Genomic DNA, 56,174 nt, shown 5'->3' on the forward strand with positions numbered 1-56,174 from the left:
GAATTGGACCAGGGCACTTTGACCCTGTTAATACTTGTTACACAATTTTTTAGGCTCCTTTTTGTAAATTGCTGACTCCCACCGGTGTAGGAGTGTCATTGCCTCATTTGTTGCTACTGTATTTGATTGTTTTAAGTAAGCTTCACTTAAAAACAATCGGCAAATGAATTTGTTTGCCCTGAAATTACCTCCTAATTGTTGATAGCTGTTGTTAACTAATTTATGTTAATTAGAACAGTTATTAGATATAATTTATTAATTCACTTCCTTTTTGATGTTCAATCTCAAAATGTGTGAGGCTTTTGGAAAATGCTGTTCATTAACATTTTTAACAAACATTGACATTAGACACTTTAAAAAGTACCAACTTGCTCTAAATATTGAGCAAGTCACATGACCCACTCTTGAGAAAGACTCAGTTTTCGGGCTGCTGGTTGGAATAAGATTTCATTTATTCCTCCAAAACTTCCCTGAACAATGGCTCTGGATAAAATAAAAGGTAATAAAAAAAGAAGAGAAATGTTGTGCTTTTGCTGCCTCAGTTTGATCCCTTTAACAAGCTGCTCATCCCAAGTCTGACCATGGTACTGGAGTGCAGTGATAAATAGGTTGTCTTTGAATGCTCACTGAAAGTGTTTTTTGTTGTTTTTTTCCTACAACCTTTTTAATTAAGCATGTGGTAAGTAAAGGGACTTAAAACATTTTAGACTTTAGTTTTGTTTATATGTAACTAAGACTACAGTCTTGCTTACACTTTACCACACATGTGAAACAAACTGTATAACAGTATCACAAGCACTTTTCCATGCTGAGATAAATTATACAGTTAACACCCCTGTTCCTTAACCCAGTATAAATGCTACATGTGTTTATTACATGTAGCATTTGATCGATGTGGATTTCTGTCTTCTGCTTCCTGTGTGATGTGAGATCTTTTTTCTAGCACCCATTTGATTTACATTTTATGCAAAAAGACAGCTCATCCTGTTTTCTTTCTCAGCTTTTGCTGCTTGTTAAGCTTCTTTGTTTTCATGTATTGTACTATATATGCACACACACACACACACACACAAACACGTACCATTATGTGTGAAATAGTAAACACACACTAAAAGAACACACATCTACAGCAGATTTGCTTTCACCATGTTCTGCAGGCAGCTGGGAGAGGGTGAATACCTAATCAAAGTGTTTGTCTGTTCTTGCTACAACACCCAGCAAACAATACGCCCTTCCTTTCCAAGCCACCAGTGTGAAAGTCATGTTCTGCTACCAGTGATTTTAATTTAGGCACTGTACATGTGCACGTGGGCAAACCATGCAGTATTCAGCACAGAGAACAGAGGTATTACCACTCTGATGTCTCGCTGTGTCTTCCAGGGGCTTTCTGAGAGGCATCTCAAACATTCACAAACATCCATCAATGCCTTAAAGGGTCAGAGACTGGCCACAGTCATGAAGAATCACTCTCTCTCTGCCTCACACACACACAGACAGAGAGAGAGAGAGAGAGAGAGAGCATAAAAACACATAGAGTAATTGCTCATTTGGTTCCTTTTTTTAATTCTGATTTTTCTTTCATCTCATCTCATTCTTGTGATTAAAAGGCAACCTCTGTATGTGTGCACATGCATAAATGTGTGTGTCTGTGTGTGTACACCTCAAGGTCTGTTAGTGTCCTGATAAGAAATATATTCTTCATTCTGTAAAATGGCGTAAATAGAATATATTATATGTGTAAAGGTGTTGTTAAGGGTTGAGGCTTCCTGTAGTAGATGTAATTGGCATTTGTGAGGGGGAGGACCCTGAAGAATCAGATAATTCGATCATGCTTAAGGGCTCGTGTTTTACAGTTGTGCACAATATTGCTTTTTGATCATAATTTAACAGTTGTACATGCTGAAAAGATAGAAGGAGAGGTAATTATCATAATCAAAAACAGAGACAGGATGTGGAAAGATTTTTGTTGTTTCCTTAATGTAAACAAATGATGCTGCTAATGACTCACACGATGTTGATGGAAAGCAATGTCTTCCTTGCTTCCTTGTAAGATCAATCTCCCTTCACTTAGTCTCTAGTGCATATGGCCAGAGGCATGTTCTGACTGCCATCACCTTTAGCCACATACACGCATGTGTAAAAGGTTGGTTTAGAGGCTGGACCCAATAGCTGCTAAACACAGCAACTCAGTTTAAGACGTTTTATAAAACCCAAAAGGATAGTTGGCAGAAAGGATGGAGAGTAGTAAGCACTGCAACTGGCTAGGTAGAGTTGTACTCCAGTTAGTATGAGTGGGGAGACAAGCAGTGTCTGGAGAAGAGGCGGGGGCCTTATGCGGAAGAGTGGAGTGTTGTCCAGGCAGTGGTGGTAGATCCTTAGATGCAGCAAGGATGAGTGATTTGAAGAGCGGGTAGGAAACAGTGGAAGGGGGGTCTGCTGGGGAAGATGCTGATGATACTCACAGTATCTCACAGTAGGAACCTCTGAGTGATGTTTGACCAGGATTTATCCTTTACATCACATATAATAAATCTCTAGAACAGCCTTCTTCCACCTACAGAACATTGCCAAAATTAGAAGGATCCTGTCTCAAAGTGATGCTAAAAAACTAGTCTATGCATTTGTTACTTCTAGGATGGACTACTGTAATTCCCTACTTTCAGGATGCCCCAGTAACTTCCTAAAGAGCCTGCAATTAATCCAAAATGCTACAACAAGAGTGCTGACTGGATCTAGCAAGAGAGTTCATATTTCATCTTAACTAGCTTCTCTCTATTGGCTTCCCATAAAATCTAGAATAGAATTTAAAACCCTGCTTCCTTACATATAAAGCTCTAAACGGTCAAGCTCCACCATATATTAAGTAAGGGACAGGCAGGAGAGCGTCGCTAATTAGCCCACATCTTGTAGCTTGACACTGATCTCAGGAGGGATTGGAATGTTCTACGCTAAGCAAGGTGACAGCAACGTAGCAGCCGACGAACCATGGCATCAGTATCCTGGTTGGAGAACAATGGAGGTTGATAACCATAGGCGACTTGGAAAGTAATGAGATCAGTGGCTGCAGATGGAAGGGAGTTGTGTGCATATTCCACCCAGACCACACTTCTTGACCACGTGATGGGGTCTCAGGCACACGGTAGATGCAGACTTGTCTCTACTTCAGTCTCTCAGATTGGCCATTCAATTGTGGATGAAAATCGGAGGATAAGCTGACTAATATCCCTAACAAATGAGAGAACTCCACCCAGAACTTGGCTGTGAATTGGAATCCTCAGTCTGGGACAATGTGAGGAGAATGTCAGCAGTTTCCTTGTAGGGGGGAAACTTGGGAAGGGGTTTAAAATGAGCCATTTTGGAATAGCGGTCAACTATTGTCAGGATTGTGGTCATGCCATTTGAAGGGGAAAGTCCAGTCACAAAGTTCATCGTGAAGTGGTACCAGGGTCTCCTAGGGATAAGTAAGGGGTGGAGTCGGCCTCTGGGGGAATGTCTGGGGGTTTGGCCTGTTTTTGCTTCGGACATGGATGACCACCAAAAGCGTTGCTGAATGCCAAAAAGTGTATGGGAACCACCAGGATGACAAGCACCAGGTTAACTTTGAGGCATGGCACCACTGGATAATTCTAGAATGTAGATTTTCAGGAACATAAAAGAGGCACATGCAGAGGGTGTGCATGCAGAGGGTGTTGGTGCATGGGCAAGGGCATGAATGATATATTCCTTGAGGTCAACTTTTGATGCAGCAAGATGAACCGAGGAAGGTAGGATATAGTCTGGATCCTGAGGTTGATCATCCGGGTCATGCATGTGGGATAGGGCATCGGCCTGACAATTTTTGGAGCCAGGGTGGTATGATAGGGAGAATTTAAAACGACCAAAAAAAAGAGAGACCACTGGGCCTGACAAAGGTTTGAGGGAATGGAGATACTCCAGCCTCTTGTAATTCGAAAGGTCCGAGAAAGGTTGTTTGACTCCCTCCAACGAGTGGCGCCACTTCTCCAAGGCTAGCTTGATTGTCAAGGGCTTTCTGTCACCAGCATTGTAATTCCTCTCTTTTGTTGAGAGACAGTGGGGGAAATAAAACACATGGGTGAACATTATTTTCTTCTTTGGAACACTGCAAAAGAACAGCTCCGACCCATGTTGGAGGCATCAATGAATGGGAGGTAGGGGTTGGGCAAGGTGAGTATGGGGGCTGTGGTGAAACGTGACTAGAATTTTTCAATGGCTGTAGATGCTTCAGTGGACCATGTGAACCTTGAAGGAGGTAAATTGATGGAGAGGTAGTGCTATGGAGCTATATCCCTTGATGAAGTGGCGATAAAAGCTTGAACCTTTGGAGTTGTCGTCCGGAGTTGACCATTCTTTTACTGCCTGCTCCTGTACTGGATCCATTGTGATTTTGCCCGGTGAGACAATGTACCAGATACTCACATTTCTCTGCCTTGACAAATAGCTGATTCTGGAAGAGAAGTTGGAGGACTGCTCTGACATGGTGGACATGATCAGTCTCAGATCAGGAAAAAATTAGTATACTGTATCATCAAGATATACAAACATATATGTTCAGCATATCTCCCAACACTTCATTGACTAGATTCTAGAAGACTGCCAGGGCGTTGGTCAGGCCAAAGGGCATTACCAGGTATTCGTATTGGCCAGCGTATTGAAAGCAGTCTTCCATTGGTTACCCTCCCTTATTCTCACCAGGTGATAACCATTGCGTAAGTCAAGCTTGGTGTAGATGACGAAGCCCTGGGGGAGTTTGAAAGCTGAAGAGATAAGTGGGGGTGGATATCTGTTCTTGAGTGTGATCTGATTGAGACCTCAATAATCGATGCAAATAGGTTCAACAATGCGAATAGGCGGCCTCTAGGAGGCATCTCCTCTTTACAATAACATGGTTACAAGTATCGGTGATAATCTTAACTCTTCATGGACAGATAACATTACTCATAATAATTAGCAACATTCGTATACTCTGCAACAGAGAGAGGTGCTGGTCGTGGCATGACTATAGTGCAGTGAGACATGTCCAGGACAACAATAGACATGGTAGGAGCAGATGTAGCATTGTCAACCCACTTGAGGCAGGAGCATACATGCAAGGGGTACTAAATATAGCATTGTTGACGAAGTGACGGGGCAGGCACTAAATTGGCAGCATTGTTGTCACCCCACCATGGACCAGAAATCGAGGGCATGTGATACAGCTGAAGAGCAGGTACTAGAATCATGGAACATGAACTGAGGCAGCGTTACACCAGAATCTGGAGACAGAAGCTACTGAGGCTGTGTCATCAAACTAAGCAGGACCTATGGGGCTGCAGGCTGTGCCAACCTGAACCCTACTTTCTGGACCAGAGGCATCTTCAACCTGCTGATCAGACACTTGGGCTGGGACAGAGTTAAATTAGGGTAATATAAAAAAAAAAAACTGTAAACAAAATTTCAGTTTTTTCTTTGTTTAACTGCTTGGTCCCTTTAAAACATGCACTCTATCACTTGGTCCCTTGAAGACCTAAATGTATTCATACAAAATGACTATAAAAACATCCGATAAAGTTTGGCCTCTATAAAGTGATTATTTTGTGTCTCTTCTTTTGACAGATGTTCTTTTATCCTGTCGCCAGCAAACTTTGTTACAAAGGCATTTAATAATGTACTTTGCATTCTTTCTTTATAATTAGATTTTTTTCAGCTTATCCTGTGAGTTCAGGGTCACCATAGCAGATACTTTTGTCTGCATGTTGATTCGGCAGAGTTTTTTTACACCGGATGCCCTTCCTGATGCCACCCTTCCCAGCTTCTGCTGGGCTTGGGACCGGCACTGCATGCATGGGGATGGGCATGGGCTGTTTGGGGTTCAGTGTCTTGCCCAGAGACAATTCAGATTATAATTTTATTGCTAGATTTGCAGTTGAAGCATTTTCTATATTTGAAAATTCAAACTGGACAGTCATCCATGATAACATATTTGTACTTTGTTTGTATAACAGCCTCGAAAACCTAGCTCTAGGTATATTCCTTTCTCTTTGGAAAGTTGTTGACTTATTCCAGTAGTGGCTCACATTGTTGCAATTGTTTGTGGACAGTTCAGTCTACAGGTTCCTTTGTGTCTGAGACAAGGTCAGACATAAGGGAAATGAGAGTCATCATAGAATGTAATTGTGTATGTATGTCGGGGTGTGCATGGATGTAAGCGTATGTTTGTCTGAGAAGAATTAGCTCTGCAGTTACTAACAGAAGTGATGTTGCAGACCAAAATAACCACGGAATTAGCCACTGCTGCACATCTCTTCTAACTCGTCTGACCAAAGTAACACCTGGAAATCTGCATGTTTCCACAGCCTACACAACAACATACAAAGAGACAAAGAGTGTCTCGTGTTTACATGTCATTGGCATTGAAAACAGTTTACATTAGAACTGTGGACTAGTGATCACTGTGATTCACTTAACGACTAAAGAAGATTAAAAGATTGTATGCGTTTCCCATTCAGCTCAACTCAGGACCACTTTCTGCATGTGTAACAAATAAGCACTTTGAAGTGATGATTGTAATGGCTAGTTATATCTTAAAATAAATATCTTTTATTTAATGTGTGCATTAAGCAACATGAGAGAATAATTGTCAAATGGTCAATGTGTCCACATCAAAACGATAATGTTGATAATGTTGAGCAAATGTGACGTATAACTCAGTTATTGTCACAGTCCCGGTTATTGCACTTCAGTTTTCTTTAGTTTTACTTCCTGCTCCTGGCTTTTATTTTGTAATCCCTCAGCACCACTTCCTAGTTAGTTTCTTTAGCTTCTTGTTTCTCGTTAACCGTGATTGTTTTCACCTGTGCCCCCGTGTATATATACCCAGCTCTCCCAACTGTTTCCTGCCTGATTATGTTTCCTTTTCTTGTCCCTAAACCATTAACGTGTCTATACACAGTCAATACGTTGAACATCGCTCTCTCTGTTGTGTGTTCCCTCAGTACTCAGTTTGGACTCTCGCCCCTAACGTTTTGGTCTGAGGTTTGCTTTTCTATTTGTTTAATTCAGTTTCAGTATTAAGGGTTTTGTTTTGTCCACTTGTTGGGTCCAAGTTTTGTGTTTGTCTGTTTTTTCCCTGTTTTCTTCACCCTAGTTTCCTAGTTAGTTTCCTTGCTTTCCTGGTATGGCTATAATTTCGTTTATCTCCCCTCTCCAGCATGTTTAAGTTCTCTGTCTGTTTAACCTTGTTAACTTTGTCAGTGCTATGTGTGTTTTCCTGCCCTCCTCATGGAATGATTATCTGTTGTTTGCCCTTTTGTTAATAAACCCTCATTTACCATAAAACCTCCCCTCACCGTCTCCTCTTTTGGGTCTTACTAAAATGAAGTATATACAGAATTGTGACAGAACAATCTGGCCAGAAGTAGGACCCGGGGACGTGTGAAAAATTGACCGTCATGGACGCCACTGAAGCGTTCAAATACTTCCTAGGTTACAGACCTGTTGACCAGTCCCATTTCTCAAATGGTTTTGAGGGTTCTCGTTTAGCAATCACTCCTCTGGGAGTGGGACCACAGGGAAACAGAAAACCCAAGCCTAAGACCAAACCTCAGCCCCTGTCTACAACTCAGCCACCACCGTAATGTAAATCCTCAGTTCATTGTCATCCACAAGCCCACGTCCCCCCACCAGTCCATCCTGTTCCTGCCCCAGGCTTAGCTTCTCGCGTCACTGATGCAGCACCAACTGCTTTCCCCACCCTCGCTCTCCACCGTGGAACTGCGGCCCCTGGAGGGCTCAGGGCTCTCGCCTCTGACGCCAGCCCCCAGGGGCCTCAGGGCTCTCGCCTCAGACGCCACTGTTAATAAACCTTCATTAACCATAACACCTCCCCTTGCGGTCTCCTCTTTTGGCTTCAACTAAAATAAAATGTACACGAGCATGACTGGTATGAGTCTTACTTCTTACTCAGTGGGTAACACGTGCACTATAAGCAGAGGTGGTTTTCCTTAGTTAAATCCAGCATGGCTTATACACGTATATTATAATTACACTTTAACTTTATTAGATCAATGATTAAAATGTATTAGAAAGATAGTTTGAAATACAACCTATAGTATTCACAGTAAGAAAGGCATGTAACAAGGTGTGTATGATTCTCACACGACCTAACTTTATTTTTAATAATTATACATTTAGACATTTGTGTTATTACATAAAGATTAGGCTGGCAAAAAAAAATGTTATGCCAACATTTTCCATTAAACCGGTGTAAATATTCTAATCAAAATTTAAAATAAAAACCAAACTCGATTTATTTATTCTCCATTTTTTGTACATATGGCAGTAAGGTGGTATTTGAGTGCAGGTGGTTATAACTCATCTTTAGTATAGTGAAGTCAGCACAAACGAGACATTATTTGCTCCTGTTGAAACACTGCGCATCTTAGATTAGAAAAACTTTCCATACAGAGACACGTGTTACTTAGTGTGGTTGGCCATACAGTCTTTCCTGTTAAGTAGTTTGAAGACCCCATTTATTATGGAAACTTCCTGTGTGTCTCTAATATACACACTAAATTCAGTTGTTTCTTTTCATAAGTGAAAGACATAATGAAATTGAGTAAATAGTGAATTTGGTAAGTATAACATGACAGTTTGAGACATTGCTAATAATTGACACTGTTACAAATGATCATCATCAGGAAAGTTGAGTAATGTAAAAGGAAAACAATTATTTTGTTCATTTCAGTTCTTTTCACTTAACAGTTAAGAAACGTTAAATAATTTTGAACTATGCATTTGCTCTTCATTTAAAATTTCAAAATCTGTTCAGTTTTGCCACATTTTCAAGGCACCAAGAGAACCTAACAAACATAAAGTTATTTGCAATGTAGAACTTTAACTTCAAAGTTTGTTACATAGTGTCATTATGAGCTTTAGAAAAGATGAATTAGATCAAATAGATTGAGATAATGCTGGTAAAATAGCCAAGATTTCAGAAACTTTGTCATTAAAATCTGCATTTAAAGACATAAGAAATATATGTCAAAACCTGGTCAATATGATTATTTTGAAGATCTGAAAACAAATCATTGTGTAACACAGAAGAAGTTTTACTCTACGTCTTAGTTAAGTGTTAAAAGTTGCACAAAAAAAGTGTGAAAAGATACACAAAGGTGCTAAACGTTCCATGTCATTAATGCATTTTGGATTTCAGTTTATTATATGATTTTTTCAAAATTTCTATTTTATATAATGATTTAAACATAATTATTTCGACTTTATATTTAAGAAAGCATGCATTCCTACATGGCCTAACATTGTTCCACAAATATTGAAACCTATATCTTACTTAAGAGCTTTGCTAAAGACTAACTAACCACTTCCTTTTCTGTGCACCTCCTTCATAAATAGACTTAAAAGCTGATGTAGAACTGACACTCTGCCTCGCTGTTTGATGGGCAACATGTTTGGGCAAGAGCAAGCAGCTCTGCTTTCCATTCAGCTGTTAGTGATGTGCCACGTCCATGCAGGTACAGGAAGATATGGTTATTTTCTGATACATGATTTCCCAACATTTATTTGCAGAATTTTATAATCACTGTTTTCTTTAGACAACGCTGTAGAGGACCACAAGAATACACTGGTGTCCCGCGGAGACTCTGCCACACTCACATGCAACATATCAGTGAAAAATGTAACGCAAATTCGCTGGAGAAAAGGAAGCTCTGTTTATGTTCATTCAGCCTCAGAAAATCGGACATCAGACAATTTCACTTCTCACAGAATCAGAATAAGTGTTGACTTACCTATAACACTGAATATTTCTAATGCTCAGCATGAGGACGCAGGACTTTATCAATGTCATATCACTGATATATCTGGCCCAAACACTATAAGTTGGAATCTAACTGTTTCTGAGAAACCCAAAGGTAAGTCAGCTAATCATTTCTACAACAAGCACAGAACATTTCAGAGCTGAAGCCTCTGCTACTTACAGTAAATCACATCTGATTTCATACAGGAATCGATCCATCCTGGTATTTTCTCTACATGCTCACACCTGTGGTTGGATTTCTTCTGTGTGTCTTCATCTCATCTGTCTGCATCTGCAGGTGAGTCCTGTCGTTTGACTTTCAGATCTAAATACAGAGAGTAAGAGACTCACACATAGAGTATATCAGTTAACTGACATCATATAATCAGGTCAACAGCGTCAAACTTTATATAAATATTAGCATTTGCCACCACAAGCTGCTCTTTGTGGGTTTGACTTTTCAGTTCTAAGTAGATAATAGATAGATGTGTTATTTTGTTGACCAAACCTTCTCTTTTCTTGCTGTAACCATTAAACAGAAAGTTTAAAAAAGCATCAGAATGCTTGTATGGACTTGTCTTCAACAATGTTTTGCCATCTTAAACTGGTTTCATTGTGAGAACTAAAAATTAAGTTTCATGTGCATTGTGCTGGGGTGGATGCTTAAATCTGAAAATGTGCAAAGTATGTGAATCCATTCTTTTACATTTTAGCAGCAGAAACTATTGTATAAACAAAAATTTCTGGTATTGTTTGCAATCATTAGATTTCTTGTTTAATCAGTAAACTCTCAGAAAGTCTTTTCATCAGAGTCACCCAGAGTCCACGTTGATGTTTTTAAACAACTTTCTCTTTTCTGACCACAAGCCAGAAATGTAATTTACAACTAAGCACAGAAACAAGAGACATTTTTTACTTAAACTGTTCTAATTGCATCATTGAGGAATTTAAGTCTCCACGTGAGTTTGTTTTGCACTGTGTTGTATCACTTTCATACAGTAAGACATCAGAAACAGCTGGACAGTGCTGTGAAGGTGTTGTTACCTACCGGTCATGATTTTATCTCTGCAGAAAACTTAGCACCAGGACCCCAAACCAGGATTCCGTCCAGACGCACTTTCACACTGAGCCAGTGGGAGAGGTCAGATGAACTTGGTCATCTTAGACACTATCATGTTCTTTGCTTGATTTCCTTTACACTTTTATTCCTACTTTCTATCTGTACAGGTGGTCCTCTCTCAACCAATAGGGGTCATGGATCATGGGACAAACCACAACCACAGAAGGCAGTACATGGAGAGACTTAATTCAATATATGGTCTCAGCTGAGCTGAGAGACCAAGACAAAGTTATTCAAACCATATGGTCAGTCTGTATGAGGAAGATCCAATGTGATGGACATTAATTAAAATCCTTAAACCAGGGGCTTAAAATGAAGGATCACAACTGGACTGCGTATATCTTTGGCCGCAACCATTAATACAGCATTCATGCAGTGAGCATTTTATGTTCACACAAATCTGATGAAATGATGTTGTGTTGAAAGTTGTCCTGTCTGTAATGCACTGAGCTTACAGAGAATGTTTCTGTGAATCAATAAAATTAACTTCACAAAATAAGAGTTTTTGGCCCCCTGTGGTTCTATAGAGGGAATTACATGTAGTCTTTACAATATTATTAATGTTTTAATGAATAATTCAAAAATTTTATTCAAGTTTTATTTTCAGTTTTACAGTTTTATGTTATTATGAGTTTGGCTGTCACATGTCACACACAACAGTAGTCACTACAGTATTTGCCAGCAGGGGATTTGTGTTAGTCTCTGATGCACAGAGAGAGGCCATTTTGCAAATGTAAGGTACCTGATTACTTGGTTTTGTTAGCTGTGTCAACATGATCAAAAAAGAGCAATATTCCGAAATAAAACGTGATGTCCTCACTGGAGAAATGTGTATGTACTGTAATTTCACCGAGAACAACAAGAGAATCCCTGGCTGTTGTTATTGAACTATAAATGTCAAAAAGTATTGGCCTGTCAAATGTGTGAAAACTTGCTCAGCAGTAGGATCAGAGTATGTTCAGTATAATGACAATATGGATTTCCTACAAGTAAACATGTGCATTATAAGGATTTTGTACTTCGATTATTTAATGATTTAATGGCATATTTCTCAGGTATTTACTTTTATAATTTTAAATCAGTGACTGTATATTGGATTCTTTAGTGACTTGACTTTATGCTTCATGAGGTTTCTTATGTTCTGAGCAGCAACTAACCACTTCCTTTTCTCTGTGATGAGAAATCATGAGTGATGAGCCACATCCATGCAGGTACAGGATCATGTGTTTATCTGATCCATGATTTTCCAACATATTTGTGCAATTTTATAATCACTGTTTTTTTCAGAGGACGATCTAGATGACCACAGAAATACACTGGTGTCCCGTGGAGACTCTGCCACGGTCACATGCAACATATCAATGGCGCAAAAGAAGGTCTCTTTTTATTTATTCACCCTCAGGAAATCAGACATTTTCAAATTTCACTTCTCACAGACTCAACATAAGTGTTGACTTACCTACAACACTGAATATTTCTAATGCTCAGCATGAAGACGCAGGGATTTATCAATGTAATGTCATTGATATAGTTGGTCCATGGACTATAAGTTGGAATCTAACCGTTTCTGAGAAACCCAAAGGTAAGTCAGCTAATCATTTCTACAACAAGCACAGAACATTTCAGAGCTGAAGCCTCTGCTACTTACAGTAAATCACATCTGATTTCATACAGGAATCGATCCATCCTGGTATTTTCTCTACATACTCACATATGTGGTTGGATTTCTTCTGTGTCTTCATTTCATCTGTCTGCATCTGCAGGTGAGTCCTGTCGTTTGACTTTCAGATCTAAATACAGAGAGTAAGAGACTCACACATAGAGTATATCAGTTAACTGACATCATATAATCAGGTCAACAGCGTTAAACTTTACATAAATATTAGCATTTGCCATATTACCTTTAATATTTACATTTTTAGCTGAATTCTGTAGTTTAACTGAAATCAGATGCAGGATTAACATGTACTAAGATTTTAAAAAGTCATGTGAATTTAGTCATTTTTGTTGAATAAATAACTTGAATACTTTCACTTCTCTTCTACTCTATGTGTTTGTGTTTAATTTAATTTCTGAAATAGTTTTGCATTATCGATCATAATTTTATTTCTGCAGAAAACACTGGACGAGGAGCCATTAAACCAGTACAATAGCAGCACCCAGAGTAATGTGCAGTTTAATGTACAATTGGAAGGAGAGGTCAGAAAACTTTGTCATCACTAAGAGCATCATGTTCCCATGTCCCACAAAGCTTTTTCAGCAATCTCTGCTGTCTCCTGTCCATCTATTTCTTTTTTCTTTTCATGATTTTCTTGGAGTTATAAATGTATAATTTTATTTGTGCTTTCTGCCTGTTGAGGTGGCTACACCTCAGCCTCACAGTTGTGCAGTGTACAGGATGAATCACAAGCAGACTCAAGCAGTACTTTGAGAGTTTATGGTCTCAGCAAAGATAATAATTACAAAGTTTAGATTTGAGCTGAATGTGAAAGTAAAAGCAATGTATTGTACAGACTTTTATGCATTTTTGACATAAAGGGTAAATAATAAATAAACCAGAAAAACACTGATTTGATTTGTTGCAAACAGAAGCTTGTGACATATACATGTAACACATGCATCTAAAATATATTGGATTGATTGATTTTATCTTTACACACAGTGCAACCTTGCTAATAGTCCAGCAGATGGTGATAAAGACACATTTTATTGATGTTCTTATATTCATTTCCGTTTCTTTTGATAATTGAATTATTGTTATTAATGTTTTTTTTTGACCATGTTTAAATATACTAGACTATCATCTAAGACTACAGTGTTGACCACATATTGTAAGATGTATTGTTAGAGCTCTACATTTAATTTCTGTATGTAATATCTGAATATACAGTGGAGTCACAATGTTTGGTTATGCTATCAAGCCGGTCATTGCTGTACAATTCCACAAAGATACAAGGATCCCACTTTCACAAATAGTTTCCATCTGTTCTCTTAATCCATTGTCCAAAGTTCCATAAGGGGTCAGGTTTGATGAAAAGTAAGACTTTTCAAAAACCTTGTATAAATACCTGGTCCAATGTGTAGTGTACAGGATGAATCACAATCAGAATCATTCAGTACTTTCAGTTCAGTTTAGAACCTCAACTAATCTGACAATAATGTTCTATCTATGCACCGATGCATTTATCTATCTCTCTCTCTGGATTCAACCGGAACCAAAAAAGTCAATACAAGTAAGAAATTGCATTTGGTAAAAATATATATACAGTCATAAACAAAAAACTATTGTAAGGAGCTTGATAGTAAATAATAAAAACATTTTCTTGAGATGAGAAAAAGTAAAGATTAAATTTAAACTGTTCTTTTGTTTAAGTTCTCACCCCTTCATAAACATAAAATACTGTTAGGATGCAGAAATGCAAAGGCTATTGTTCCTGTTCTTTGAGTTTTGTTTTGAAAATGATCTACACATGTAGCAAACCCACATCCTCTAGCTGTGAGGTGGCAACACTAACACCTCCAGAAATGTATTTTACACTCTATGGACTGTGTTTGAATTTCCCATTGTCCATAAACATTTATCCTGTGAGGGTGGGGTATACCCAGAAAAGATCGCCAGTCTATCTCTGGGCCAACAAAGAGAGATACACACAGACACACAATCATTCGCACTCACATTCACACCTACGGGCAATTTAGAGTCATTCATTAACCTAACATCATGTCTTTGCACTGTGGGAGGAAACTGGAGTAACCAGAGGAAACTCACACAAGCACAGGGACAACATGCAAACTCCACATAGAAAGTCACAGCCATAAGGTGAGTTCTACCTGGGGCCCTCCGAGCTGCGACGTAGCCATGTTAACCACTCCACCACAACACTGCAACTTAAAATACCATAATTGTAGATTAGATATTTTAACCAACTGTCATCTAGCTCAGCCAAATCCAAAAATTGGAATATGCAGGTTTCTGTAGTGTACGACATTTTGCTGAATAGGGACCTGGTCTCAAAGTACATTATCAAGTAGCTTCACAAGCTACTTGGATGAGTAGTGAAATATTTTAGCCAACCTGAAGGAAGTCAAGTTGACATGACACAATTTCCTGACTGAACGAGCAGTATGAACAGTCACTCTCACATTTTCAACTTGTACTATCTCCCATTGCTCACTTTTATTGTATATTATTCTGTCTTTGTGTACATTCTTTATATTTGTTGTTTGTCACACCTTTGCATTCTAACTTGATATTCTAGATTATGTGTATGCACCTGACTCCAAGACAAATTCCCAGTACTGTTAAATGTTCTTAACTGTGGCTGGCAATGAATAGTTTTCTGATTCTGAATCTAAGTTTACACAACATTTTCTGAATTAAAATCTCATGTGACAAAGCTAGATATGGACCAGGCCAGTGGGGCCATTGCCCCGGGGCCTTAGACTGCCAGGGGCCTCTGAGAGACCCAGGCCACACACGTTCAAAGGCTCCTGAAATTCTAGGTTTTTATTAAGCTCAGGCATATCCTGTATCAAATCCTTGATCCCGTGTATTGTTATTGCGCTTCTCATAAATGTCAAAAAAGTGTTTGACTCTGCAATATGTGACAATGTGTTTAACAATAGGGTCACACTATGTTGATAGAGTGCAGATGTGGTTTCCTGTTTGTTAATGTGTTCATGATGTGTATTTTATATTTTCAGTTATCACGTGATAATTTCATAATTTTATGGTGTATTTTTTGAAAAGGAATAAGCTTGAACTTTGAATTTTCTAATTTCAAATATATTATTATACATTAGATTCTTATGTGGCTAAACTTTCCACATACTGTAAGAAGTAACCCCTTTAGTTTTGTGCAGCACGACAAACATTAACCACCATCTTTTCTCTACACCTCCTCCACAAATATGTTTTAAAGCAGATGGTAAGTTTGTGCTCTGTCTCTCTGTCTAATGGTCATCATTGCTTTTCTAAGCCAAGCAGCTCTCATCTTTTTTCAACTCATAGTGATGTGCCATGTCCACACAGGTACAGAGGAGATTTGGGCTTGTAATGATGTTAGTCTAGATTTAATTACAAATTTATTCTATTTTCATGTTTTCTCCAATATTGGATGAAGCTCTGTTTGACCACAGAGATACACTGCTGTTCCGCGGAGAATCTGTCAAAGTCACATGTAGTGCATCAATAGAAAACACTTCACAAATCCACTGGACCAAAGGCAGATCTATTGTTGCTTGTGTAGTCTTACACAATTTGACTTTTTCAAATTTCACTTCTCGCAAACTCTAAATAAATGTTGACTTAATTACAACACTGAATATTTTTAATGCTTAGCATGAAGATGCAGGACTCTATAACTGTAATATAATTGATATAGTTTGTCCAAAGACTAGGAGATGGAATTTAAACGTGTCTTAGAACTGTGGTGGATGCTTAAATCTGAAAATGTGCAAAGTATGTGAATCAATTCTTTTAATTTTTAGCAGCAGAAATTATTGTATAAACAAAAATTTCTGGTATTGTTTGCAATCATTAGATTTCTTGTTTAATCAGTAAACTCTCAGAAAGTCTTTTCATCAGAGTCACCCAGAGTCCACGTTGATGTTTTTAAACAACTTTCTCTTTTCTGACCACAAGCCAGAAATGTAATTTACAACTAAGCACAGAAACAAGAGACATTTTTTACTTAAACTGTTCTAAGTGCATCATTGAGGAATTTAAGTCTCCACGTAAGTTTGTCTTGCACTGTGTTATATCACTTTCATACAGTAAGACAGCAGAAACAGCTGGACAGTGCTGTGAAGGTGGTGTTACCTATCGGTCCTGGTTTTATCTCTGCAGAAAACTTAGCACCAGGACCCCAAACCAGGATTCCGTCCAGACGCACTTTCACACTGAGCCAGTGGGAGAGGTCAGAGGAACTTGGTCATATTTGACACTATCATGTTCTTTGCTTGATTTTTCTTTAGACTTTTATTCCTACTTTCTATCTGTACAGGTTGTCCTCTCTCAACCAATGGGGGTCACGGATGATGGGACAAATAACAACCACAGAAGGCAGTACATGGAAAGACTTAATTCAATATATGGTCTCAGCTGAGCTGAGAGACCAAGACAAAGTTATTCAAACCATATGGTCAGTCTGTATGAGGAAGATCAAATGTGATGGACATTAATAAAAATCTTTAAACCAGGGGCTTCAAATGAAAGATGACAACTGGACTGCGTATATCTTTGGCCGCAAACATTGATACGGCATTCATGCAGTGAGCATTTTATGTTCACACAAATCTGATGAAATGATGTTGTGTTGAAAGTTGTCCTGTCTGTAATGCACTGAGCTTACAGAGAAGGTTTCTGTGAATCAATAAAATTAACTTCACAAAATAAGAGTTTTTTGCCCCCTGTGGTTCTATAAAGGAAATTACATTAAGTATTTACAATATTATTAATGTTTTAATGAATAATTCAAAAATCACACGTGTCACACGTAACAGTAGTCACCATAGTATTTGCCAGCAGGGGATTTGTGTTAGTCTCAGATGCACAGAGAGAGGCCATTTTGCAAATGTAAGGTACCTGATTACTTGGTTTTGTTAGCTGTGTCAACATGATCAAAAAAGAGCAATATTCCGAAAATAAAACGTGATGTCCTCACTGGAGAAATGTGTATGTACTGTAATTTCACCGAGAACAACAAGAGAATCCCTGGCTGTTGTTATTGAACTATAAATGTCAAAAAGTATTGGCCTGTCAAATGTGTGAAAACTTGCTCAGCAGTAGGATCAGAGTATGTTCAGTATAATGACAATATGGATTTCCTACAAGTAAACGTGCATTATAAGGATTTTGTGCTTCGATTATTTAATGATTTTATGGCATATTTCTCAGGTATTTACTTTTATAATTTTAAATCAGTGACTGTGTATTGGATTCTTTTGTGACTTGACTTTCTGCTTCATGAAGTATCTTACACATATCTTACATTTTGAGCACAAACTAACCACTTCCTTTTCTCTGCACCTCCTCCCCAAATATGTCTAAAAGCTGATGGTGAACCCACACTCTGCCTCTGTGTCTGATGGCCACCATGTTTTGTCGAGAACAAGCATCTCTGCTTTCCATTCTGCTGTTAGTGATGTGCCACATCCATGCAGGTACAGGAACATGTGTTCATCTGATCCATGATTTTCCAAAATTTTTGTGCAATTTCATAATCACAGTGTTTTGTTAGATGACGATCTAGATGACCACAGGAATACACTGGTGTCCCGTGGAGACTCTGCCACGCTCACATGCAACATATCAGTGAAAAATCTAACACAAATTCACTGGAGCAAAGGAAGCTCTGTTTATGTTCATTCAGCCTCAGAAAATCAAATATTTTCAAATTTCACTTCTCACAGAATCAAAATAAGTGTTGACTTACCTCCAACACTGAATATTTCTAATGCTCAGCATGAAGACGCAGGGATTTATCAATGTAATGTCATTGATATAGTTGGTTCATGGACTATAAGCTGGAATCTAACTGTTTCTGAGAACCTCAGAGGTAAGTCCGCTAATTACTACAACAAGCACAGAACATTTTAGAGCTGAAGCTGCTGCTACTTACAGTAAATCACATCTGATTTTATACAGGAATCGATCCATCCTGGTATTTTCTCTACATACTCACATATGTGGTTGGATTTCTTCCATGTGTCTTTGTTTTCATCTGTCTGTGTTTGAAGGTGAGTAATAATTGTCATTTAGTGTGTGAAAATTCTCATTTGTCATGATTACAAAAGTTACATCTCTATTGGGATTCATTTATAAAGTTTCCCCCCATTTGTACTTGTGTGTGAATTTGAGCTTGTAGCATTGGTAAACATCACCTGTTTTTTCTGCATACATGTATTATTTCCTTTCAAACTTTAGACTCCTAATAAGAAATGTTTCTATTGTATTGTGGAAACTTTTGATGATGTCAATAAATGAAAGCATTATACAGTACATTTACTGCAATTGTCACAGCTGAAAAAGTTGAGATATAAATATTTACAATAACCTTAATGATTAGTCAATTCTATTAAGGGTCCAGTGAGTGATCATATTTCCATTTTTAATTTTAATGTTATAAGATCCACCCGCACTGTTCCTTTAGGTCAAAATGTCTGCATGCTATTTTATAATTTATTATTACCAATCTCATTTGCAGATTGTTACAAGATATTTTATTTATATTGAAATGTTGATGTTGATGTTTATTTTTTGATTTTGTTGATGATTATTTGTCAGCACTAAATACAAATGGTTCCTTTTTGACCAGAAAAAAATATTGATGAGCGAGTGCCTTTAATATTTACATTTTTAGCTGAATTCTGTAGTTTAACTGAAATCAGATGCAGGATTAACATGTAATAAGATTTTAAAAAGTCAGTTTTTGTTGAATAAATAACTTGAATACCTTCACTTCTCTTCTACCCTATGTGTTTGTGTTTAATTTAATTTCTGAAATAGTTTTACATTATCGGTCATAATTTGATTTCTGCAGAAAACACTGGACGAGAAGCCACTAAACCAGTACAATAGCAGCACCCAGAGTAATGTGCAGTTTAATGTACAATTGGAAGGAGAGGTCAGAAAACTTTGTCATCACTAAGAGCATCATGTTCCCATGTCCCACAAAGCTTTTTCAGCAATCTCTGCTGTCTCCTGTCCATCTATTTCTTTTTATTATTTTCTTGGAGTTATAAATGTATAATTTTATTTGTGCTTTCTGCCTGTACAGGTGGCTCCACCTCAACCCCACAGTTGTGCAGTGTACAGGATGAATCACAAGCAGACTCAAGCCGTACTTTGAGAGACTCAGTTCAGTTTATGGTATCAGCAAAGATAATAATTACAAAGTTTAGATTTGAGCTGAATGTAAAGTAAAAGCAATGTATTGTACAGACGTTTACACATTTGTGACAAAGGGTAAATAATAAATAAACCAGAAAAACACTGATTTGATTTGTTGCAAACAGAAACTTGTGACATATACATGTAACACATGCATCTAAAATACATTGGAATTATTGATTTTATCTTTACACACATTACAACCTTCCTAATAGTCAAGCAGATGGTGATAAAGACACATTTTATTGATGTTCTTAAATTCATTTCTGTTTCTTCTGATAATTGAATTATTGTTATTAATGTTTTTTTTGTGACCATGTTTAAAAAAACTAGACTATCATCTAAGACTACAGTGTTGACCACATATTGTAAGATGTATTGTTAGTGCTCTAAATTTAATTTCTGTATGTAATATCTGAATATACAGTGGAGTCACAATGTTTGGTTATGCTATCAAGCCGGTCACTGCTGTACAATTCCACAAAGATACAAGAATCACACTTTCACAAATAGTTTCCATCTGTTCTCTTAATCCATTGTCCAATGTGCCATAAGGGGTCAGGTTTGATGAAAAGTAAGACTTTTCAAAATCCTTGTATACAGACCTGGTCCAATGTGCAGAGTACAGGATGAATCACAATCAGAATCATTCAGTACTTTCAGTTCAGTTTAGAACCTCAACTAATCTGGCAATAATGTTCTATTTATGCATCTATGGATATATCCATCTCTCTCTCTGGATTCAACCAGAACCAAAAATGTCAATACAAGTGAGAAAATGCATTTGGTAATATTTATACAGTCATAAACAAAAAACTATTGTAAGGAGCTTGATGGTAAATAATAAAAAGATTTTTTTGAGATTAGAAAAAATAAAGACTTCATTTAAAATTTTCTTTTGTTTAAGTTCTCACCCCTTCATAAACATAAAATACTGTTAGGATGCAGAAATGCAAAGGCTATTTTTCCTGTTCTTTGAGTTTTGTTTTGAAAGTGGACTCTATAAATGTAATATCAATGATATAGTTGGTCCAGAGACTATGAGATGGAATTTAAACATGTCTGAAAACCCCAAAAGGTAAGTAGAGAAAAAAAACAGCTAATCATTTTTACACCAGGCAGGTCTCAGCTGATCTGAGAGAGCAAAACAAAGTTATTCAAACCACATGGTCAGACTGTATCAGGAAGATCAAATGTGATGGACATTAATTAAAATCTTTAAACCAGGGGCTTAAAATGAAAGATGACAACTGGACTGCCTATATCTTTGGCCACAACCGTTAATACAGCATTCATGCAGTGAGCATTTTATGTTTACACAAATCTGAGGAAATTATGTTGTATTGAAAGTTTTCCTGTCTGTAATGCACTGAGCTTACAGAGACAGGTTGCAAACAGAAGCTTGTGACATGAGCATCTAACACATGCATCTAAAATACATTGGATTGATTTTATCTTTACACATAGTACAACCTTGTTAATAGTCCAGCAGATGGTGATAAAGACACATTTTTTTGAAGTTCTTTAATTAATTTCTGTTTCTTTTGATAATTGTAATATTGTTGTTATTGTCTGACAATGTTTAATTATACTAGACTATCATCTAAGACTACAGTGTTGACCACATATGTAAGATGTACATTTAATTTCTGTATGTAATATCTGAATATACAGTAGTGTCACAATGTTTGGTTATGCTATCAACCTGCCCAATGTTTTGTTGTTTTTTTGTTCTTTTTCTTTTCTCTTTTCACTTTCCACTCACCCCAACTAAAAATGTTACTACTACTGGCCCCAAACAATTCAGTTTCTCAATCAGAGGACAAGAAGAGTGAATATTCCTTACTGAAACCCGAGCAGCCTGCTAACCTTGTGCAGTTTATGTAATTAACATGCCTAACTTGTTACTGTTCAGCTAAAACTTCCATAAAACAAACAAGCCGACTACATTTGACACATTGGCTAATAATAAACCCAGTGGGGTGAATAATGAACCATTGTTTTTAGAGGTCTGGCCTTCATGTTAAGAAGCTGCACAGAAACTGCTCTACAGTGTTTTCACAGTCTGCCTTTGTTTAGAAACCTTGAAGCAGCAGGTATCGGTTGCCTGGGTATGTGTACTGACTGTTTCAAGGCAAGTGATTGTGAAAGTGTAAAAAATTTTCAACAACTCAATTTTCAAGGTTATAACATTGAATAATTACGGGGGGAAGAGAATCAAAATCGCTACAATATGGGGAATGATAAACTAATGGAACTGAAAATGAAACAGCTCTGACAGGTGATGAATAAAGTTGGCCCACCATTTTGTTTAGGGTGATAGCTCTAATAGTATTAGTAAACAAGAATAAAAAAGATAGAAACAATGGCTTAAATTTGAGAGCAACATTAAAAATGTATATACCAAGACTTTAACAATATACCATTTAAAATTTAATAGCTTAATTGCGCCCTTAGAAAATTGTAAAATTTCATCATCACATATCCATAAAAATTTCCAGAAACATTTTATGAAAGATTAGTTAAGATCAGACATGTTATCACACACCTGGGAAGAACCTGTTGTTCCAACACACGAGCCAAATGCAGATGGTGCAAACTGTAGACCTGTTGTCTGCAAAATAAAAAGGAACTATGTGTTTTCTCCTTTTTCTGTCTCCCTCTCTCTGTCCCTCTTTGCAGGTGTCCCCGGGTTTTGAAGCTGTGTGTTTTCCAGCGTGCAGCTACTGGTCCTACAAACTTGCCCGATGTTTTGTTGTTGCTTTAGTTGCTCTTTTCTTTTCTCTCTCCACTTTCCACTCACCCCAACCGGTCAAGGCAGAGTGCTGCCCACCCTGTGCCTCGTTCTGCTGGAGGTTTCTTCCGTTAAAGGGAGTTTTTCCTCTCCACTGTTGCCTAGGGCTACTCAAAGGGGAATTGTTGGGTTCTCTCTATACATCTTTATGATCTTGACTTTATTCTGTAAGGTGCATTGAGATGACTTTGTTGTGAATTGGCACTATATGAATAAAGTTGAATTGAATTGAATAAATTAAATAGTGGATTTAGAAAAAACAACTACTAAACAGGGAAAGTGCGTTGACCATGTTTTGTGTTTATTTTGTATATTTTTTAAATTCAATCTGCCTTTTGCAGCGTGATCAGATATCAACTTAATTTAGCTGTAATTTGCAACATCTACAGTGAAAAAAAAGCTTCCATGTAATTCGCAATTACATGGAAGTCGGTAACCTTGTCTGTGTAAATTTGCTCAACGAGCGTTCTTTCATTTTTATTTTACGTTATAACCGTTAAAATGTAGACCACGCCCTTAGACCACACAAAAGATCAGAGGCTATGGATGCTAGTCATTGCTTTCGTTCCAAGATGGAGGTTTGTCCAGCCATCGCTGTTTAAGGCAAAATGAACGCAGGTTTTTTGGTGCTTACTGTTCTGCTACGATTGAGCATCGATGTAAAGGGTATGTAAACTACGTTTAGTTATATTTATTAGCACATCGTAACGCGCTGTATTATCGTATAGTTTCCACTTTGCTAACCATCCCGGAAAAGCGTCGGAGCATAAAAGTCGCTGGAATAAATGTGATACTGTGCGGCGTTGGTGTAAGTTAAACAGGGATGATGTTTTTTAAAAATATCATCATCTTACCTATAAACATTAAACATGGGCGTTTATAGGCCAATCTTGAATCCGATCATTTTTGTCAAAAAAAAAGTAATAAGTCAAACAGTAGCCTCTAAAATCACCATTTGATTAAAAACACACAACATATAATGAAATGTGCCAACAATGATAAAACCATCACTCCTTTTTTGTTTGCGTTGGTGAAGCTCTTGCATTCCCAGCCTTTTGTTGCACCTGCCATCAAATTCAAGTGAATAAAATATTGGTTGATGAGATTTGCGAGTCATAGCATTTAGTTTTTATTTGCATATTACACATAATCCCAACTTTTTTTGAATTGGGTTATACGAAATCTAACACTGTTTCAACTTAATTGTTTTTTAACAGTGTGTTTGGTAGAAACTTTTTTTTTTTTTACCTTTCGGGTAAGGGTTTTTCGTCCTTTTGTGAGTTCAGGGTCGCCACAGCGGATCAGTGTCCGCATGTTGATATAGCACAGTTTTTACGCAGTTTTTAGTTCTTCCTGACGCAATCCTCCCCAATTTCTAAAGGGCTTGGACCGGGATGGGAATAGAATACAGTAGCTTGAGTGCAAAATAATATATTACAATCCCACACATGTCCATCCACCCATTCATCCATTTTCTCATTCATTCATTTCCTCATTCATTTATCCGTCTTCATCATCAAAAAATATACACGTCTTTTAAATAGGGCATGTATTGTTAACAATATTAGTGACCGCTAGCCGTGTGTGTGTGTCACAAATTCACATGCATTCATGTGGCAGCGCTAACCACTACACCCATATTGCTGGTCTTGGATCCTGGTTTGTTAGTGAAGAATAAACTCTCGCCATAGTGAAGGAGGACCACACCTATAGGCCAGTTGGAATCTTCCCTGGGTCAAAAAACATTATAGTGGCATCTCTTCCAGTTTCTAACCCAACAAAAACATATGGTTGAAAGAATTATTTATTTATTTATTTATTTAGCTATTTTGCTGTTTGGTAATAACAAAGCTCCATGGACTCCCATTTTTGTTTGCACAAGGGCCTATATTGAGCAAAGCAGCAAAGTTGAATGTGCATGCAAAGTTATGCAAATGGGTTCAATGCATTGTAGATGTCCTTGGCCTAGATGGCTCATGTTTTATGTTCAAGAAATGCTTCTAAAGACTAAAGAAAGTTCAGGGCTGTATTTAATAATTATTTTATTTGCCAATGAATCAACCAATTGTTTTCTTCAATATATCTGATAAACTGCTTGGTAGATAAAATGGTAGCAAATTACTTGATATAGTTTTCAGTGGGCAGGGTCCCGAAGAGGTCTTCAGATATACATAAACAAAGATAAATAGCTGAATCATTGACACATTGTATTGAGTTATAGTTAGTTTAAATGTCCGTGTTGATCAGCTGGACTAGAATTAGAAAAGGCTGCATACTCGCCAGATAAGTCTTCTCTTCTTTGCTAAGGCCTGGTGTGAATTTTTGCATGTGTGCTCTTACTTATATTTCTGTGTTCTGAGTTGTGATCTGATAATAGTCTGATGAGTCTTAATTTACCTTACAGCTCTCCAGGTGATCGGAGGAAACGTCACAGTTGTCCAGGGAAGGACAGCAGTCCTTCCCTGCAAACTCACTCCCACAGAGGAGTTAATCTCGCAGATTTCATGGCAAAGAAAGACCAGAGGGAAACCCAATAAAGACAATTTCTTTACAATCCTACCAAAAAGTGGACCACTGTATATCAATGGATATGATGGGCGATTTAAGTTTATTGGGAGTGTTGATGATCGCAATGGATCTTTACAGTTAGACAATGTCAGACTGCTGGATGAAGGCGTCTACTCATGCATCTTCACTTTGTTCCCAAGTGGAAATTACAAGACAGAGATACCTCTAAACATACTTGGTAAAATGAATCATTGTGCTAAAGTTTGTTTCTTTGTGTGATAACTTTACAGTCCTTCCTGCATGTTGACCTTCTGCATTCTGTAACACTTTTAGTTCCTCCTGTCACAAGTGTGAAGTACTATACCCCCTTTTTGGGAATTGAGGAAGTTTCCCTCGCTATCTGCACGGCTGCTGGATCCAAGCCTCCTGCCGATGTGAAATGGCTCACTGGTAATCTGACACAAAATCTGAAGACAACAACCAATTCAACTGAACATACTGATGGTACAGTTACAACAGTCAGCACACTCTTTGGAATACCTAATAAAGAAATCAACCATCATCCGGTGACTTGTGTTGTAACCAGTCCAGCCCTATCAGAAGCAGATGTCTTACCCTTGACGTTACAGGTCCACTGTGAGTAAACGCATATTTCCCTGAATTGGTTATTTCATTATTTATTTCAATATTTATTTATTTTAAATAGGGCATGTATTATTACCAGTATTACTGACCACTAGCCCTGCGTGTGTGCTTAGTACCTTACAGCTCTACAGCTCTAGTGTGTGCTTCTGGACTGTGGTTGTGTGGTTAGGTTGTTTTTAATACTGTATTTTCACTGTATTTCACTTAGAAGTTGCAGAATAGTGTTTTCACAGGCTTTGGCTGCAGATTATAGTTAGTTCTCTGAACTATCAACATAGTATATGTATGTTCTGTGAGAATGTATGCTACTGCAAACTTTCAATTCAGTTCAACTCTGTGAATTGCCACTATATAAATAAAATAATCTCCAGACATTTCACGTAATAAAGTTGTTGTAAAGTTCCTGTCTGGCTCTCTGCAGTAATTTAGGGGAAAGTACCACTCCTTAGTCCAGAAGCAGATGTGTTTCTTCACTTATTTAGGAGAAAAGGCCATCGAAACCTGGAATTTGCACAAACAGAGATAGCATTGTCTGCTGAATGAACTCTGAGACAGAAAGTTTCATGCAGCTAATTCACTGACGTGTGAACTCTAAGCTTTTTCCAGCTGTATTATTTTGGGAAATACAGTCTTTAAAATATTACTTTAAATCATTGGCTCTTAGATGTTTATTTATCCAAAGCACAGGAATAGTTAAGAAATCTCTAAGTTTAGCATTTTACTGTATGACAAGACATTCAACATTCTGCAATGTCTAATACTGAGCAGCATTGAGATACAAGTGAATAAATAGTTTTTTCCAATTTTTCTATTGCAAACTGACCTTAAAACAAACGCACAACCCCTTAATAATACAAGTCCACAGTACAGATGGGGTGGGATAACAGTATTTTCTTAGCTACAGGAATAATGCAGCTCATTCTCTCATTGATTTCTATTTTTTTGCAGTTTCACCAAACGAAGTGAAGATAAATGAAAGACCAAAACACTCCTTCGAGTGTTTAACTGAAGCAAATCCAACTGCAAATATTACTTGGAGCAGGTAAACTAGTTTGAATTTACTGGTTTCCATAAAAACATTGTAAACAGCATTATTTTCCTCAGTTTGTAGCATTGTTTGCTTTGTCATTCTCATGGTCTTTGTTCAGTGGTTAAAGAGTTTAGCCACTAACCAAACCATTGGAATGAGTTTGACTTGCACATTCCTATGTCAAATTTTGATTAAAATTAAATTTCACTATTTGATGTGACTGAACTTAATTAATTATCAATAATTACATTCACACATAATAATTAGATAATTGCACACATATAATAAATAAGTGAAAGTAGTGGTGATATGTGGATTTTAAAAAAATATCTTTACAAACATTACATTAAGCACATGAGAGGCCAAATCTAAATTGTTTTCTTGTATTAGAAAAATAAATGCTGGCACTGCTTTAAAAAAGAATTAATGCAAGATAATCTGGCTAAGTGCGAACAGAAGATATAAAGACATTTCATCCCTTTTAATTTAAGTGCACAGTATTTTTTCCAGTTGCACTAAAAAGTAGCAGTACCATTTTTCAGAGGTGGGAAGTAATAGAGTACAAACACTTTGTTACCGTACTTGAGTAAGAATTTCAGGTATCAGGTTTTTAAGTATTAACTTTTTTACTTTACTCGCTTTATTTTACCACAAATATATGAAGTTACATTTTCAAGACAGGCGTGTTACTTTTTTCTGTCAAGGATGAACGGCTTTTGGCTTGGTGCTTTAGCGAAATGTGTTCCGCATGTTTATTTGGCATTGAGTTGAGTTTTTTACGCCGGATGCCCTCCCTACCACAACCCTCCCGTTTTATCTGACCTCGGGACTGTGACCAAGGTGGCCCTTGATGGCTGGGTGGGACGGGATTCAATACTGTTGCCTTCTGCAACCCAACCAGATGCTCTACCCATTGATCCACCAGCCCCCCTTGTTACTTTTTTAATGTGTTTGAGGAAAATCATCTTTTATTTGTTAATTTTGGTCACTAAGGCTTTTTTCCACTTGTAGGAATAAACAATAGAAAGAAATGGCATTTCAAGCTCTACAGCTTCACTACTATTTACAGATAATATTTACAAAATAGATACAGTGACAAGTAATACTATTTAAATAATATACAATGCTACACAAAACTATGGCACAAGGTCTAACAATCCAAATAAAACGGATCCAACATTCACAATATGTTTAAAACAGTTAGGAGGGGGGCTGGAGCCTATCCCAGCTGTCATAGAGCGAGAGATGAGGGTCAACCCGGACAGTTCGCCAGTCTATCTCAGGCCAAAATAGAGAGACAAAAAAAGGTGGGCCAGGGGCATGAACCCCCACAACCTTCTAGCTGTAAGGCTCTAGTGCTACTTTGTGGGCAGCACTAACCACTCTGATTTTGGAGTGGTTCAAAATAGAGAAAATCCATTATTATTATTATTACATCCAAATTTATTGTTTTGTATGTTAATACAGAAATAATAATTATGCTATTATTTTTTTCTTTGTTTTTATTTTTTAGTTTTTGATGGGCCTACAATTTCTCTATTGGACAGGTGAGATTGGCTATCAGGCAAGTAAAACGATATTAGCTCCTTGCTCAAAAAAAAAAAGTTTGAATCTACCTGCCAGCTGCAGCCTCTCTGTGTGAAGTTTGCATATTCTCCCCATGCTTGCATTAGCCTTACTTCTTGCCTTAGTGGTACAAAGTGGTTCTAAAGGCAGAGGTGCACCAGGTTGTGTTGCCTCAAAAGGCAGCATGCCCACAAATATGCCGCCTTTTTGTTTTTTCTTTTCACTCGGACATTCCATGTGATGTGAATTGTGGGCTCCATTAGGCTTTCTAATTTTGGTAAGTAAGTATTTTGTAACCATAGTTTTACTTTACCATGGACCTATTTACACTTCAAAATGTGTTTTTGAGCTGTGTGTTCTGATAGATTCATTTTAACTAATGTTAGCTGAGCTAAATGTAGATATGATGTTAGCTTGGCTAGAATGTTAGCATCAGCTACATTAATATTTCAAGTTAGTCAGCTTGGATATTGTTCTTACATTAAATGGGAGGTGAAATCTGCAAAATCCCAAAACCAAATTGTACAACATAAGCAGTTTTGTGTCTAGCAGCAGTGACTTTGTAGAGACAGCCAGAGAAAGACTCATCCATTGGATTCAGTCACATCCTAGTGAGTCATGTTAATGATCTAAAGTGGCAAAAAGAACCCAATATGTACTATAGTATTGTTTTGTTATCATTGTTTATCTCTGTATCACATTGTCTAGTTTTAAGAAAGCAATTCATTTCATTCTTTAAATTTAACTGTAATTGAAAAGGCTTTTATTTCTTTTTAGTCTCTATCCTTTTTTAGCACCTACTAAAAACTTGAAAACATGAATTTTACATGAGAATATGTTCTTTAACAAGATGCAGCAGCTACAGTTATCCTCACATCACTGAACTGAGTCAACACTGTGCTTTGTCTTCTGTAAATTTCTTACTGAATTCCAGCTCAAATATTTTGGGAAGGATTGCATCAGAAAGGGCATCCAGCATAAAAACTGCGAAATCAACGTGCGGACAAATGATCCGCTGTGGCGACCCTGAACTCACAGGATAAGCTAAAAGGACAAAAATAAAACTGAAGAATTGAGGTTACTCTGGACAGAAGCTAACTAAACAACAACAAAAGCACTTTTTATTTATTAATCTGAAATTATTTTCTAATTTAGTCTACAAAATGTAAAAAATGGTGATGAACGACCTTCTTACCACAGAGATATGTTTTATTTTTATATGGAGGCGTTAATCATGATGTTATTGTTACATTGATAAGCCTAAATAAATAAGGTTTTAAAATGTTGTTTGGTTTACATTTACTGAATCCGCTGAAATTAGATCAAACTTTATGTTAGTATGTAGGAGTTAAATCAATAAATTAAAGTGAATGTAAAGTAAGAAACTGGGTGATGGTTTACATAACATTTTTCAGTACATTTAACATGAGCTTAACATTTTATATCAAGTGATAATCAAGAATGTCAAATAATAAGAAGTTGTAAATGGCTGACAAGACTACAATGTATTTGCCTGCAGTCCTGGGGTGTGTTGCTCTGAGCACATTATTGACATGCACATGTACTGATCCTTTCTGAGAGGAAGGGAAAGTGAAAAACTTAGGACTCTGAATATATATATATATATATATATATATATATATATATATATATATATATATATATATATATATATATATATATATATATATATATATATATATATATGTATATATATATATATATGTATATATATATATATATGTATATATATATATATATGTATATATATATATATATGTATATATATATATATATGTATATATATATATATATATGTATATATGTATATATATATATATATATATATGTATGTATGTATGTATATATATGTATGTATGTATGTATATGTGTATATGTATGTATATATATATATATGTATATGTGTATATGTATGTATATATATATGTATATGTGTATATATAAAAAAGGCAGGATTTGCTTACAGTTTTCAAATCATTCCCATTCATCACAGATAGTTCGTAGTTACTTCTCATTGAGAATATATCTGATGAGAACTTACATTGCTCTGGTGTTTTGCGGTGGTCTCTTGTGCCCTAATTAGCTAAATTGAACAGCAGACCAGACAGTGTCTCTCAATGAAAAGAACTGATGCTGATTCAACATAACATTAGTTTACCAACGGCCTGATGTTGGATGATTAGCGACTGTCTGCTTGCTCTGTTACAATCCTTAATGATCCTGAGGATAGATTGAAGGCAACACAGAAAATGAGAGACAGATTGTCTACCTCCATCTGTGAGAGAAATAAAACCTTGAAAAAGAAATAAGAACTAAAACCGAAAATAAAAACTTTAAAATAACCAAAAATGCTGTAACATGAAACTCAGTTTTGATACAAAATATATTGCAACAGACCTCAAAATACTCATCACAACTTACCTGAAAACACAAGTAATATACACAAGACACATGGAGTGTCAGTAAATGACTTCGAACAGCATGGTGTTGTTCCCAGTCTTCACTTTTGTAAATGTATAATATTTAAACACTTTCTCAAAAATGTCACCAACTTCACTTGTCATCTGGGTGGCTTCTTTGCTGATGGGATGGGAGTCCCGGTTACAGAGCCAGCCTGGACCTTACTGTCATGACAGGAGAGGTTTTGTGCAAACATCCATCTCCCCCAACCCTTGACCTCCAAATACATACATACAACCATAACATCACCACTTCTTGCTTTTTATACTGATGAAAGACAATATTAAATTTTACTAACAAAACAAATTAATAGGAAGTATAGTTTAAGTTTACCCATTTCTTTTTTTATGTTGTTGCTTCCAGGTCTGGTCATTGGCCTCTGTCTGGTGTCAAGTCAGTTGGTCCAATATTAACATTACTTACTATTTCATCTGACCTGAATGGGCTCTACTATTGCGAAGCAGCCAACATATATGGAAGGAAATATGGTCAACTTTATGTCCATGTGACTTCAGGTAAGGTCTAGTGTCATTTTGTAGCATTTTAGTATTTGTTGTATTCCTGTCGTGTGTATTTAATCATAAAACAGTTCTGTGTATTTAATCAGGATTCTTCCTGAACATTGTTCTTTCCCTCTTTTCAGTTGAGACCTAGTGAAAGGACAGTCCATGACAGGCTTAGAATACACTGCAAACTTGCAATTTGGGCTGAGAAAGTCCTGGCCAATTCAGACTGTTGCTAATAGAACCAAATTAGGTGGAAGAAGATTAATGTGTGATGTTACCCAAACTCCACCCAGAATATAATTCAAGTCTTTTGAATGAAATCTTTTTTTCACATTTGTGAATGATTTTTACTTAAAAAAGTGTCCACATTGAAAAATATTTTTTTGTATTTTGTACTAAAATACATAATACTATCTACATGTTTTGTCAAACTGTGCTATATATTCTGTGGTAAATTAAAAGTAATTGTTAGAATTTGTATAGCTTCATTGTTATGTAATAAGTAATATTAGCAGTTATTACCTGAAGAAAACAAATAATATTGGTACGAGATGTATAGGTAAAATGGCCATTAGTTTAGTTTGGTCATGTAAATCCGTATTTGTCTTTTGTTTTGTTCTCTACAGGAGCCTGCACAGCTTGTTGGGTGTTATTTGGTCTTCTGCTTGTGTTCATTGCCTGTGGTCTTGCAGCATTTTTCTACATTAAGAAACATCGAAGGTACCAAGTATAGTTGTATTGAATATTATATTTTGTGTGTGTGTGTTTGTATAATTTATGGGTCATTTTCCAGGTCCACCAGCAACCCACCTGAAGACCAAAGTTCAGCAACACCACTTCGTGCAAAAAGAAAAGAAGAAGAAGAAGAAGAAGAAGGAATATAACAGGTTAGGGAAAGTTGTATAATATGGCATGTAGTGCACTAAAGAGTGTCTTGATAATATCTCTAAAAGTAAAATAGGTGTTCTACCAAAATATTTTGTGCATTATTTAGTAAGAATGACATCTTTTATACAAGTGCTGTATTTTGTGTGTGTGTGTGTGTGTGTGTAGTGGAAAGCTAAAGTCATGTTCATTACTCTTAGATTGCATACAGTACTACATTAGACTACCTAAAACTGTTTACAGACTCTTATATTAACTCTGATATTAAAATGAGTTTTACTGAATTTTCTTAGAAATCTGGGTGACATCCATGGTAGAAATAACCACATCAACAGCTGGACTGTGTACCACCACCAACGTATTATTCCTGATAGACCTGGTTTGTGAACAGATGCACCAAGTGACTTTTAAATGACTTGTTTACTAATCCAGTGCGAGAATAACACAACAGGAGCTCTGACTGAACCAATGTGCAGATTACTGATTATAGATCTCATCTCAGAATGGCAGCTTATATTGTTTGTTTTTTTTAGTAGATAGTCATGTTTTGAAATTGTTAGTTAATTTTATGTTGTGTTATAGTTTTCTTAAAGTGTTTTTAGTGACCGTAGCTGTTTTCTTGTAAATGTAAAAATAATTTAATCATTTGAATGCTTATGTTTTGTCTAGTTACTATAAAAGGTGAAAATAAAGTATTAATCATTTGAATGTTTATGTTTTGTCTAGTTACTATAAAATCTAGAAAGTGGGGAAGATGAGGATAAGGTCAGAGATTGGTCCCACAGGTTGTGGGACTGATTGTTGTTGCACGCGTTGTTTGTGTTCTCCTTGCGGTGATGGTTGTGGCAGCCCTGATGGGTAGGAGTTCAAGCCAGCATCCAGTTTGCACTAACTTATTGTTAATTTTTTTAATATGTTGAGTTCAGATGCAAAAAAATATCCTGAAATGATTGTTGCTAAACCCAAATTATAACAGCCATTCACAGCCAGATTCCCAAGCTCAAAATTAATACTGGTCCATACAGATACCGGATGAGTTGTAAATACGCTTCTAAATTGACTCTATTGAGCCCAAGTTTTACCATTCTAGGTTGAATTTATCTGAACAAATCGGGTGATCAGTGAGGAGGATAAAGGCTTTGATAGTTAGGTGTCATTACCTAACAGCTTGTAGTTAACTGGGGAGTATTTGGACTAGGTTGGACTAAAGGGCCAACAAATAGCGCTAGGGATTGGGAGCTTAGAAGACAATCACCCTCACAGAGATGTCTGTGTTGGAGAGCTGTGCATGGGCTTCCTATGGGAAATGTTGGAAGTAAAGGGGGTCTGGGACCCTCAGGGTCTGATTTTTGAGATTATGAAAAAGTCTTAAATGTTCAAAAATTTGGACTGAGGATTTTGGCTTTCCTCAGGGTATTTCTTTAGGAAAAAACCTTAAGTCAAGAAAAGAAGCTGAAGGTTAAAAAGAGTGTTACAGAAAGACACACAGATGTGTGAGTTATATAGAGAATTATAAAATGTGAATGTGAAAAAAAGAAAAAAAACACACAGAAGAGACTACGCTTCATTAGAAAACACACCATCACCACATATTCCCAGTGTGTCTTCTCTATCCACATATCACAGTGCTGAAACTGGATGCTGGCTTGGACTCCTTCCCATCAGTGCTGCCACAACCATCACCGCAAGGAGAACACAAACAATGCGTACAACAACAATCAGTTCCACAACCTGTGGGACCAATCTCTGACTTTATCATCATCTTCCCCACTTTCTAGATTCTCATCATCTGCCTCACTTGCGACCACTTCAGGAGTAAAAAGAATAAGAGCAAACACAGTAAAAGTCCTACAGGATTCCTGACCGCAACTATGGTCGAAGTGGCTGATCCAGAGGGTCCGCAATTGGTCTTCAGGACATACACTGATGAAGATGTCTTCATATGACAGAGGTCATAGAGGAAGAGGATATTGTGGATGATGGAGAGGCAGAGGACGAGTTGGGGGAGGTGGATGACATCCAATATCAGATGAATGCCATGCATGTGGGCAAAAGGGGATACTGGGCAAGAGACTGTCCCTCTGGGAAGGACCGGTGTCCTTATTGCCATTGGGGTGGACATAGACTCAGACATTGTCCTGAGAAGTCATTGCCAGTGGCAAACTGACGGGAGCACGAAAAGCCGGTGCCCCAGGGACAGTTGCTGGTGTCCCGTCAAAAGGAGGGTGATAATACACACTGACAAACATTGTAATGAAGACATGCTTACACACACACACACGCTGATTTGCTAACTGCAATGAAGAAACGCTTGCCACACATGCACCGACAATTTGCCTGAAAACTGACTGACAAAGCGGAAATTGATTTAACAATGTGGTCACTCTGAGAGCTAAATTTAAACAGGCTGAGTTTTAAATGCTGAGGGAGAGAGTACATTTCCTGCTTACACTTTTAAAGTGAATGGTCAGGAGTTGACATTTTTGGTATACAGTGGAGCTCCTAGGTCTGTATTAAAAGCAACTGAACTTGTAATAAAATGAGCAGTAACTGTGTACTATGTGTACTACGTGCACAAAAAGAGCATTTGATTCAGCCATTGTCTTATAAACATGCATTAATGCCCCGTCAATTTGCAGCAGTCTGTCTTGTCTTGCTCATGTCAGAAGGTGATTTACATTGTACATCATTGTACAACATTGTACAGAGGTTTAGGATCAGAGGAGCTAGTGATTTTTTTCCATTCATGTTGATTAAGGGAAAAAAAACATTTTGTTCCTGTTTGTTTTAATATAGTGTATGATAAATAGTTAACTACCTTAATGTTAACTAACTTATTGTTAATTTTTTTTTGTAAATCCATTTTTTTTGTTAATTTGAGCACCTTAAGCAGATTCCAGGAACCAAGAAGATTTTGCAGTTGTGAACGATAACGATCATATTCATAGTAACATAGTAATGTTGTTGCATAACTTGATAAAAACGTTTGTCTAACAAAACTGACTTAGTTTCAGCAGGAAACCTGAAAGTGGATGCTGTAGCTAAAGAAGCTGCGCAACAGGAAGTATCACACACATATATATCTTGAACAGACACAGATGTTTTATACTGCAGAAGAAAGGGTGTATATTATAGAGTGTATATTATATGCACCGAAATATTGTAAATTTTCAGATACTGACAGGTACTAATGTACAAACAAATTGGTACCTTGAAGAAACATGTCTCCCTTGGACTGAGGTTTCTCCAGTTGTTTTAATAAACATGAGAATAAGACCAAAAATTTTGTTTGGCGGAATCTCCAAATTTGGGAATAGGACATTCAGCTACTTCCTGACATCCACTACCGTGTATATAACATGCTGCAATATTGCCAGATGTTGTCTGCTGGAAGGACGTTGTTTCTAGGGAAGTGGGGAGTTATTTATTCAAACCAAAGTCATGCTTTAAACAAAATCGTTTGGATCTGCGGAGGAAAACCCCAATAAGCTCTTCCCCAGAACTGGACAGGAATGTGCGCACAAGTTTGGAGACTTGTGCTGTACTTCATTCTTCATTCCTTATAATACTCCCCTGATGAAAGTGTACAACCTCATGTGGATCTATTCTACTGATAAAGATCCCTCCTAAAACCCTTAAAGACATTCTGGACGTGGAAGCTTCTTTATTAATTACACTTGAGGTGTCTGTGACTAGACATTGACGAATGTTGCCACGACAACATGTATGCCTTCCTTTTTATCACAAACAACATTTCATAGTTTCTGGAGTGTGTTTTGTAGTTTTCATTTCATTGTCTTGAGAAAGATAAAGTCACAGCAAAAGCTAAAATGGCAGTACAGACATGCTTCATGGCTCAGTTATAACCCTGCGGATGAAGTCACATGGCTAGTCATGTGACAGAGTTTCAGTTGGGCTTTGTTAGTCTACAAACAATGAAGTCTTTGACGGTTTGGGACTGGTGGGAGTGCTTTACTCTGGTGCCTCACAGCTAGGTCTCCAGTTTGAATCTGCCAGAGTTTTTTTATGCTCTCTCCGTGCTTGCGTAGGTTTCTTTTTTGGAGCAGCCCTTATTCATTTTAAAGTTTTCACTTGAAATCTGTATTCATGTATTATCCTATGTAGAATAACAGGGTGCCAGGGTGTCTGTGGCTTAACAAGAGTTTAAACCTTTAACTTTATTCAATGTTTTTAAAGTAGTAAATAAAAGTAACATTTACAGCTGATACAAATAAAAATCACATTAAATTTCCTTACATAAATGTATTGAAAGCTGTTTACAATTGAGTAAAAAAAAATGTATTCCAGGAGAGATTGCAGTGGTTTTTGTGTTTGTCTCCCACATACTGTATCCTCACTTCCTTCCTTTGTGTTTTCACTCCCAGTTTTTCCCAGTTTTTTTTTCTTTCTTGCTTTAGTGGGAGTGTCGTTGACTATAATCTATTTCCAAGCAGTTTTCATAAATGTCCACTGTTTGCTCATGCTGTGGAAAGAAATTACAGAGAAACAATTTACAACATTTAAATATCTTGAGTTCACAGTTATTTTGTCTCAGCTCAAGTTTAGTCCTTTACAGAACATCTTGCAACATGGTTTTTCTTCAGTTCAATTTGTTAAAGGGTGACATCAATTTTCAAATTAATTCATACATTAAAAATCTCTGAAGCTTCTGGCTGAAAACCTACTAAAGGGCTTCTCCTGTGTGGGAAAATCCCATGAAGCATTCCAGCTTCGGGAGTGGTCGTTTTACAGGAACAATTCTCTGCCCTCTTTTCCATTTATACCACAGCCCTGATATCTGTCATCCTCTCACATGACTTTTCTTATCATTGCTATGCAGCTTTTATCTGTCCTTTCCACTGTATGACTCAACTGGATCATTACGCATGTCTGTCTCTTAAGATGGACAGGAGACATCATTGTGGTCTTCCCAGTCAGACCTTCAGTACAACACAGCATGAGCATCAACTTATGATCTTCAGTGGTTGTCCCCACAAAGTCTGACGAAACTCCAGGGCTCATCGTGACCACTGAGCCCAACTGACCACATGTCCATAACTCTGGTATGCAGATTTTCTCTACATTAGCAAGATCTAAAAGTGCAGCAGCCCACCTAATTTCTCAGTTGACAATAGCTGCATCATGTTCAAAGCCCTGACTCTAACCTACAGAGTGGTAAACGCAAAACCACCTTCCTGTCTAAACAACTATAACTGAAACTAAAACATTTCTTTTCATGGGACATGACAATTTGATAATATTTTATACCTGACTTTTTGTTTTGTAGGGCACTTTGAATAAAAAGCATCTACCAAATTACTCAGTGTGAATGGAAATGGCAGTATCTTAGTATAGGGAAGGCAGAACGATATTTACTGTTTGTTTACATACTCTCTAAACTAAGAATATAGAAAGCAAGTTGAAAATTAATGAAGTAACCCTTTTAAAATTCAATATTTTCTCATTACATAAACTGTAGAGTAGTTATTGTATTTACCTTTACTGCAGTGGGAGACTGATTAGTTCTGTAAAAGAGAGTGACATTGTGTGAAATCTAGTGTAAGAGCTATAGTGTTTGTGAACAAAGAGTCAACAGGTAAATGACTGAAGGCAAATGCAACTTACCTGGAATGTTTGCAGGTTCTTTGAATAAAAATGAAAGCAAATATAAAGATCAGGAAAAACACACAAGTAAGAGTACTAGTCATAGTAACTAGCTTTTTCCAGTTATCAGCATCCTCATGCCCTGCAAGAAATAAGAATTTGTAAAGGATTTAAGAGCGATATACAGTTAAATGAAGCTTTATATCATGTACCAACTGTGTAATTCTTTCTATGTAAGATAACTGTTTCATAAACAAAAGGCAAAAGCAAAGAAATTGCTCTCACATCCTGTGGTCTTTCAAACTGTTGTATGTACTTATGTATGATTATATGCAAATGGAAACTAAAGTAGTCCCCAAGGTGTCTTGAGGTCTTAATGAATAGATTACTACTCAACCGTCATAAACAATCCTCTGATGTTGGGTGGAGACAGGAAGCTATTCTCTGTTTAGTCAACTGTGCAGCTGTCTTTGTTTGTCTAGAGGACATAGGCTGTCTGTTGTGTGGCTTATCCTTGTGTGTGCCAAGTTCACACAGATACTGCATAGTAATTGTCAGGTCTACCGATATTATCATTAATAACCTTTTATTTACTCCATTCATTTTTCCCATTAGGTTTAGTCCAAGCCTATAAGTTAGAACTGCACGCACCTGTAATTATCAGTTTCCATGTTTGTTCCTGTGGTCCTGTGGATGTGACGGTTGCACAGGTGTAGTTTCCTGCGTGAGACCTCTGAACTCTCTCTATTATTAGTGCATACAATGGGCTCTTTGATGTAGATATATTTCTGTTTAGGCTAAATTCTTTTTTGTATTTATATAATTCTCCTTGTGGCCTGTAGGTCAACAGGTTAATTCCATTAATTTTCCATGAAAGCTGAGTGAGGTTGGTCACTGATGCGTTACAGGGCAAGAAAACTTTACTATTCACCACCTCTGAGATGATGTTTCCCTCTGTGAGAGTAAGAAAGTTCAAGGGATTCATTTTCACTGCAACCACCTTACAGTAGAGACACAGTTTGACATTTTGGAAAAAAGTCACTCTGCTAGACAATAACAAACTCTTCCTTAGCTGATCGATTCACATTACTTTCTTAAAATTATTTTAAGCCAATCAAAAAAATATGAAAAAAAAAAGAAATGTATCGTATTTCTTGATATGTCAAACCTTTCTTGTCTAGCTAATACTCAAAATATGGTGCTGGAAATTAATTTTACCTGCTGCAGAGACAATCCAGACAATGTAACACATCAACAACTGGCTGTTGATGCTCAGATATCTGAAAATACCCTTCATTGAACCTTGAAGCAAAGATAATTATGTTCTGATTATCACTGTAAATTAGAAAAATTATTGTGAATAAAGCCCTTTATTTTCAGGACTATTTTAGCCAAGATAGGCAGCAAGAAAACAACTAAATACAAAATATAACACAAAATATGATACAAGATTTGAATTTGAAACTAATATTGGATTAGAGAATCATAAATGAAAATCTTAGAGAATCTTAAAGAAGATCACATTAGCAGTTGCAGTTTGGTAAATGTAGTAACTATGCTCGCTTACCGGTACTGAGTATCTGTCTCTGTTGTTTGGTCTCAGTCCTCTTTTCTAAACTGAAGTTTTAATCTCGTGTTACTGGGGCAAAATTAACAGAAACATGTAGAAAAATACAGCTCAAGCCTCTGTGTATTATACAGTAGCTGAAATGTGAAATGTCAAATTTACTCCCCCTTCCACTCACAGTAGCAGTAGCAACAGTTTCCATACAGGAAATGATCACCGGTGGTCTTTGGCCATAAAAGTGAAGTGTGGCTTTTGTCTACCTCTGCAGCCCTGTATGTGAGGCTGTAAGGTGTAAGCCTTTACAAGACCTGCTGTACCAACTTGTTACACTATACAACCTCCAGACTGTGAGAAGCCTTGGATGACATGAAATGTTTTCATTTTCTTTTGTCATGGTTTAAAATGCACAAATGATTCAACTGACAAATCGTTTTCTAGTTCAGTGTGAAAGATAAATGTAAAATGAACTTTGCATTTTCAGTTCGGCGGACAGTGTGCATCATGAAAATGAAGATAAAAAACATGCCATGTGCATGTGAATTAGAGCTATGCCATCATGTAAGATTAAGTGGAAGTAAGATAGCAAAACGGCAAACTGAAAGAGGCAGTTTGTAAAGGCAATGCCAGCATTTTTCCAACCGGTTAAATGTAAATTTATCTACTGGCAGTTGTAACTGACACTGGGGTTTTCCGTAGGTGTGGTCCATTAGCTAGTCCTCTTAACTACAAAGCTCATATCTCGGACAGACACCTAGGTGTTCAGTGTCGTCCCTAAGGACACTGTTAGATGTTATATATTTTTCAGAAAGGAAACAAAACTGCAGTCAAACCATGGCACCAAAAAAAAGACAGGACTGACTCAATGACAGCACAATAAAACATTGTTATTATGGTTTGAAAAATTAGAAAATAGGACAGTTTGCTTCACAGATCAGATTTGCATCAATGATATCACTGAGGAATTTATAGGAGTATACCTGCTCAACAACACCTTTGTTTTGGGACCTGTGTTTTCCCCTGGAGTCAATCCACATATATTTAGTCTTTGATATGTGTGTGTTTGCATAGGTTTTGTTCTTGACACCGTGTTTCTGTTAGGGCACACACCTAGCTGTTATGAATCCTGAAACTCTGTAAGAAAATATTTTCTTAGATTGTTGGCTTTACACAACCTTAAGAGGCCTCTTACCTCACTCACAATAAAAGCACTGCATGCCTGGAAAGTGATGTGAGTTGGCATACATGGCACACACCAGGGTACTCCACACACGAGACAAAAATACCACAGTGCCTTGTCATAATAACACAGGTAACTGCATATATGTTGTAAGTTGAGTTTTAAATTAATGATGAAGAAGATTTTAGATTCTGTGCTGGACTTGAGCAAAAATAAATGCAAAAACACAAAACACAAACTATTTAAGAAAGCAACTTAACCAATTTGACAACACTGTCAACATTTGAAAAAGAAAACCAATGTGAATGGAGGAGAAAACAACTAAATGTACAAACAGCGTGAGTATCCCAGGAAGCAACAGTTAGAGTATGTCTAAGAGTATCCTCTTAGAAAGTAAAACTGAAAAAAAATAAAACATCCGTCCACATTTTATTCTTAGCACATCCTCATCACATCCGTGATGGTTTGTTAGAAGCTTTTTTTTTAAAGACAGTCAAAGAATTAAGAAACCTTTTACAACACTGCCCCTTAGTGGTGATGAAGTTACTATAGGACTATAATACGGTATATAGGTTCATAGACATAATACTTTGTCTAAAACTAAAAACAACATTCTTCTTATCCTATCCAAGGGGGGTTAATGATTGACGTTCTGTTTTTCCGTCCACCTTTATGTTAATAATTTATAGACTAGCTGCAGCCTTTATTCCCTTTAAGAATTTCTACATGTTTGTTAAGTTGTTTAGTGATATTATCCTCTGTTCACTCTCCCTCACATTATTTTTTATGTTTTAACAGTAAACAGTGTTAATATTGATGATCCTGTCCTAAATTTGTTTTATCTTTACACTTTTACTTGATTAACAGCTCACTTACTTTGTCCTGCTATAGGACAAAGTAAGTGAGCAGCATGGAGTGAACAAAAGCTGTTTCCCAACAAGTCCTCCGTCTGCGTTCTGCACCTCCTCTGCTATTGTGTCCTTATTGCTCTATAGGTGGAAAATCAGTACATTTACAAGAATTGTATTCATACATACATTTATATAGGTACTGACTATGTATTCAATGACTTTAGTTAGCAATTAATACTACACAGTACTTCGTAATTATTCTGAATATGCCTTTTTCTATGGGGATTTCAACCATATTTGATGCAATTATGTTTGTAATGTTTGCTTGTCTTAAATGTCAGACCTTTCCTTGTATTCTACACTGTGGTATTTTTGCTTAAGTGAGTAACACACCTGAGTACTTATTCCACTTTGTAAAATTCTAAGTGGCTAAAAGTAAAGACACTGCAAGAAAAACTGAGATACAGATTAAACATGTGAGAAATGTTAGAAATAGGCAAATATGTTATATCGAGCACTAGAAATTCATGACTCATATGTAATTGAGGTCCTACCACTTAATATTACATTTAGCCACTGTTCAAAACCTCTATGTAAACACTGTGTTTTGAAATTAATTAATTATGCTTCAACATGAGGACATTACAGGGTAGTGGATTTTCTGTCTCATAGTTAGAAGGTCATGGTTTCAGCCACATTTTAAAGACATGCAGTTAATCAGTAATTTTAAATCACCCATAGGCCCGTCTGCAGGCCCTGCAGTAGAGTGGTGACTTGCCCTGCTTCTCCTGTGACCCATAACTTCTTTAGTTAGTGAATGTTTATACATATGGCACTGCAAACTTTACTGTGGTTTTATAATCTAATCCAGTGCTACAGTTGTACTTCTGAGCACTTGTACTGGCATTGTGTGTGAATGTAGATGTATGTGTTTTTGTGTGGACAAAATTCATTTCCGTACCATTGGTTCTTTTGAGGTGTTAAATAAAGGTTGGGGCTATGATTAGAAAAGAGGAGTGAAGATTAAGCATGTTGTTGACAGCTTTAGAAAAAACAGCATGTGATTGTGTGTGAATTATTTTCAGAGAAACACAGTTCCACATGTGACTTTTTATTGCATTCACTTTGCAGAAGAAGATACTGCAAAAAAGTTAGTAAAAATATGTTTTTTTCTTTCCAAAGATTAATCATGTCTTCTTACAAACATACAGGCAATGTGACACTCTTGAAATAGAAAAAGTCAGACATTACCAGTCACATCAATGTACACAAGGACCAGCATCACGTTTCGAATAAAACATGTCAAATGCTTTAATGTGTTCAGCAATTTAAGAGCTCTCTTCAGATTCTGATTCCATGGCCCTGGGTTATGAGAGGTGAAGGGATGGCTGGGGCGGTCACAAAGGGGTCAAAGGCGCCTTTCTCTGGAGCCATTTGATAATACCCCCCAAAAAATACTATGATCCTTGTGTCTGTGCCCTTTAAGACACATGTTTGAGTGTACGTCTGCCCTGTGTGAGTGCAAACTGACAACATTAACACCACCTGGTGGTTTTGATTCTCTGCAGCTCCCCTGTTGCGGTGAATGGTTAGAGTCCCGCTGCTGTCCCATCACAACAAAAAATAAAACCAGCAAATGGTATGAATATTGTGGCTGATTGCTGTATTGCTCTCTGCAAATATGTAACCTTTGTAGTAATAATTTGTAAACATTAAAAGTATATGTTAGTACTTTAAACACTTTGTGAGCTGCAAAAAGCTTGTGTGTGAGTGGGTATGTTTGTGTGTGTGTGTGTGTGTGTGTTGAAGGGTTGCTTACAGAAATGAAAACACAAACACACAAAAAAGTTCACATAGGTCCCAGAGCAGATATTTATCACATGCTACAATCTTACAACATTTGCAAATTTACATTTACAGAAAAGGCACAGGAAATCATACGGTGTCAGCTGGTTTAAATAACAAAGCTGAAGAATGTGAGCGGAAGATTTGCGATAAACCAAAGGCATGTTTTAAATGAAAGTTCTTGATAATGACATTTTTTTCTTGACTCTGATAATTGCACAATACTGCACTTAGGTATTTTCAGTTTTATTTATATTGGATTTGTGATATTAAATTAATCTTGTAATCAAAGCCAAAGCTTCTGTGATTTTTTTTTCAGATTGTCACAGTACTAAAAACACCTGTTCTGCACATTATGGACATTATAGGACATGGCATAGGTCGTTATGTACAGTGGGAGTTTCCCCCTAGTTATTTGATTCTCTCTGAATTTGAAAACATGTCAAATGTCATGAGCATTTTCATTTTCTTGCCTGTTAAGAAACATCTGTGCTCACATAAAATCAAGTAGAAACATTTATTTTACAGCCAGGTCAAGGATGCTTGTTTTCATTGATGAGTGTGGTTTCTTTTATTGTTTCATGTCCAACAATACTTTGTGCTGAGGGTGCACGATCTTTATCACTCGGACGCCTGTTTGTACAGCACGAAAAGAGAGGATTTGGACTGAGGTCATTACTATAGTTCATTCTCTGATAGGGGTAAATGTGCCCTGCTCTCGTCCATGGGCACCCAATACCACGGTACACAGTTTTAATTAAAAGCTACAAAACATAAGCAAATCTAAAATGCAAAGAAGCAGAATCACACTGAAAAAGACATTCAACATGTGGTCTTTTTTTTTTCCTCACTAACTCAGCTCTGGCTGTGCTACCTGGTATATAAACATGAAAAGTAGAGAAATGCTCTGAAATGAATGCGTGTCTCTCTTAACTTGAAAGAATCCTGTGATGCATAGATGAGGTGTTATGAGGGTTAAGGTCCTTGCACCTTCAGAGTCTAAACCTCTGAATGTGTAAAAAAAAAAATGTAATGCTCTTCTCAACCTGAAAATGGACTTTTATTCTTCTACTTAAAGAGCTGTACACCTGCACTTGATCGTGTGATTTATCTATGTGAGAGCCCTCTTAACAGATGCAGCCATGTGCTGCTTTTACAGTATGTTGCTTTCTCAATGGGAAAGAAAGTCAGTGCCTAGCTATAACTCTCTTTCCCCTAATCTATTCAAACCCCATGTAAAAATGTCTAATCCCACATTGTATATGATTAAAACTCTTTCAATAGAAAAAGGTGTTTCTAAAAATTCAACATGGATTTTCATCAAGTAAAAACATTTCCCCCTGCATGTGTTCCTTTTCACATTTTTATATAAAAGAACACGCTTAATAAAAAAACCTACTCCTCCCCTCTGTAACCTATACTTTTAATTTCATTTTTAACACAAACACTCTGATTTTTTTGTTGCTTGGTAGAACTGTTCCCCGTGTTGCAAAGGTTTTAAACTACGCTTGTTCAACCAATTGGTTTTTGACCTGCATGTTCAAGAGTGTGCATTGCCTTGAGTTAGCTCTGTGTGTGTTTGTGCATGTGTGTGTGTGTGAATGTCTGTGTGTGTCTGTGTGCTCTCTCTTATGTTGAACATTTTGTGTGTGCAAGTGTGCTTTTGCTCTCTCTCACAGGTTCATACAGTGAGATCATCTGACCTGGCCCTGCTGCTGGCTTTGCTCAGTCGGCTCAGCGGTCTGGTGTCTTCTATCGTATCCGCGGCCTCCATCCCTGCCTCCGCTGGAGTTACCCCTTCCCCGTTCACCGCACCTTCTACCTCTACATCCTCATCCATGACCTCCTTCACCTTTTCTGCTTCTGCCTCTGCCTGCTGCACCTCTTTCACTTCCTCCTCATGTAATATTACCCCCCCTGTCTCAGCCGTCTGAGCGTAGGAGGGTAGAGTTTCATCATACACCTTAGAGATGTCCTCCATGGGCAGCACCTCCTCCACTTTCTCCTCCAGTCCCTGGAAGGGTGGGGCACCTCTGCCAGCCTCCATGCCCACTTCAGCCAGTGGGTAGAGGTGAGTTACAGGTGGGGCTTTCTCTTCCTCCAGCAGCTTGTAACCTTTGGCTCTCTGCAGCGAGGACACAGCCAATGGGGGCAGGCTCTTTCCATGTGGGGACAGAGGGGCCGACCCCTCACCTTGGGCTGGGGCCGGAGCTGGCTTACGAAACACAAAGCGAATCTTCTTCAGGCCCAGGTGACTGATCTCCACAAAGTTGAGGAAGAGTGAGACACAGGCCACAGCCAACATGAAGATGATGAAGACCGTCTTCTCCGTGGGGCGGGACACAAAGCAGTCCACAGTGTTGGGGCAGGGCCAGCGGCTACATTTGTACAGAGGCAGGATGCGAAAGCCATACAGGAAGTACTGGCCCACAACAAAGCCCACCTCAAACAGAGTCTTGAAGATGATGTGGCAGATGTAGGTCCTCAGCAAGGTGCCCTCCAGCCGGAATTTCTTGCTTCCTTTTGTGCTTGTCTCCTTAGTGGTTCGGACACTTCCCTGGTCAGGTGCTAGAGGGAGACGTTCCTCACTCAGCTCCTGCTGCCGGCTAAGTTCTGCCTCTTCACGCTCCTTACGTTTCTCCTCCATGTGGACATGGTGCACCGCATGCCCCACATACACTAAAGACGGTGTGGACACAAAGATAATTTGCAGCACCCAGAGGCGGATGTGGGAGATAGGGAAGGCCTCATCGTAGCACACGTTCTCACATCCAGGCTGCTGTGTGTTGCAGACATAGTCAGACTGCTCATCGCCCCACACAAACTCTGCCGCCGTGCCCAGGATGAGGATACGGAAGATGAAGAGCACTGTGAGCCACACCCGGCCAATCACCGTAGAGTGCTCGTTTACTTCCTCTAAAATATTACCCAGAAAGCTCCAGTCACCCATGATCGGTCCGTAGCACTGCAGAATGAAGGGTGGGGTAGGGAGGGACATGAAGGGTGCAGTTAGACAGGGAGGGTGGGGTAGGAAGGAAAGCCGGGGAGAGGAACAGAGTGCCAAAAGTAAAAAATGTAGGAAAACTGGAATAAGTCAAAAATTTAACACAAGGCATGATTTTATGCTACAGTTAGGCGACAGGGAGAATTTGAAGGTGAAATTCAGGATTTCTTTTTCCAAAGTTGGTTAAAAGTTCTTAAATGTTAAATAGAAACTTTTAGGACATTGATTTAATTGTAATGAAGGCTGCTAGTTTCTAATGTTAATATTATTACCCATGTCAAACTGTAACAAACAAGCAAACCACAAATCTCTCTCTCTGGCTTTTAAAAAACTCAAGAAATATAAACCACTAACGATTCCTCAGAAAGTAACACATAGTCCCCTCGTCTGTAAGGTATGATAAAGGTTAAATGTAATTAAATGGGCAACTTGCCACAGCTGCGGCTCCGGCGAAGTTGAGTCCTGTCCCGTTCTCTTGGCACCCGGCAGGGGAAAGTGAACTTTTTTCTGCCCTCTTTCCCACCTAAAGCCCTGTCCTTGTCGCCCCACTGAGCAGATGTGAATGAATCGGCTCTGATGGTTGGTTTTTAGTTTGCTGCAATATTTAAGCTTGGAGCCAGACGGCCTTTATTTGCCGGGCGACGTGTGGTGACGCAAAAGACAATAGGATCAACAGAGCCAGAGCGGGGATGTATGGGAGCAGGCCTCAGGCTCCCACACCAACATGGATGCTGTATGGTCAGGGCACTGGGTCCACGGCACAGTCCAGCTCCATGCATGCATTTTCGTCGTGCATCTACTGTATATAGAAGCAATGCTACAATAGAAAAAACAACAGTAACAGCGTTTGCCTCAAGCTTTAGTGCCATGTAGTATTCCAGCAAAAATGGAGGGTCAGTGGCAAAGCATTGAACACTGGTTTTTAACTTTTTTCATATAACTATTCAATTCCGACAACAGTTAATGAATTTTAACAATAACAAAAAGTTTTAAATAAGTTGAATGATCACAGTTTTGATTTTGAAAATGTGATATTTTGACTGTTGTTATTTAAAACTGTACAAAAGAACTAATTAAAACGTTAACTTATAGTGTCATTCATACACATATGTCCAGCACACATGGCCCCCACAGGACACCACATATAGCAAGTTACTGTAGATCTGCCATGCTGGCATTTTCAGAAAAAACTGAATACCTCTGAATCCGGTTGGATATTTGTTCCGACTTGTTATGACTTATATCAGTCTTAAATCTACAACAAAATTAATAGAAAGATATTTACCAGACTGAAATATCTGAGTAAATACAAGTTTAATATTTTTTTCAGCGCATTGAGACAGTAAAATGAATCTATTTACAATTACACATTTTCATAATCTATATATTAGGATATTTCAAGATCTTAAAATGTACAAGTTTTATAGATTGAGACTCATTTACTACTCCTCTCATAAAATGTAACACAAGAATGAGAGCCAAACTAATAACATGCAAACACAAACGTGTCACACTTCATTAAAGCTTCACTCAAAAATGTACATTTTACCTAATGTGAGTTTTCACAGAGCAGATAACAAACTCCATCCCTGCATGTGCATTTCTGTGTGCATCATCATATCTGTGTCACGTAGCTGGAATGTGAAGCATGTCAACTACTGAGTGAAAGGACACACTGAAATTTCTCTATTGGAGGTTATCAGAAGCACTGGTGGTTAGTCAAACTTTCCCAACTCAGGGAAGAAAAATATTCAGCAGCAATCTTTGATCACTGAATCGTTCCACAGATGTTTGAAAAGAGGAAAAGCTACTGCGGTGTCTAAATCTCTTGGATTCCCATTTTAAAATACCTTGAAAATTGCAAAACTAAAAGCCTTATAATAAAATAGCAGTTATATTAGCCACATGTTAAAATATGAATAAAATCTTACTTGTACACTTGGGAAAAATGTATAGTGATAAATAAGAATTTAAATTCGGTCTCTGTGGTTCTGATTCCTGAATTTGGCATCACAGCTTCAAACGTTGCTTCAAAAAAACGCTTAAAAAATTGTTTATATGTTTAATTTAATAAAATATTACATAGTATTATTTGTGTGATTACTTGCCTTTTTCGGGACCTCAATTATTGTGAATTGATTTGTCAATTTATATTCAACCTAATTTAATGAATAACGCGAGGAAGTAATTGACACTAAATATTTATTTAGACTACAATACAATAGATTTGTTTTAATGAAATATTTTAGTGATAAATTTAATAATCAAACCGTATTAAATATAATATTGCATTTTACTTTATGACTAAATCTAAATCTTGATTAATTGTGGTTTTCTCTATGTATATGTTTTCCTTGCTTGTAATAACTCATCCATCTTTAAAATTCACGGTCATATTGGCTAATCAAAAAACTTTTAACTTTTAAAATCTTTTAAATATATATATATTTACATATAAGCTACCAGAATTAAAATATACACATCTATACATGTTATATACATATATGACAGTAAAAATCAATAATTAGGGTTTTTTCCTATCTAAGGCATAATTAGTCGGGATCAAGCTCATTTGTAGAGATAGTTTAAACAGGTTTACAGGTGCTTCCTCATTTCTTATAGGTTGTTGTGTTTTTGTGAATTAGGAATTGGGCTTTCACTGTCTGCTCAGTCACAGTTTAACCTAATGTTGTTCATTGATTTAAAATGAAAATTTATTTTTATTGCCATTTTGTGACCATTCAATCAAGTGTATTAGCAAGTGGGAAACAGGATGTGCAACATTATCAATGTATATCAAACTAAGACTTGTTTGTTCCTAACATATTTATTTTGTTAACTACATTAGTAAAATGTTTATTTAAAGAATGATCTTGTTTGTCTTTTATTTAAACTGTTGAAACTTTGCTCTCCCTGATTCACACAGATTCACCAATTTAAAGGAAGGAACTAAACAATTTACATGGCAGCTTAAAACAGTTTATTTATAGTTACACAACTCATTTCCCTTTGTACAATTTAATGTCCAGGTTCCATAGTTCCAGCCCTGATGACTTTTTCCTGTAGTTAAAAAGGTTTGGACAATGGTATTTTCACTGGAATCTAATGTATACTTTATCTATATTTGGTAGTAAACTCTCACGTAATGTGTAACAAAACTATGTGAAGTATGTTGTCCACAATTCAGAATTAAGGTCTGAAAAGTTGCACATGAATCTTCCCAGTGACACCGGTTATTAGAGTTTGACCCAGAGGACTGGGTGCAAAATAAAACGTTACATGACCATGAAAGGGGAAAAGAAACATACAACATGTTTAATTATGTTTTTAGTAGTATTTTATTTAGTAGAGCTGGACTTAATCTACATCTATATATCTATATATATCTATACATATCTATATATATCTATCTATTGATCTATCTATAAGAGACAAAAGAGACAGTGAAGAGAACTACACACAGCACAATTAATTGTACAACTCACAAAATGCAACTAATCAATATAATTTATTTATTATTAATCTGCAACTTTTTGCCAGAAGAAGTCAGTGTTTCTTTTATGGATGTATCTCCACTCTGCCCATCTCTTTATGGCACACCTTCACTGTCTCTCAGCCAATAGCATTCTTGGTTGGAGGTGACCTCACAGGACTGGTGACTTAGACCTCATGATGTTTGCTCTCTGGGCTCTCTGGGCTTTGTTAGTGGCAGATTTAGCCTCCAAAGTGAGACTCCACTGACCCCATAATGTTTGACATAATCCTAAAGCAAAAGCCACAAAAGTGAGATACTATACAGGATGATGCCATGTTGAATGTCCCCCAAATCATTTGCTAATGCTTCTCTCTGAATAATATGTTGTCCAGGAACATCTGTGTGTATGTTAGCTGACAGGATAAAACTATGGTTTCCATATGTCCAGGAGCAGTGATACCTTCTTATTTGAAAATGTCCCCAACAAGAAAGCCTTTATACTTGCTCTGCTCTGGTCCCTGGACGCCACATGGGCTCAGTCCGTTTTGTGTCGGACGATAGAAGCCATTCTCAGAGCTCTGTGGAGGCATCAGGGAGTAGCCGCCGAGCTTTGGGACCAGGGGACTCCCTTTAAAGAGTCGTGTGTTGGTATAGTGGACGCATGCATGCTAAGCCCTACGATGGGCCTGTGAATGGCACCAGGATTTCACACAAAGACATGATGTCATGATGCAGGGTGCAGACTCTATTGAGCATGTGCAGCGAGGCGTGAGCCCAGATTAAACCTCCGAAGCAGGGTACCAACCGGCCGTTAATCAGAATGCTAACACGCTAACAAACATATCGTACAGCAATCTGCCTATGGCGCGATGGTGCCACACGCTTTCTGCTCTCAGGGCCTCTGAAAGACAGGAAGTAATACACATCTTAGTTTGTAATGTCTTTATCGACGTTATCCAATTGAAAACATATTTAATCTTACAACATTTGTAATGTGTTGGTTTAATTTGGCCTCACGGTCATCTCTCACACAATCAGCATCTCTCATCACTCTCTGAGAAAAACACTATTTAGGAGGAGGTTGTTCTTATACTGAAAATAACATACTGTTCTGACAAATGTACAATGATGCGAAACAGGTCATTATGTAAAGTGAAGGCAAACCTTTTAGTCCACCACGCTACTAAAAGTAGTTTCTAGTAGTTGTCCCATTAAAGGACTATGTCCTTGTCATAACAGCACACGGATGGTCTGTCTACACTGTGTCGGCACAATAGAGGGAGCTATCAGGAATGACTGCAGCACATCAGGAAATGCAAGCAAGGAGGAAAACCAAACTCATAGAAGCTGCTGAAGCAGAAGTTTTGAAGTGGTTTTAAAGACAAGGAGGATGAGAAAAAAGGAGAGACAAAAGAGACAGTGAAGACAACATACTACACAAAGCACAATTGTACAACTCACAAAATGGAACTAATCAAAAACACACAAATTACTAGACTTTGTCCTAAAGTTGATTTCTTTGAGACTTTACAGGAGGATCATCAAGAGGAGCAAAAACAACTGAAGCATGTTCACAGCAAAAACATTTAAAACTTATAAGCAGCTCGTTACTGACATTTCTTTAACTTGACTAAACTTAGTTTCTTTATAACAGCAACAGATCAGACAAACAGGATCTTAACCCTTTGAATCTTTCAGGGCTTCATGAGCTCATAGGTGTTAGTGAAAATCCCTCGGAAAAAAAAATTATTTTAGATTTTGTTTGCCTTGTACCTCACTTGTGAGTAGCTTTGGATAAAACCATCTGCCAAATGACCAAATGTAAATGTAAAGGTTTTTCAGGTTCTTCCTGAAAAATGTTATTATTTCATCTCATAAGTGTCATTTCCCTCTGCAACAGACACCTTTTCATAGTAGAAAATCTGTACTGACAAATATACTAAACCATATGGGTAGAAGCAGGACTCCAGCTTTGTTCTGTATTTGATGCTTTTTCAGTCAGAAGCAATGGACTGTAGTGCTACAGGCAGGACAGGAATGCTGCAGTGTACTGGGAGTCAGGCTACCATAATGTTAGTCTGTACTGTTAAAGATCTCAAGGTTTGCTGTCGGCTGAAAAAACGTGATAATAATTCTTCCTGTACTGTACTACACATTTATATTGTCATTTAAACGAGCTACTGAAGCTGATAGGGGGCATCCTTTAGTCAGCAAAGGACTTTATAACCAGCAACTTTGAGCCTGTCCAGTAATGCAACAGAGGCTCAGACATGTTTATTTTGAGCCTTTTCAAAATCAGAGTTAATATTAGTCGTAAAACATCTGATGGAAAGACTCGGATGACATCTGATGAAAATGACTGAAGTCAGAGTGTTTCCTTCCCCGTCGTTAAAAGTTGTATTCACTTATATCCTTTGAGCAAAGGGCAGAGCTGAAAGAAGAAGCCGTCAACTGCTGGGATTTTGCTTCCTTGGTAAGTTAGTAAAATAATTCTTTGTACAGCAAATACATGAAGGATATTACAAAAACTGACAAATGCACATACACTCTGCACATACTCAATAGGTGGACTCCGGTGTGGAACCAGACTGAAATAAAATTTTGTTCTGGCACAAAGCGAAATTTTATTCACCTAACTAATTGTAAAATGAAGGGAGTCTGTTTCACAGCTATCAGTGTTGTAAAATCAGTGTAGCTACTGTGGCAAACTCACTGATGAAAAGTTAACATCAGTGTCTCTGTCTGGCCATCACACCTTTTCTCAATTCTCTCACTGACACAGAATTTTGTGTGTTTAGAACATGAATATTACTCATTTAATCCACCCCATCCCTTGACTTGTAAACACTGTAGAAATGTACCATGACGTATCTGAGTAACCCTACTTCGTTGGGTACACATATACAGTCTCTGCTGCAAGTTCTACCTTTAACATCATACTCACAAGCTGTTGGTAAAATAATTATATGGTTTTAATATAAAAATATTCAGACGTATCGATATGGTTTATCAAACTGACACGACATAAATTGTTAAAATAAGCTCCACCTTTACCAACATTGACCCTTGTGTTTTAATAATTATATGTACACATCCATGTTTTGCCATAATTACCATAATCAGTGTTGTATTGTAATAATCCATTTTATATAAGTGAATCTTAGTGTAGTACTTTTACTTTTGTACTTTAAGCAAGTAAATGGCTTAGGGCTTTTACTTGAGTAAAAGATTTGAAGTGATGCTGGAACTATTTTTTGGACCAATATTTGCACTTTTACCTGAGTACTGAGTTTGTTTATTTCTACAAGCTCTGCACACAGTGTATGAGGCTGTGTAGCTGCAGACAGTGCCGAAGCCGAACTTTGACATTTAATGTTGTGGCTGATTGTTGTATATTTCACAGTTGTAAGATCCACATTCACAAACAAACTATGTATTCAGCTGTAGAATATGATGCACTAATATAGATATATCCTCCCAACAGCAGACAGCATGGTTCAAATTGGTTTCACAGAGACTAAGTACAAAATTCTCTTTACAAAGTAAGACATCATAATCACATTTGATGCATTTCATTAATGTGTTTCTCATTTGATTTGATACACTATACACATGCATTATATACGCTCAATAATTCTTTGAAGTCATAATCTCCATTTTTCTCAAAGACCTTTTTCATAAAACAACAAATAAATTGACAATTAATGTATAAAAGCAGAGGAAAGAAGTACATACACACAAGAGGGAAATCACTTAACCTCATTGCAAAACCAATTAAGCCATCTTAAATTAAAATAAATTGACAGTCCAGCAGTCCGAAGTCTAAATTACAGCAGTCACTCCACAGGGCTTGCTGGCAACATTAAATTATTATTAATAATTACCATAGTTCGGTCACTTTGATTAGGGATTTGTAATTAGTTTTCAAACCTGAGCTTTAAAGAAAAGTATGTCTTTTTTGCCATTCGCTTTTTTTTAAAATTACACGAGTCTTGGCTGGTTAACAAGCACAGAAAGGAGAAGAAAGGAAAAAGGCCTCCACAGCAGTTTAAAGAGATGAAATCAGCAATGCCCTTCATAGATACAACATGACCTAAGTCCCATGACACAGCACAGCACTAAGACCTCAATGGCATCAGGCTTTACGCTTAAAGACAGAGATGCACTTGTTTCTGAACTGTTTTTTTTTTGTTGTTGTTGTTCCCTGTGGTTTTATCATGTCTCTTTGTGTTTTAGTGACCTACTGGCTTGGTGACAAAGCCTTCATTTTTCTCTTTGTAGGCAAAGATTTTTTGTTTTTCATGAGTCATATGTTTAGAGTGATTTCTATTGTTTTGAGTGGAGCTGTGAGATGTTAAGATACCAACATTTTAACAGCAGCTTTCTTTGTTGTACAGCCACTTTCACACAGACCATTCTCCCTGCACTTTCAAGTGTGAACATTCGTCTCCGACAATTTCTCATTTCCTCTGAGAACTGTGCAGTTGTTTCTTTCCTGTGATGGTGAGAAAGTTTGAAACCATACACAAAATGTGCTGAGTAAACAATGGTGAAATTGCGACCACTTGCTTCAGCGTCAGCAACTGCAAACTGGTGACAAGACTTATGGAAGCGGTGGTATAGGAGTTTGACCTGGGGATTTTCAAACTGAGGCCGAAATGTATGGCCGAGGCTAAGGGCATTCTGAGGTGGACACACACCCAGAAGCACTGCAATATGTCTCACATCTGGTCCCAGGCCATTGCATTGTGTTTTTGAGGGCTGAGTTCTCGTCGCCCAGCTGGACTTTGGTTGGACCATTGTATTTGGGCGGTCAGATTTGTTGAATTTGGACGAGACCACTGTCCTTCATGTGCTCACACTGCTCACGCAGACGATAGTCTCAGGGTCATTTAAAGGCTGGAAGTAAAAAAACAGGTCTTTTAAACACACTGGCACACAGACACACATGCATACAATTTTGAGAACTGAGAAAGTAAAATGCGTCACTACAAATACAAAGCAATGTTAAAAAATTTACGTTTGTTCCTTGGTAAATATTTTTCACCGGCCATTGTAGAACAGTTTGTTAGAGAGTTAAATACAGATTGATTCTGGGTAAGATTAGAAAACAGTGTGTTTTAATGGTGAGAAGATTTTACTGTTTGGACTCACTACCTGCATTTATACTTAAGGTTTCCCCTTCCATGTCCTGTTACAACACCACCAAACACCACCCTCCTGTGTCTCCTGTTTAAGGAGCATTCATTGTCTTGTATAGAGGCAGTTTCTTTGGGGACATTTGCTGGACATAGTATTTTGATTGTCACTCGCTGTGTGAGGATGATTTGTGTGACCTACCAGCTGATTCTGAGCTAATGTGAGTAATATCAATAAAGGTAAAAGGGGCTTTCGTCATATTTTGTTAACTATAGTCACACAAAGATTGAACTCATTTGATAGAATATCATTTTATACATTATATGCCTAAAAACAGGTATTTGTGAGAGTGAGTGTGCCAATTGCAAATAAAGACATAAAATCTCCTACAGGCTCTGTCTTTGTCTTTTCTGTGAAAATTAGCATGATGGGAGGAGGTCAGAGAAGCCAACATGCCCAGATGTGAGAAAAGAGATGAATGATATTATTATTTTCAGAGAGAAAGCTTTTAAAATGATCGATTAGTCTCAATCCATTTTTAATAGGATTTTATAGTTGATAATGAAATTATATTATTTGTTTCTATGATTATTCTCCATCCACGCTTATCACGAGCAGAACTGCAAGAGAAACTGAGAGCTCAGGAAAAGATTCAAATTAAGATTAAGCTAGGAAATAAAGACAAACACTGCAAAAAAAAGAGATGTTCCTGTCAGTCTGGGTGGACCTTAACCAAAGAAGCCCATTAAGGCCTGAAAGTAGCTGCTAAAGGTCAACATCTGTAGAAGGAACCTGACGTAGGGGCTTATACTCTATTTGTAATTGTACCAAATTGTACTGATATATATTTGTACCAATATATCAGTGCCCATTTCCCAGTTTTCCAAACGTCTGCCTGTTTTGCAGCTCCCTTTGGTACATGGCTGGTCTGATGTGCCATGTACTGAAAAAAGGCTTAGCCTCAGTTATGCAGTGCACAGATATTTTCGAATATCAAGGCCTTTTGGATGTTCTCCAAACCCTCCCTATTTTATGCATTTCAAACTGCATCTGTTTTGAAGTTTCAGCTTTACAGGACAAAATATTTTCTGTATTTATATTTATTTAATATTTATTTAATATTTAAAAATGGCAGTAACACACATCCTAAAGTAACATGTTTCAACTCTGACACAAGCTCTTAACTTCTGAAGTGAATTATAACATTTAAAAATGCTATGAACATGGCCCAGTGATAAATTATCTCAAGATTTGCTGAAAGAAGGATTTTTGC

At 37.4% G+C, this 56,174-nt stretch overlaps 3 protein-coding genes and 1 long non-coding RNA gene across 5 annotated transcripts; 3 read left to right on the forward strand and 1 right to left on the reverse strand.

The window, feature by feature from the left end:
- The first annotated feature begins 9,409 nt into the window (after positions 1-9,409).
- Positions 9,410-11,759, forward strand: LOC137133598 (hemicentin-1-like). Its single transcript, XM_067517372.1, has 5 exons — positions 9,410-9,527; positions 9,609-9,926; positions 10,019-10,109; positions 10,883-10,952; positions 11,039-11,759. The coding sequence occupies exons 1-5, from the start codon at positions 9,452-9,454 to the stop codon at positions 11,138-11,140; spliced, it is 657 nt and encodes a 218-aa protein (XP_067373473.1). The 5' UTR covers positions 9,410-9,451; the 3' UTR covers positions 11,141-11,759.
- A 6,084-nt stretch (positions 11,760-17,843) lies between these two features.
- Positions 17,844-20,015, forward strand: LOC137132782 (uncharacterized). Its single transcript, XR_010915180.1, has 5 exons — positions 17,844-18,095; positions 18,173-18,490; positions 18,580-18,671; positions 19,475-19,558; positions 19,712-20,015. It is a non-coding gene; the product is annotated as an uncharacterized lncRNA (long non-coding RNA).
- Positions 20,016-22,985: 2,970 nt separating this feature from the next.
- Positions 22,986-36,612, forward strand: si:ch211-214p13.3 (nectin-4). 2 transcript variants are annotated; one of them, XR_010915179.1, is made up of 9 exons: positions 22,986-23,284; positions 25,023-25,364; positions 25,460-25,762; positions 26,720-26,813; positions 31,212-31,363; positions 31,981-32,074; positions 32,148-32,241; positions 32,533-32,618; positions 34,018-36,612. XR_010915179.1 is itself a non-coding variant. In XM_067515745.1 (8 exons), exons 1-7 carry the CDS (start codon positions 23,227-23,229, stop codon positions 32,236-32,238), a joined length of 1,134 nt encoding a protein of 377 aa, XP_067371846.1. In that variant the 5' UTR covers positions 22,987-23,226; the 3' UTR covers positions 32,239-32,241; positions 32,533-32,943. The 2 variants fall into 2 exon arrangements, 1 of the variants encoding a protein (XP_067371846.1); XM_067515745.1 differs by lacking the exon at positions 34,018-36,612 and having other exon boundaries at positions 22,987-23,284; positions 32,533-32,943.
- Positions 36,613-43,657: 7,045 nt separating this feature from the next.
- On the reverse strand, positions 43,658-46,242 carry LOC137132781 (gap junction alpha-8 protein-like). The gene has a single exon (XM_067515746.1). The coding sequence runs from the start codon at positions 46,231-46,233 to the stop codon at positions 44,965-44,967; it is 1,269 nt and encodes a 422-aa protein (XP_067371847.1). The 5' UTR covers positions 46,234-46,242; the 3' UTR covers positions 43,658-44,964.
- Between the last annotated feature and the right edge of the window lie 9,932 nt (positions 46,243-56,174).

The sequence above is a fragment of the Channa argus genome, chromosome 9, assembly GCF_033026475.1.
Source record: "Channa argus isolate prfri chromosome 9, Channa argus male v1.0, whole genome shotgun sequence".
Lineage (NCBI taxonomy): Eukaryota > Metazoa > Chordata > Actinopteri > Anabantiformes > Channidae > Channa > Channa argus.

Excerpts from the sequence above, each read along its gene's own strand:
- LOC137132781 (XM_067515746.1), bottom strand. The coding sequence starts at position 46,233 with ATGGGTGACTGGAGCTTTCTGGGTAATATTTTAGAGGAAGTAAACGAG.
- si:ch211-214p13.3 (XM_067515745.1), top strand. The coding sequence starts at position 23,227 with ATGAACGCAGGTTTTTTGGTGCTTACTGTTCTGCTACGATTGAGCATC. Across the intron at positions 25,365-25,459 it reads GATACCTCTAAACATACTTG|TTCCTCCTGTCACAAGTGTG; the intron begins GTAAAATGAATC and ends TAACACTTTTAG. Across the intron at positions 32,075-32,147 it reads TACATTAAGAAACATCGAAG|GTCCACCAGCAACCCACCTG; the intron begins GTACCAAGTATA and ends GTCATTTTCCAG.
- LOC137133598 (XM_067517372.1), top strand. The coding sequence starts at position 9,452 with ATGGGCAACATGTTTGGGCAAGAGCAAGCAGCTCTGCTTTCCATTCAG. Across the intron at positions 10,110-10,882 it reads TCATCTGTCTGCATCTGCAG|AAAACTTAGCACCAGGACCC; the intron begins GTGAGTCCTGTC and ends TTATCTCTGCAG. Across the intron at positions 10,953-11,038 it reads ACACTGAGCCAGTGGGAGAG|GTGGTCCTCTCTCAACCAAT; the intron begins GTCAGATGAACT and ends CTATCTGTACAG.